At 41.2% G+C, this 60,948-nt stretch overlaps 1 protein-coding gene across 1 annotated transcript; it reads right to left on the reverse strand.

Annotated features, from left to right (window-relative positions):
* Positions 1–6,032: 6,032 nt before the first annotated feature.
* Positions 6,033–52,745, reverse strand: MTX2 (metaxin 2). Its single transcript, XM_063116358.1, has 10 exons — positions 52,593–52,745; positions 32,492–32,539; positions 31,409–31,455; positions 17,419–17,491; positions 13,436–13,512; positions 11,077–11,169; positions 10,632–10,670; positions 10,111–10,236; positions 7,190–7,266; positions 6,033–6,565 (listed from the first exon to the last, which is right to left on the reverse strand). Exons 1-10 carry the CDS (start codon positions 52,630–52,632, stop codon positions 6,355–6,357), a joined length of 831 nt encoding a protein of 276 aa, XP_062972428.1. The 5' UTR covers positions 52,633–52,745; the 3' UTR covers positions 6,033–6,354.
* Positions 52,746–60,948: the final 8,203 nt, after the last annotated feature.

Raw genomic sequence — 60,948 nt, forward strand, 5'->3', positions numbered from 1 at the left:
TCAGCTCGGTGGGGAAGTGTTGTCTCTTAAGTAATGCACTGCCCACAGGTAAATTTGCTCACGAATACACCTAGAATACACCTAGGCCCCATCTTCTACATTTTGCATACATGCTGTAATATAGTGAACCCGTGCCAGAGCAACGATGGACCAAGCAAAAGCCAACAGCAATAGAAGATGGCTCTGGTATTGATATAGCCCAGGGCTTAGGCCCCCAAGCCTGCTTATCTTACAAGAACTACAGGAAGTTGTCCCTTTGGAACAAGCCGTATGCAAATGCTTAATTATTATGAACATACTTAGAGGCCCATTCATTGCTTTTAGACATCATCCATTTATTCAAGACAGTTGCTCAGATGCCCCTTAATTAACTATTAATCATTATGTGGTTTGCTACCAAGGGAATTTCTGCCCATACAAGTGTTTCGTTCAGGTGATGTCTGTGGGGCAAAGTAGACATGATGGAGCCACGTCCCACGTGTCAGAAGGAGGGCCACGCCAGCATTCGATAATGCAGAAAGGATGCGCAGGAGGGGGGAGAACGCTTCCCACGGCTTGTGCCCCCTCCCCACACAATGCTTTTCTTCAGCTGTTTCATCCTCAGTGGTGGTTGCTTAAGATGACCAAGAACTATGAGAAGAAACACAGTTGGAGGGGATGCAGTTGGAAGGTGAAGAACACAGGCAAGGAAGGGCTCAGCAAGTATTACCATTCTCCCTGCCCGGGCTACGCTTTAGGAACATAGGAAGCGGTTTTATCTCGGTTTGTGGTAGGCTGGCTGTTTATCAATGGATAAAAAAGAGGAAATGCATCACCAAAAAAAAGAAGACAGCTCTTTGCATAAAATTTCCATATTCTAATTTACATGCAAATCTAGAAATAATTATAAATTAGATAGCAATACAGTACATCTCATCATGAAAGATTGTGATCAGGTGATCTGGGTGCCTTGCTCAGTCTGCTATCCAGGTGCTAACTGTTGACGGGCAACAGCTCTGATGGTTCTTAAGCTTTAAACTGGGATTGGTCTGGACAACCTTTCAAACAGAGGATACTGTCATAGAATCATAGAATAGCAGAGTTGGAAGGGGCCTACAAGGCCATCGAGTCCAACCCCCTGCTCAATGCAGGAATTTCCACCCTAAAGCATCCCTGACAGATGGTTGTCCAGCTGCCTCTTGAAGGCCTCTAGTGTGGGAGAGCCCACAACCTCCCTAGGTAACTGATTCCACCGTCGCACTGCTCTAACAGTTAGGAAGTTTTTCCTGATGTCCAGCCGGAATCTGGCTTCCTTTAACTTGAGCCCATTATTCCGTGTCCTGCACTCAAACAGAGGTCAGTCTCCTGGCAGCCCTTCAACAACTAGGGGACACAGAGCTACCATGCAAGGGCATTCAGAGAAGGGTGTCCACGGATGGGCAGCTACTTACGGGAAGAGGCAATTCTTCAGATGCCATGACCCCAAGATGTGAAGGTCAAAAGTAGCATTTTGAATTGAGCCCATAATAGGGCGCCAGTGAAGTTGATGATTACAACGCCCAGTCTAATTCTGTACTCTTGCAGGCATGTTATATATCAACTACAGTTCCCACATTATACTTAATCTAAACAAGAGTTTACCAGGGCTGATCAGGTTATCTCCATCCAAGTCAGGTTGCAGTTGGAGCACTAGTCTAGGCTGGGAAAAGGCATTTGGAGTCATCAAGGTAATTTGTGATCAAGAAGCACCCACAATCTATGAACCTGATCCTTTAGGAGAGGAGTGCAACCCCTCCAGAAGAGGAAAATAGGAAGCTGCCTTATACTGAGTCAGACCAAGGGTCCATCTAACTCAGTACTGCCAACACTGACAGGCAGTGGCTCTCCAGGGTTTGAGGCCCTACCTGGAGATGTCAAGGATTGAATCTGGGGCCTTCTAAATGCAATAGCTACTATCTTCCTCTCTGAACTTGAAGTTGCACCATCACCACATTCCTGCTCTTTAGGAATTTGAGTTTACCTGCATTCTAACACTCAGCTCTGTCACTAATCACATTGAGCTTGCCCCTCTGGGTTATTCTTGCAAGCTACACCAACCTCTAAAAAATGTGATAATCCCAGGATTTTCTCTGACCCCCATGATGGTGGTTGAACTAAGAAGGCATCATAGACCAGAAAGCCCCACTTCATTTGCAGCCTTTGATGCTTGCAGAGGGCAGGAAGGGATCAAATGAAAGAAGACAAGAGGGGAGGGCGCCTGCAGAACCCTGCACAAGTGCAGACACCTCCCTCGGAGGATGTGGAATGAGGTCACCATTAGCATCTCCAGAGTGATTGATTGCCAAATGCTAGTTCAGGAAAAGTCTGTGCCAGCTAAATGAGAGGAATAGAGTCAAATGGAGTCTTAGAATGCAATCCTATAGTCACTTATCTGGGAGTAAGCTCTGCTGAACTCAATGGGACTCACTTTTGTGTAGAAATATGTAGGATTGTGATGTAAGAAATCCAGCTTTTCCACCATGCCGCAAAACACAATTCTGAAGCACATTGTTCAGTTGGACATTTGTCTTGCAGTAAGACCCTGCTTAATCCAGTGAGTTGTTGCCCCCACTTTATATATTCTTTTTTTGAAGATGGTGTACTGTGAATGTACGAATTAGTCACTTTTTCCAACATCCTGTCTAATACAGCTGCATCCTTGGACAGGAAGCCCTGTCATCATGTCACAGCTATGGACATTGCATCAGCTTACAGGTTCTAGTAACAACCATATGTGCCGCTGTAACCATGAAATTTAATAAGTTACATGTTCTGTGTGGGCTCACTTTTGAAGATTTTTACAAGAGACTTGAAAATGGTGTGAAACATGGAAGCTCAGCAATTAAGTAGCATGGATTGCAGACTATTACACTGATTCGAAATCCATGGTGTACAAGCAATACTAGGCAAAATACCTATTTTGGAAAGATGTATGTCAGATGGTTTTAGAAGTCTCTTTCCTCCTAGTTTTGAGTTGTAAAAAAATATGACTTCATGCCTGTATTTCCACTTGCATTTTACTGATTTACAGTAAGAACTGTGACCAAAAATGCATAACATTCACACTTCACAAATGATAGGTCTGCCTTATATTGAACTAGTTGTGAGAGAAGCATCTAGCAAGTGTTTTGAATATCTCAAAGCATCACCATTAAAAGGATCATGCAGATGGTGGCAGGATTTGGAAAAAATGTCTGCTATGCTTCCAAACAAATTTCTGGGCAACATTTCCCCTCTCAAGTGAATCATCTTCCTTACTAGTTTCGCCTTGCTAGAAGCATGGGGTGGCCAGAAGAAAACAGAAGATCTCCATTGAACTATGTACAGGTGCGCTTCTGAAGGTATTAGATGCATTAATCAGGAATAATATAAGGAAAAATGTGTGAACCTTGCCAAGATGGTGGAAATCACATAAACAGAAATAATGTTTTGGATACAGGAATGAGATTTGCAGAATTTGTTTCACGTAAGGGTTCAGGTTGGCTATTAGAAGTAGGAATCCTGGAAGGGGGGCAAAAATGTGAGAATCCAAGAAAAAGGGCAAGAAAATGTGCATGTGAGCCCCAAAAAGATATAACAAGTGCCCCCCATGGTTGCTTACCATTGCCATATGTTTTATGGACTTTCACACCTCCATCAGAATCCTCATCTTTTTCTAGAGCAGCCCTATTGTTTACAGTTGAACTATGCCATAGCAAACGTTTAGAAGACTATATCCTAAGATACGGTGTGGACCCTCATGTTTAACTTCAGCTTTTATTGTAAGATCAAATAACAAACAGCACTTTCTTAACAACAACCCATTAATCAAAGAAATGATCATTGCTGGTGTATAGATAATTTACTTAATTTGGTACTGTTCTAGCCTGCTGCTCTACTCGTGCCAAGTTTATAATTTCTCCTCTAGCAGATGATAAATAGCAACTAGCATGACTGATATTATGGATATTTCAGCCTGACAAAAAAAACCTGAAACCTGAAAAACAAATGGGTTGATGACTATGGCAAGATCTCCAAGTCTACTTGTTAAAAAAGAGAGAGAGAAAAGAACACCGGCTACCCCAATGCTATTTAGATAGGAGGGTCATGCCAAATACCTATAAAAGAAGAAAAGATGGGCAACAAATTTTCTAGCACAGGCTTATTAGAAGAAGCTTCATCATTAAGTTTGACTCAAGATATGCCCAGATACGTATTATCAAGACTCTCTCTCATCACGAGTCATAAATCCTAAGACACTACCTGATAGTTAACTTTTGTCTCTCACTGTTATTCAATTTCAGTTTAGTGGCCCCAATGACTTTGAACACTGCCTGTTATTATACTGTTAAAGAACAAATAATTGAACGGTATATAATCATTTCTCCTTCTAACTTAACCACCATTAACTGATTAACTGCCCTGATTAATTGATTAAACGGTTACAATTCTAACTATCAGTGGTAAGTGTACACAGTCTCCATTGCTGCTATAAAATGGTGACATCACACTTCAATGGAAATTCCAGACTTTGTTATATTACGGTTTGGTTAATTTTCAAAATTAGTATATCAGTCTTAGAAACCCTCAGCCTTTTAAGTGAGACACATACTCAAGTCTATATAATTGCATTAGTTCTTGAAATACCACTTCCTCTAAATTAAAACTTTGAAAGGGTGCAGTAAGTACTTAGTCCTATCAATTGAACAGGTATTTCTGATTCTTAACCTAATTTAAATGGAGTGTCCTTATAACACAATTAGAGCAATGGGAAGGGGCTAATGGGGGGTGGGGGAGAAGAGGACAGCTACGTTTACAAAAAAATATTTATCTGAAATAGTCTGAGAGTCTTGCAGCTCATCTTACTTTACTTATCGAGTTTGCAAGTAATTCGCTCATCTCCATATCCTTAAGTGCAGTCTGAGTGGCTCAAATAGATTTATGCACGCTTTATTTGCTTATAATAGATCAGTATCTCTTACTAAGTCATTTCTAGATAGCTGGGATTTATAATCCGAAAGACACTTTCAAGCTGAGTTAATGCATAGTGTCAGGCTTTAAGAAGTTAAAAGGCTGATCGGATGCTGCTGAACAAGACTTGCAGTCATTTTCTGTTGTAATTCGTATCCAGGAGATTACGGATGATGCAAACAAGGAACAAATTTGACCACCACCATTATGAGAGGGGGAAACAACCCACCTGCCACTTTACTACATATAGGATGACATCACTTGGCAACAGGAAGAAGAGAGAAGCACATACAGTACCTGCCCCATACATGATTTCTCATGGAGACACTGAGCCGCAACACCTTCCAGAAAACACTGAAAACACCTTATGCTTGTCCTTTGCTTTCAAGTGAGAAATATGTGGTGGTGTTGGGGTGTTGATCAAACTGAGATGGGGGGAAAGTGAGGTGGGAAAGGGGCAGGAAACAGGATGTTAAGAATAGGATTTGATGGCTCTAACTTGGTAATATTTGATGGTGCTAACTTGGTTATATTCTTCCGAGTCTATTTTTGAGCAGGGCATAGTCTAAACTACCAGCTAAAAGCAGCATGCAATGAAAAAGTCTTTAAAAGAAAGGGTAGCAAATTTTTCTCTCCCTAGAGTATAGGGAGTTACAAAAATTAAGGCAGTACACATGACTCAAACAAGTGTTTGAAGCCATGCACTAGAAGGAAAGAAAGTGAGACAGACCAAAAAGAAACCGAAACCAACAGGGTAGTTATTTAATCTGACCTGCAGGAAAATTCCTTCTTGATCTCCAGTATGATGACTAGTTAGATGGAGAAATCTGCATAATTTCTTTAGGCCTAGCTTTAATCAACTCTTCAACTTATTAGCTCAGCTTCCCCAACTTAACACCTTCCAGATGTGAGGGACTACAATTCCCAATGGATATGCTGGCTTGGCTGGGGATGATGGGAGTTGCAGTTTCAACACATTTGGAAGGCACTAGGTTGGGGAAGGCTGCTCTACAGAATGCAGAGAATAGAGTGCAAAAGGCTTTTAGAAAGACGAAAGAAACATGTTTGTAAAGTTATCATCATAAATTGTATTTTTCTTAAATCTTGACACTGTTCTTTTCAAGGACACTTTAGAGTGATATTTACATGGCATGTGGGCTGTTACAATGAAAACTCCAAACATTTCATCTTAAATACAGTATCTCTGATGACTTTGTCACACGCAGAATTTGTCACAAGCATATTCTCTTGGGCTACAACGGTGTAGCAGTCTCAAACATAACGCGTGCATGCATTGAGCCCAATTTTCAAAGCCGCTGTTAATATCTTTTAAACAACAGAAACATCAAAAGGATCCGTTTCGTAGTTTCTATCACCCCAAAACATTCAGCTCATCAACATTCGCCTTAATGCTGTGGATGGAACACTTCCCGGGCTGTCTTTATCATGGCCCTCGAAGTAGTGCTGCTCAATTCTTCTGCAAAATGAAATGAGGTTACTATAGCCTTTCACTTTCTCGGAGAGTTCGTCACTGATCAGCTGGGTAGTAAGGATCGTGAACAGATGTCCAAATACTAAAGCATCCAGTTCAGTTGGCCTAGGAGGAAAGGAAAATTAATAGACACGTCAACTCTTCAATATCCCACTAAGCATCAGTAGCAGCTCTATAAATAAACTGCAGAGTGTGCTGGAGCTGCCATTTTAAGGAAAACATTCTGTCAGCCACCATTTGCAGGGTGATGGTGGCAGTGGCATTGTCCTTAAGATGGGGCCTAAAGGGTTTGTTTTTACTTAAGGCTCAGAGACTCCAGCACGAAAAGGCTTCACAGAGTTCACCCCATGACTGCTCCAACGGTAGAAGTACTTGGAAAGCTACTTCACATCATAGATCTAAAAAGGCAATGTGGTGTTTTGCCTCTTGGTCACACTAAACTTGCAGAGATTGGCTCCTTAGAGTTAGCACAGCCACTTTTGGGGTGAGATGGGGGGAAGGAGAGGAGAACTTTCTCCCCAGCTCCCCGCTTACATTCTGTCAACTAATCCACAGTACCAGTCTCTGCAATGCAAACAGGTACTAAGGCCTTGGGTAAAAGGGAGCAGGGGAAGGAAAGTGGATGGAAAAGAGATGGCAGGAGTCCTCTCCCCATCATTTGGGAAAGGGGGAGAGGTTTTCCTCTTCTTGAACTGGAGATTCCTTAATTTTAATATAAAAGTAACTTACTTTTTATTGAAGAAATAGAGTTGCGTTCCAAGCCTTTGTGAAAGGGCTTGACAACATTGATCTACATCTTCTAGTACCTGAAAGACCAAACATACAGAGAGGGCAGAATGTAGGTTTTATTGGATGACTACAGAAACAAATAAAATTGTACTCAGGGCATTAAAACAAACTGTAAACACCGGAATAATTTGGATGGTGATAGAAATGTGAAGGCTCGGGGGGGGGGGGGGGAACGTTTCCCAACCCCCCTGAGGACTGTTTCTGTTTTGCTTTTTATGAAAATATGGAAAAGTAGAACAGCTTTGGATTATGAAATATTTTCTTTTAGAATTTAAGACAAAGTATTATATATTGTTACTCAGCCTTTACTCCCCACAAAATGATTTCTAAAAACTATGTAATAAGAATGCTTTTATAGAAAGACTAGAGATATAAAATGTCTGGAAATAATGAAGCCATGGGGGGAAATGGGTTTTTTTTTTTAATCCTCTCTGTACGATTCCCAGCATAGTTTTTTTATTCCTTATTAAAATTGTTGCTCCAAAGTATATTTTACTGATAGACATTTATGCTTCGTTTCCCAACATACTCGACAGTTTGGGTTTTGTTCTATGGAGTCCTGTGTTTCTGATGCTGTAGCAGCCATTGAATGTTGTTCTAATCGAGTCAGACAAAAATTATTAATTTACTAACTGAGTTAACTTTTAAAAGTTTTAAAATGTAACGATAATTTTATGAGCAAACTAAGTTATACATAAAATAACTTTAGGAACAGGACGTCTGTTTTATGTTCCTAAAGCTCCTGAACCTGGCCCCTCCAGATGTTTTGGACTACAGTGCTCAGCATTCCTGACTATCGGCCATGCTATCTGAGGCTGATGGGGACTGAAATCCAAAATATCTCAAGGGCGCCAAGTTGGGGAAGGCAGAATTAAGGGGCAATCCTATGAGTTGTGCCCTGGGTAGTCTTAAGCCCCCAAACTCGGGGATGTATGAGCATCTTACGCAGAGAAGGAGGCTTTGCATTTTAGCTAGATGGGTGATTTTGCCTGTCTAGTGGAGGCTTCTGGGAGGGGGGAAAGGAGGCTGGGGCAGCAACAGGGAACGGTGTAAACCAGCTGCTCCAGCCGCCTCCTCTCCTCATCCCCAGGAACGCCCCTTTTTCTCACCTCCACATTCCATTTGTGAGCAGGGAGAGGTAGCCAGGGTGATTCTGTCCACACTGGCTATGAGGGGGAATTCCTGGCTACGAGGTCGGAGTCATTTCTCCAAACTTGTATCCAGAAAACAGAATAATCCTGGGTTCCCCAGATGCTGTCTAGGGGACATAAGATTGCTTCCCCCAAGCAACCAAGTGGCTTTAGAAGCGCAAAGGGTACTAGAAAAAAACCTATTGCTTATTTTTCATTTTTTCCATAAATTTCCAATTTTTCCAACAGCCCACCCCACAAAAAAACCTGTCCCCCCACCCCCCGTGGCCTCAAAATTTCAAGAAATTTTACAACTCTAGACAGTAAGTACCAAAGTGACACTCCAAACAGTTTCCAGTATGCAAGGATTTATTCTTCACCCACCCCGCCAAATGTGTGTTTCTGTTTTGTTGCTCTATATTTTGGTACAAACACTGTATTTGCGATGTGAAATGGTTCTCATGAGTATCTTAGTATCTCATTTTTAAAAACATTTTTTAAAAAAAACAAGCAAAAATAAACAGGAACAACAAATACAATTGCAACTAGCACGTATCTATCACTAGTATATATACTCTGAGGCTAGGACGCAAAGGGCTACATGGGGTATTCTCTATGCACACCAGGGCTTTTCAGCTTTCTCCTTTCTGCTGGTAGCCCTCCATGCCTCCCCACCCAAATCTCCTCCCTCCAAAGGTTATAGGTCTCCCTGGAACAGCACCTCAAACTGGATGCATCTACTGAAAGTGCTTCATATGCAGATCTCTCTCCGGATCACAACCAGAGATTTTATGCTGATTGTCTGTATGTCATTTCAATTATCTATTAAAACTGGAAAAATCTGCAATATTCTAAATTCAGCTGGAATTACACCATGCTAACCCTCTACCTTGTGGTCATAATCCAACATGAGGAATTCAAGGCTACCATGGGAATCCCAAGGGTCATGATGTTTTGATCCTATGTTAAACACACCTATCTCTCCCCTTCAGATTGCTCACAAACTAAACCTTATCAGTTGTAGAACTTAGATTATTCTGCAGCAGGGCTGCAATGTTAGGTTGAAGAGCATATTAATTTTTTTAAAAAATTAAATAGAAATCCTCGGGTGGCAGGCATCATCAGAAGACGCATTCCCGCTTCTCTCACAGAGGACAGAATGCCTCTTCTGATATGGTGGGCTACGATAAGGTGTGCACACATCATCAAAAGTCAAAGGAAGCATGCCTCTTTCTTAGTCCCTCCAGTTTTTTAGACTACAACTCCCCTCGTTCCTGGCTATTAGTCATGGTAGCTGGGTCTGATGGGAGTTGTAGCCCAACACCTCAGGAGAGACCCAGATTGGGGAAAGATGCTTTAGAATTATTGGTTTGGATTTGGAGGAGCTGCCTTCATTTTATTTATGGGCTGATTTAAATCAATTGACTAAACGCATCCAATTAAGATTTCTTTATTCATGGGGCAACTGTTCTCAGATTGTGGATTTAAGCCAGCCTTCTCCAACCTGGTGTCTTGAAAAAGTTTTGGATTTCAACTCCCATCAGCCTCAGCCACCATGGCCAATGACCAGAAATGCTGAGAGTTGTAATGCAAAACATCAGGAAAGCACCAGGTTGGGGAAGGCAGATTTAAGAATACAGGAAGTAACAAGTATTCCTTGAAATCTATCTATTTATCTATCTATGCATTACTATGTGAAAAATAATTCAGGTTTGGGCACTGATGACTGACCTGGTCAAACGACTTGCTGCCCCAGCCAATAGCTTTCATTTTACGTTGGACCTCCCATTGCTTCTGATAGGCCAAAATACGACTGAGAGGCCAAGGATAAGGAGATCCATATCTTGGGTGAGTAATCTTGAAGGGGGGTGGGGGAGAGAGAAAAGATGCTCCTGTTATTGTATATCTGAGAATAAAGCTGTATTTTACAAAATGACTAGGGCTGCATTGTATTTATTGCCATGGTACTGTTTTTCTATGCTATTCTGTGCAATTATTCATAACTTGAAGCTAAAAAAACCCTCAAGCCTTTAGAATTATATTAAAAAAACATTTCCACTTTGAAACCAGTATATCCAGTAATGACAGAGCGCTCCCCCCAAAATGTATATGCAAGCAAAATTAAAGCGAAAAAATGGTATCATTAGTGGTATAAACCTCTATGTTTCATTTATGAGTAGGGACTTGCAATTGTGAGCAAAAGTGTTTTCTCATTAAAATTTAATTAAGATAAATGCTGCAGAATCACTCACCTCCTGGACTGTAGCATCATCACACCACTGAAGATACAGCTAGAAACCAAAGAATACTAAAACTTCATAACATATAAGGTTACACAGACAGCTAATTCCTTGCAGCTTTGTCTTCCATCCCTACCGAACAAGGCATTAATAATAATATTTAGACTACAGAAAGGTGGTTGCCAGTTCTGTCATGGAGCAAGCGCGGGATCCCAACCACCACCACCCTGAACCGAGATTGCAATATGTAAATGTAAAGTGTGCTGGTTTTTGAGATTTATTCTTAATCATAAACCCTTCCTTGTATTTTATACAACGGCAACAACCAACAACAACAACAAAAGGTGTGGGTGTGTTGGTATCAGCTTGCAGTATCACGAAGAAAATAGCATTCTATTCCCCTTCCCCAATATCATTCATTTCCCAAGACTGACAAATTACTCATGTTTTGCCATACCTCTGCTGTCAAAAGCATATTATTGACTAATTCCATGTAGGCTTTCATCTCAGCTTTTTGGACTTCATCCAACCCATCACTAAGTGAATGGCCCTAAGGCAGTAGGGAAAATGGGAGGTGGGAGCAGGGAGAGATAAGAGAAAGGAGAGCAAAAACGATCAGGTTGGGTTCCTTCCAAAGCCCACTGAAGTCCAGGGCTTTGCCTCACCCCGAAAGCTCACTACATTATAACACCACACATTAAAAGCAGCTTTGTAGACCACAAAGACAATTGAAGTCTCACAGAGAAAAATAAAATAATACCGAAACGTAATCTTTCAGGCAGAAAAGCACAAGGGACACCAGCATTTCCAACTCTAGAACTGTTTTGCTGCTGCTTTTCCGCTGAGTAGCCTTTATAAATACGACATCGTGGTAAATACACAAAAGTAAATTATGATGAGGCAACTAAATACAATGCATGGACATCGATTTACAAGGCCAGAGAAAGAAGCCAGAGTCAGTGTGAATATTGATTATCTGGAATTTTAAGATTTAAACAAAATGAATCTCTGTTCCATAAGCACTAGACTGTGGAAGCCAGGAAGCAAATGGAACATCTAGGCTGGCCAAAATGGCAGAAGCCTGCATACAGCAATCTCTCAGACAGAACTTCTGAGATCCCATCTTCTGACAGTACCCACTTGTCAGAAAAATTGCTTTTGACAGTACCCAATTGCCTGTAAAAGCAGGGAGGGGAAAGTTTCAGAGTACCATCTGAACTATAGTTGGAAGAGGAATTATCAGTAACGAATTCAGTAGGTGGCTATCGTGGGAACCCTGGTGTATATAGGCACATGCACAATAATATTTTAATTCTGGACATAACTAATTCTCAAGATTTGGACAAAGACAGATCTCATTTAAGACTTTTCCCTGTGCAGCAGACATTCTGACATGTGCTTTTGTCAAAAGCAACTATAATCAACATATTTTAGAATTTTCTGCCTATCGTATCTCAATGGAAAGAATCTGAGAAGCAAGTGTCAGAATAAATTTGGAAAAAAATCGCATGACAGAATTAGCCAAATGTTCTGGAAAAAGGTTGGAGAAAAAGCTAAATAACTGTTGTTAAACAGTTGAATTGTGGACAACACCTTTAGATGCAGAAAACTACTGAGTCATCTTAGTGGCAATAGGGATTAGCAAGCAGTTGAATAAAGCGTTGCATCCCTAAAATCACAAACATGTATTCCAAATGTTTGGGAAGTTTATGCAATAGAAAAAAGTTTACATATCCAAACTAACATCCTGTGAGAAAGAAAGAAGGCAACCTTGGAAGTCAGGTAGAATTGCCTGGCATTTATGAACCCCAAAACGGTTGGATCCAGTCTTTGGAACAGAAAGGCTACGTTCCATCCATGGAAAGCTTTTGATCCAGTGGAGGGGTCCCACTGGTGGAAAGGGAGAGGCAATTTTGTGATTCCCCCTCCCCTTACAGTCCCCAGCACCACCTCCCATGCTGTTTTGGAGGGTCCCTCAACCCTCCAGAGCAGAGTTTCAGAGGGATCAAGGGGCTGCAAGGAAGGGGAAAATCAGCCAAAGTCCCCTTCCTTACTTCTGTCAGTAGGAGCAAAGTCTGGATCGAACCAATGGACCTAATATCAGTGACAGCAAAAAGGCATGCTCACACCTACATTTTCCAAAACTCCCTCTGAGTAGAAGTCCCTCGCAACATCTTTACTTCTTCTGGACCAATCTCCAAACTGTTTTTAGAACTTAGAAATGTTTGAAAAACATGTTTTGAGGTTGTGTAGGTGCTCTTTACTAGGGGAAAACTCACAGGAAAATACAGGCACATGTGTGGATGATTTATCTGTGTGTCTCTGGGCCCATGGAAAAGACAGAAACACAACATTTTATGTTTACACATACATGCACACACATATACAAGGAGGACCACACACAGCAAATTTCACACCAAGAAAAGATACTTGTTCTGGTGCTTAAAAGTACCAGGCTTACATGCCTAAAGGGATAGGAGGAAAGGGCATGAAAGAGAAATCATTTTTGCCCACAAGCATTCAGTCTAAATGAACAGCCATGCAAATATTCAACAGCCTCGAAACCTCTCTCTCTCTCTACATATACACACACAGCCCTTCCTAAACTGGATCCTGTCCTAAAGCTTATTAATAAATAATTTTCTTTATGAGCCATTAGAAGAAGCCTTACCATGCAAAATAAATGATGCCATCCTGTCTTCCACAGCTCTGATTCTACTTTATTAAGTCACCAAGTTAATTTCATAGACACAAATTTAATTAGTACAACTGAATGAGTATTTACTGAGCAAACTGGTTTAGTATATGCACCTTACCTTGGCTTTTACAAACTGGACAATGGGGCCAAGTTCAGAAACTACTTGATTTCCTACATGAATAAATGGCACTTTTCCTGTGAATAACAACAACAACAAAAAATAGAATACTTATAATATTCGCCACCTAATTTGAATATCATTTGGATCCATTGATTACACTGCATCCAAGAGGATATAAGGTATTCTATGCATTAAAATTTCCACAAATGCAAGGTTAAATATTTTCACCAGAGTATCTGCTTTCAAAGCTTTGTGTGAAAATAATAGTTTGCAGCATTTATTGCATCCTAAATATTAAGCCCTGTAAAATACAAATACTGAGAAGCAAAACAAGTTGTGGACCAGTGTTGGGTCGGGGCAATTCCTTGGTCCCTTCAGCATGGAGATTCTCTTGGGTGCCCTCATTCAGGAATATGAAGGCCTGCACAGCAACTATGCTCAGCCTGGCAAGCAGATGCAGGTTCTGGACAGCACACAAGTGCCTCTGTCCACACACAGGAAATAGCAGCACAACTGTGTCCCATCGCATGTTCATTTCCTTGCAAAAGGTTCCCAATCTTACTTGTGATTGTGTCCTAAATCAAATGCCAGAATAAGGAAAGACTTTCCCTACAATACATTTTAAAATATATAATGTTGAGAGCTGACAAGCCTCAATATATTTACCTTGTTTTTGTGCTATAAATCCACTTCATCAACTGACTCCTGTCTCTCTGACAAGTAGACATCGTTGGGCTCTTTGGACATAGTTCCAAAACTAACTGGACTGCTACGAAATATCTGCTCAAGATTCTACTCTTGGTTGGCTTTAACAATGTTATGTCAGCTTCATAAAACTTATGCAGGCTCACAAAGTAATCGTAAGCTAGAACTTATGCAAAAATGTAGGAGCTGCATGGTAAAAAAACAATCTGTTTTATCACTGACTTAATAATAGTGTGGCACAGAGTGGTAAGCGGCAGTTACTGCAGCCAAAACTCTCCCCGCAGCCTGAGTTCGATCCCAGTGGAAGCTGGTTCTCAGGCAGCCGGCTCAGGTCGACTCAGCCTTCCATCCTTCCGAAGTCGGTAAAAGGAGTACCCAGCTAGCTGGGGGAAAGGTAACTGCGACTGGGGAAGGCAATGGCAAACCACCCCGCTACAAAGTCTGCCAAGAAAACGTCAGCGAAAGCAGGCATCCCTCTAGGAGTCAGTAATGACTCAAGTGCTTGCACGAGAGGTTCCTTTCCTTTCCTAATAATATACAAACTGCATCTAGGGTGTGTGTGTGTGTGAGAGAGAGAGAGAGAGAGAGAGAGACAAGACATTGAAAAAACTGTTAATTTTTTCATGCACCTAGGACAAGCATTTAACTGTGGGAGGTGTAATGAAGACACAGAGGCTTCACTTCACTATTAGGAGGCAGTTCTTTGCACATATCCTGGTGCTCAGACAAGTGAAGAAAATTGAGCAGAGTGTGAGCTCCTTTGCTCAATGGTCCTTGGCAGAGATGCAGAGGCTGTAATCCTGAGACTAGCATCAATATCCTCTATCTCTTTAGTGAAGGATTCTGGACTAAGTGACTTGAGGTATCCCCACTTTAATTGTTATTTTTGTCAAAGAAAGGAAGAGAAGCAAAGTTCTAAAGGAATACTGAATACAGGCATCTTTGCTGTCCAGAGCTTTACCCCGGAGCACTGCCTGGTAGTTACACAGGCTCACAAAGTAATCGTAAGCAAGAAGCAACACTTCTGCACAATGACGTGAACTGCAAAAGGAATGCAGGGTCTTTTGAACTTCCAGACCTCTCAGTGGTTTTATTGATCCAGGCTTTGCTTCCACATAGCTGCTATATATAAAGAATGATCTTTTGGTGTTCCTGCAGTAGGAGTCAGCATTTCAGTGCTCTCAGAAGGCTCTTAACAGATGCAGAGAACATGAGCAGAGCCAACCACACAGCCCTCGGATACAAAATCCCACAGCGGAGGGGGGTTGAATGCTTTCACGGCTGTGGGTTTAACCTCATGTAACTAGAGCCGCAATCCTAGGCACACTAATCTTAGAGTAAATCTTACTGAATCCAGTCAGACTAACCTCTGAGAAAATATGCATCAGATCGTGCGTATGATACTTAATAAGGCTTTTGCACTAGGCAGTAAGAAATGCTATCAAATCACTAGCTAACGAAACTGAGAGAATATGCACCTTAAACTGGAATTTTGTCTGGTCTGGTTATTTCTCTTCTCCAAACCCAGTGAGAGAAAACTCACCACATTATAGTTGACTAGCACACCATTTCCCTAGAAAGCGATAGTCCCTCTCCCAGTGGTTTCAGGCCATAAGGGAGAATGACCAGATGATAAATTCAGGTGATCAAGCACACTGCTTTGAGTGAATCCAATCCCACAATATTCACAGGATGTCTGCTTTAGCCTGCATGGGCCCTCTGCTAGTAAGCCCAGCTTGTAAGGAACACGGGCTATACAGTTTGCTTGTTCCCTGCAATGAGCAAAGGGTGTACACGTGTGTATGTGTGCGCACTCACATGCATCTAGGCACTTCCAACAATGGCCCCGTTCAGAAGACACCTTAAACCACAGCTTTAACCATGGTGGTTAAGCCAGAAAGCCTTATTCACCGTGGTTAAAGCCATGGTTTAAGGTGTCTTCTGAACGGGGCCAACATAGACCAAATAAGAATCAATAGCAGCTGTTCCATGTGCTTACACAAATTCAAAGACTGGGGCCTCAGCTAGACCTACCTGTTATTGCGTGACGGAGGGGTGAAGATCTCGCAATGTTTTTATCGTGAGATCCCCCCTGTTTACACACGCGGCATGACAGCCTCGGAAGGAAAGGACGTCACACCCAACATTTTGTTTGTTTTTTAAGAAACAGAAGATGTCCGTGAGCACTCGAGTGAAAAAGGTAAGTTGTTGTTGTTGTTTTTAAAAAATTCCCCGCTCCCTCCAACCCACCCTCGATGGGCGCAGAGCTCCCTCTGTGCACGGGTCCTGGCTCCTCGTGAGGAATTGGGACAAACCGCGATGCCCGCACACACCTTCCACAGTCTCGGGGAGACCATGGAAAAAGCGGGCCTAAAGTGTAGGGCAAGATCCCGGGGCAAGGGAGTGATCAGCCCTCCCTGATCCCGGGATCCCCTGTGCATCATGTGAACACACAGAGATGATCCTGGGGATTGCCCCGGGATTTCGCCCCATCTAGTTAAGGCCTGGGGCTCCAATTTTAAAGTTGAAAGTGGTACATGGAAAAGGAGTGCGGAATGGTTGCTTACTGCAGCCACTTTCTCCTTAAGAGTCTTCATACGAAGGTGCCTTATAAGGAGTCTGGCCACTGGTCTATCTAGCTCAGGATTACTTGTACTGACTGGCAGCCACAGCTCTCCAGGGTTTTAGGCAGGGTTCCTTTCCTAGACTTCGATACTTGCTAAGAGAAAAGTGCTTAGGGAAAAAAGGCTGCAGGGAGTGGGGACATGAGAGGGTAAGGGGGGTTCAGATCCTTTCACCCATACTGGTATTGTATTTTACATTTTTGTACTGCTGCTAGCTTCTGTTTGGTTATCATTTTTATTAGTATATTGTAGTTTTAATCTTTCATACTGCATTTGATTGTCTTTATTTTATGGTTTAATTGTTGTGAACCACCCAGCAAGCTTCAGCTACTAGGTAGTATAAAAATGTAATTAAATGCACCCTTTTTGTTGTTAAACTGCGACTCCTTGTTCCCCTTCACTGTGATGGGGAAAGTTCTGTATTGAAACACACAGAACGTTGTGCCGAACTTGGCCGTGCTGTATTTGAATGTGCCATACTGCAAGGGATTAAGAATGCTGAACTGTATTATTTCTGTTCCTTACAGGAAAGAATCTGTAGTATTAACAAGAAGCAAACCCACATACAGCAACTCTGACTGATCTCCAAGATGAGATACTGTTGCCATAGTTTCCAAACACAGGTGTAATGTAAATGACTGCTACACTTACCAGATGGGGACATATATTCTGCATTTGCCCTACAAACCACCTGGACTGGCAGATTGCACATTTGCAAAAAGGCCTGAAAATAAAGAATAAATAAAAGGTTACACTTATTATCTACAGACAAAACAAATATTTTTAAAATGTAGGAGTTTAAGCCTCAGGACAAGTTTTTAAAAAGCTGCTTGCCAAAACATCTAAATACACCATGATGCTTGTAGACACAGGATTTCCACATTCTGCTTATCATAACCTCACCACTTCAGACGCTGCTGCAAATTACATATTACAGAAGGCAAATGGAATGATGACAATCCAAAATATACATATTTGTCTGTATCTTTCACTCAGTTACTTTTACTTAACCAAGATACCCTCTCGCTACCATAATGAAAAAGTATCTTATATTACATTTATTTTTGCTTGCTGCTCTCACTATTGTTTCGTGTTTCTTTTATTCTACTGTTTGGTTTGGAAGAGAGTTGTGATTCCTATAGTTCTAAAATGGATAAATGAGAACACAACCAGAAAATACAACCAGCTATCTTTCGAAGCTGAAAGCTATTATGTACAATTCAGATTTCTCATTCAGCTTCACCCACAAATCAAACAGCAGATCACTTTACATTTAAACTTACAAAGCAGAGAAAGGTGTGATTTTGTGTTCTTGTGGTGTACAACCCCTAACTCTAAAGAGTGCTCAGCCTACAATACAGGAAGCTGCCAGGCACATGTGCCGCCCCACCCCATTCTACCACTGAGCTGACTATAAAGTCTAAATCAGCCTTGTCCAACCTGGGAAGTTCCAGATCCTTTGGACTTCATCAGCCCCTGCCCATATTGCCAGGAGCTATAATGCAAAACATCTGGAGGGGACCAGGTTGATCTAAATTCTGGCTGGTCTAATTCCTGGCTCTGCTGATGGATTTGAAATCTCGGAACTCGAACTGTGAGTTGGGGGCCCCTGGAAGGGGAGACATCTATTTGGATTCTTCCACCCCCAGCAGGTTGCTCCCAAACAAGCAGACCCTGGGTTTCTCTCTTAGAGCCTTTAAACAGGAGCTCTAGATACAGAATGTGAAGCAAAGAGCTGCACGCTCCTTGTCCTGTGGATCAAAGCCTAGAGCAGTCAAGCAGGCTCTGCTGCTACAACAGAAAGTGAGGGTGATATGACCCTGCTAATTGCCCTTTTGCCCTGGTCCACAGATCCATGCATAGTAGCAGAATGCATGCAAGAATCTCTATAGCTATGCTCCCACCAAATGTGTGGATGGACAATGTGAGGAAGAAAGGTGTCCCTGAAGATGCAGGAGAAGATCCCAAATTGATTCATTTTGAGCAATACTGTGTTAAATAGAGTTACCGAGGGTTTGGTATTTCTTGCTTTTTGTTTTAGAGCTGCACATTATTAATCTTTCAAATAAATCGAAACCAGTTCAAGTAGTATCACAATGAGTAATATTTTAAACAAAGCACCTGAAAGTGCCATTGTGAAAACACATGGAAAGGAAAAAAGGATGTGCATTTTCCTTCATAAAAACACAACAAAGGGAAAGCATCGATGACAACTGAAGAATTATTCTCCAATTTAACTGAGAGTGGGTGGAGGAAGCATGTCTGGAAATTATAAAACATGAACAAATGTGCAAAATATTCCGGTTTTCCTATCAAGCAGCAGCAGACCCTGTAAATTGAAAAGTCTGTCTGAAATTATAAATGAAAACTGCTCAGTATCATTCTTGGGAGTGACAGATTATATTCCTAATCCAGTTATGGTAATACTCACATTTGTAGTTTAACATAAATTAAGTGTTTAATTGTATTTGTGACTACTTTAAACAAAGTAACAAATTCTTTTGTACCTGTAAACGTAATTTATTGCAAAGCCAGGTTCATTTTCCAAAACAATCTGTTTTACACTGCACGGGAATGCTGCTATAATGGTATAATGTAATTCCTGCAGCAGAATGTGGGAAGAGAGTAGACTCACTGGTAGCACAGAGGAGGTTTTGAAGATAAATGAAGATGCTATTCATTCAGGGGTAATTTCATCTTAGAACCATATGAAAGATGTTTCACTCAGACACAGTAGATGCCTGGCTTGGGATTTCAGTCTATTTTCAGCTACAATGTAATGTTGTTAAATCGATTATGTTGATACTGTATTTCTAATCATGAAGAATTCCAGCTATTATTCTGCTTAAAGAATGGATTGTCAAGCTCTCATTATATTGCTCAGTCTCTCTCTCCAGTTTAGAGCAACAAGCACAGTTTCAGTTCACAAAATTGAAATTATAAATTCCCATTAAAAGAGTCACAAATCAGTACAATCAAGACCAGATTGTAGAGTTGCCTTTAAAAAAGAAAGAAAGAAAGAAGTGGTTGTATAAGACATCCCTCCTTTTCACTGTTAACAAAATGTAAACTGGTGACCTGCCAATGCATCATGAGAATTTCTCTTCCACAGCAACGTTTCCCACCAATCGTGTCTGTTTCCATGGAGGGGGGGGGGAGTCCCTCAGCCTCCCACCTCTATCAAAATTGGTACACATTTCAGTTTGGAGAACTGCATGGAATATGGCTGTATTGATATCATGGGCTTGTATAGGCTAGCTCCTGTGCTACCCTGTTGCCATGACCATGTGATACTTAGTGCAGCACCAGACCAGGCTGGAGGCATTGGGGCAGGGAGGGGGGTGTCATTGTGATCCACTTACTCACTAGGAAACCCCTCCACCCTGGGATGGGCTATGAGGGCCTGGACCTTACGTTGGGCCAAAGAGACTGATTTGGGATGTTATTGATGCTGCCCAATGCTACTACCCATCTGAGCTAGTGGAGGCAGTCTCAGATGTGGTTCTGGAGAGCTTCGGCTATGGGGTGGCATATAAATGTAATAAATATATAAACCATACGATTTTTGACCTGGGGTACTAGAACATCCATTCTGAGACCACCACCTCAGGACTTCCTGGCCTCCATGAAAACCAAGGGGGGTGTCTCCGTTTGTCATTGAACCAACACATAGCGCAGGATACACCCTCCATCTGGCCTTTGTCTCAGGGCATAAGAGGGTGGTCTGGATAATGGGGGAGGCGAGGAAGTCAACCCATCATCTTGGTCAGACCATTTCCTGGTAAAGTTTGGTGTCACATGAGCCGTGTTCAAGGTTTTGCTGAACATACAAATCCCTAAATGACTCGGGACCAGGATACCTAGCTGATCTTCTTCCTGTGTATATAGCCAGTCTGCAAAGCCCTTACTGGTCGTTCCACAGCCAATGGATTGTCACCTGACTGGCCTTCTCAGTGCTGGCACCAATTCTTTGGAACAGTCCCCCATATGTGATCCGAGTCACAGAAAAGGTGGCAAGTTTTAAATGCCTCTTGAAAACACATTTACTCACACAGACTTTCCCTGACCAATGAGACTTTGTTACCACCATGTTTTATTGTCGTGATGATGTCATGTTTTAAGATATTCTTAACTGTTTAATTTGTTATTTTTTTCTTGCTTTATTTTTATGTTGTATTTTAATGTAAATTGCTTAGCAATTTTAGTATATTAAACAGTATTAAAAAATTGTAAATAAATAAACAACGTAGTCCAGCAAGACAATCAAAGCTGCCTCAGTCCCAAACCCAGGTGAAGCTGGTTTGAACTGTGTCTAGATAACCCGTTTAATTCAAGGACCCCTACACAATCAAGTACATTGCACAAAAATGGCACAGTTGGAGACTTGTTGGGACTTCTCCAACTAAGTGGGATCCAGAAAGGTGCTTTTTTTTCTTTCAACATAGGTTTCACAATAGCTACCTTAACACTAGATAACACGACTCCTTCTTCCAAAGAGGCATTGGCCCCGTTCAGAAGACACCTTAAACTAAGGCTTTAACCATGGTGGTTAAGCCAGAAAGCTGGGCTGTGTTCAGAAGACACCTTAAACCATGGCGTTAAGCCAGGAAGCCTTATTCACCATGGTTAAAGCCATGGTTTAAGGTGTCTTTTGAACACAGCCTGGCTTTCTGGCTTAACCACCATGGTTAAAGCCGTGGTTTAAGGTGTCTTCTGAACGGGGCCAGTGTCTACCCTCCTTAACCAGGCAAACACACCACCCCTGACTGCTTTAAACAGCCAGGAAGGGGAAGGAACAGGTGCACAGTATTTAATCTCACATATCCTCAAGCTGCATACATCATAACAGTACAAACAGGTCCCAAGAGTACATCCCTAGAACTTTCAAACAGCTTCAACTGTGGAAGAGCTTGTTGTTTCTGCTGAATGGATAAGGCAAAGCTGGAAGAGGCAGGAGCCTGCTGAAAGACATGCAACAGCTCTGGAAGATGCAGCTTCTAGCTTCGGTAGCCACAGGCAAGCTGGAAAGGCTATAAAGGGAGGGTCTGATTCTGTTGCTATTGTACTTCTTCAGCTGGCTCATGCGGGCTGGCTGCCTGACCAGTTCTGACCATGCTAGCTGGGGCTAATGGGAACTATAGTTCAAAACATATGGAGGGCACCAGCTTGGGAGGTGCACTGGGGCTAATTCTTACATTATATGTGAAGAATGACTGCTGCTCCCCCATGGTACCATCCCCTTCCACTCAAAGGAAGTGAGAACACTGAGATCATATCGCTGACAACACTGTTACTTCTCCCTTCCATTGAAGGCTGACTTAAAATGATGTATTTGTAGAGTTACTTTCTGAATCTCGATTCCACAGAAAGCTAAGAAAAGTAGCTGAGATAAAAACAAAGATGCACAATAAAGAACTTTTAATGGAATGTGTGTTGACACATATAGTATCATACAATATATTTGAAAGGGGAAGAAGTTCATATCTGCCAATGATGTGAATGGTAATAAAGAGTCTGACAAGAACCCCACATAAAAATAGTTCTTTCCCCTACAAATGCTACACCAAGGTACCGGTTCCCCTCTATTCAGGACTGGTTAGGCCTCAACTTGAGTATTGCATCCAATACTCAAGAAGCATGGAGACAAGCTGGAGCGTGTTCAGAGGAGGGCAACCAGGATGATCAGGAGTCTGGAAACAAAGCCCTATCTGGAGAGACTGAAGAACTGGGCATCTTTAGCCCGGATAAGAGAAAACTGAGGGGAGACATGATAGCACTCTTCAAATACTTGAAAGTTGTCACACAGAGGAGGGCCAGGATCTCTTCTCGATCATCCCAGACTGCAGGACACAGAATAATGGGCTCAGGTTGCAGAAGGCCAGATTCTGGCTGGACATCAGGAAAAACGTCCTGACTGTCAGAGCAGTATGACAATGGAACCAGTTACCAAGGGAGGTTGTGGGCTCTCCCACACTAGAGGACTTCAAGAGGCAGCTGGACAACCATCTGTCAGGGCTGCTTTAAGGTGGATTACTGCATTGAGCAGGGGGTTGGACTCGATGGCCTTGTAAGCCCCTTCCAACTCTACTATTCTATGATTCTATGACCTAATATCTCTCACAATGGCAATTGGGAGGGTTTCTGCCCTGAAAGGCAGCTGAGAAATACTTTAAATTAAATAAATAAAGTTACCAGATAGGTATTAGCCCACTGCAAAATAGGGAACACAAAAAGTCAAGTAACACGGTCCTGATTTTTCCAGTGTTTAGGACCCAATCTGGCTGCCCATCTTGGAGTGTTGGAAGTTATTCTTCAAGATGCTGTTATTTCATCCTTATTTTCAGGCAGGAAAGGCATACACAAAAACTGCAGAAGCGACACATACTAGTAGAGCAATCCAATGGAGCTGCTGTACTACCTCTGGCGCTAGTGTTGTAATTTCCCTCCCATTCATGTTGACGGAGGTTCTCCATCACATCCAAAGCCATGCCTGCTCTCTGCAGCCTGGGCCGGGGGTGGGAGGCAGCTTTTAACCTTCCTTCCCACCATTCCCATGGTCAACTCCGATGGGAGGAAATTTGCAACACTAGCTGGCATAGCTCCTGGTCTGTTCCAGGGGAATGAAAGCACTCAGATTCCTCTGGATTCCTGGGCTTCCCCAACAGGCCCCTGAAATGCTTCTGGCCCTACTGCCAGAAAAACACTGCTGCCTGTACAGCGACACAGCAGAGCTTTCTGCAGCCACACCGGGGAGGTCTCCAGCAGCTGACCATCCTCTCTGCAAGAGGACAGGGAGGCCTACAACTTGCTATGCTCCTCAGCTACCCTCCCAGGAAGCAGAGGATTGCTCTCTTAAAATGTTTGCTGGACAACTTCAGCCAATTTTCGAAAAGAAAAAAGTCAGTTTGCAAAACAGCTGGAAAGCAGCCGCTGACATATTCTTTCTTCCTTCACAGCTGGCTATTTGCATGATAAGGAAGAAGTGGATGATACTGAATTGGTACTAAATATATTAGCTCTTACATAAATAGAAATGGCTTATAGATGGAAAACTCCTCAAATCACATCAAGGAAAGGACAAGGATATGGAAAATAACAGAACTGAATGAAATGACACACTTAGATTTGAGAAGGAAGGTTGATGGAAAATCCATTGAAAAATGGAATTTATTCATTAGATATTGGAACGGATTTATGAAACAAAGTAGTATTGAGTTTTTTTCTCTGTTTTATTATTTATTTAAGGGATTACCATCCCACATTTCCAATTCCTAAAAGGAAATGTTCAGTGGCTTTGTCTGTTATATTATCTGTTATATTCACACATTTATGTTTTATTATAATTAAAAAGTTTAAAAGAAAAAAAGTCAGAACATTCATGCTATCTTCTTATAGTTATAAAACAAAGCTTATTAATCTGATATTGGTTCTTTAATTTTGTTTAAAGCAATGGCTCCAATTTAATGTTACAAGACTAAATTTTAAGATTGCTTATTGTACGTTACTTGGAGTGTTTTGTCATTATATCTTTCATATTATTCCTGTTTTAATAAGATTTTTATTTTTTTGTTCATGGGGAGAGGAAAATCATGCTATTAAATTACTTTTTAAAATGTTCATAAATTTAATGCAATTTTAATTAGCAATTTTCTTTCTTCCAATGGTCTATATTCAACAGCAATAAAATTGACTCGATTAGTACACCTGGGGTCTGTAACAGACCACTAAGTTAATTCCAATGAAGTTAGCTTTAAATATTTTACTAGGACACTTTTCCCTTCACCACCAAAAACATCTAGGAGGTATGAATCTAAAAAAAAGAAAGGGCACTGAATGGGTATTACCTCCTTCTCATAATTACAGAATCAGTTTTTAAAAAATACTATTTTGCTTTGTTAAATGACAGCTTTTGCAACACTGGGGCCATTTAGACTCCAGTATTTTGGACACACAGTATTTCCCACCATTCACTTAACTGAAATCTAAATGATCCAATCGATCTTTTAGGAGGGCTGAAACACAACAGAACAACCAACAACCAGAGCCACTTTCAAATGTCCAGGAGGGCAGGAACATTGCCCATGTACAACAGAACATGCATAAAGTGCCTGCTGTCCCCTCCTTACATATTTTCAGAACTGCCTTCATTCTATATGTTTGAAAAGAATTCTAGTAGGAGATTAACAGTGGAATCCTGTGCATGTCTCCTGCAAAGTAAGCCCCATCGAATATACAATTTAAATTCTTGTTACCTTCAGTGTATTGGGTCAAAGAGGTCTGTAGATAATGAACATTATCTATAATATTTCTATATTAATGAACAGAAGTAGCAAATAGTTATGTGAAATTTCATCAAAAAAAGACAATATTTTGCGACAAAATAAAACTGAACAATTAAATGATAATTATAATTTTACTATATTTTAATGAAAGGCAGCATGCAACATGGAAAGCACAGCACCACCATTCTAGATATTTCTAAAACACACTATTCAGTTATTGAAATTATTATTTTTATTATTTAAATTCATTCTTAAGGAAAGAAAATCAGTGTCAAGAATTTAAAGTACAAATGCAAAGGATTGTCAGATCCAACAACACTGTGCAACATGGTAGTTAATGACCAAGTATGCAGCGTCGCAGTAATTCAGTTACCCATTTCATGAGCCATTGTAGACAGATGACATTTTACCACATATACAGAATTTCTAAATACTACAAAAGAAAAGGGAATTTAGGACTGTAAGCAGCCTCCTCGCTTGCTCTGAAGCTCATGCCAAACTGATGTTCTAGCTCTTTGATAAGCTCCTCATCCCTAAATAATTAGAGAAATGGTTATGCACTGAACAATAAGATTTTTTATAAATATGCTTCCTATATGGTGGAAGAAGACTTTAATCAGGCTTCCCCAACCTTCGTTGGATCAATGGATATTTGGAATTTTAGAGAAGGTCATGAACACTCTCACAAAATGGCTGCTATGGGGGGTTTGCCCTTTCATCAAAAGGTTGCCATAGTGAGCATGGCCAGTCACAAAACACTCATTTTCCAGAAGGCAAACTGGTGAGACTAAAAGGAAAGTAACTTGCCCAAGGACCTAAGTAAAAGGGAGAGGTGTGGTCTGAGCTCCAAAATACAAAACCACTCTTTTGAACTCAAATAAAGGTGGTGCTGGAGGACAGCACTTCGCTTTGCAATGTACCAGTGCCCCAGTTAAAACATAATTTCTAATAAATCCTAATAAAATAAAAATCAGGAGAGCAGGGAGCCTGGTGGGCATTAAAGGAAGTGTTCATGGGCATACATACGTTGGAAACGACAGATTTGAATAGTTTTCATTGCACGGGTCAAAGAAAAAAGCCAGCAACTTCAGCCATATATATTAATGGATACTGAATACCACCATCTTATGTTGACTCTTCAGTACCTAAAGTTTAGCTTTATGATGATTATCAAAAAATATATTTCATATTCACACATACAAAATGAAGTCGACCCATGGTAGACTTACTACTTGAAAAAGGTCCTGGGTCAAGGTTTCTTGCCAGACAGTTCTTTCTCTCCTGCTGGAGACTGAACCGGAAAGGGCTTCAGTTGCTGGGACACTCTCAGTACTTGGAACTCCCAACCACAGCAGAGTAGGTCAGGGAGCAGCTGAGAGACCTTTTTCAAGTACTACTCTTTCAGAGGCCCTTGACACATTTATGAATCAAGAATTCACACTATCCACACTATAGACAGAAAGATCAATACAAATATATGCTCAAGTCATATATGGGTCATAAGCAATAATGTCTTAAGCAGCGAAACATGTCTAGATTCTACCACATACAATTGGCAGGACATCTTCAGCTCCATGTACAAGCGTACACACACGTAGTTAAAACAGACATGGGACTATGTACACTCTCAATTATAAGGTACCAAGCTGCCTTCAGTTTGGATGAGCTGTGGATAAGCTTCAAACACATTTCCTTTAGCACTCCCAGCCAGTGGCAGAAAAGGGGGCTGGAGGAAGCCTCTAAGCTGATTTCTACTCAACACTGCTAGCAATTTTGAGTTTAATGAGGGTGTTCCATCCCTCCCTCCCCTCTTGAAACACTGGTGTTGAGCACGCAAATCCAAAAAAAGAAGGGGAACAACTCTCCTCGGCTCGAGCCAGCCTAAAGCAAACCCTTCAGCCACAGAGCAGCCTGGATAGGCAATTGGGTGCTCAAGACAAGAAACCAGTTCTCCTCCTTCCACCCCACAGTACATTTGTGTTTGTAAAGAAGCAAAGTACATTTTTCAGCACTCTAAGAATGAAGAGAGGGGGGCTAATTTACTAAACTGGTGATGAGCCCACTACAGAAAGTAAATGTATGTGTGGGCTATTCAAGTAAGGAGCACTAATAGTCTGGACCATATGTCAAGTCCAGAACTTTCATACCTCATAGCAAGACTACATGGACAATGATAGTCAATGGGTTGTTGGATCCAAACTTACATCTCCATTCATGGATAAAGTCTTACATAAATGCAGTGATTGTCTTTCTGTGAATGGAAACTCCTTCTATGAACACAGCTGTTAGGTCTGATGTTGGGTTGGATCCAGGCTTAGTCCTACTTAGAGTAGATCCATTGAAACCAATGAGACTTTCACTTCACTGGGTCTACCCTAAGTAGGCTTGCATCTGGACCCAACCTATTATTTTCACAGTGTCATTAGTGTACATGGTACTTTATAATAGAAACGGGGAAAAGAAGAGAGGCCCCTGTCTCAAGGCGCTTCCAATCTAGAGTATGACCCTGAGGAAAGACTGTAGGAAGGAGACTGATGGGTAAGGCATTTAGACTTGCTTGCATTTGGGAATGAAGAGTGGATGCAGAGCTAAGCAGGAGTCATGCAACTGTTCAGGATGGATATATAGACCACTATGGGTTAATTGTACATTTCCAGAGAAATACTATATTGCTTCGTAGGAGAAGAAAAGATTTCTCAAAAGGTTGGTTACATCTGAAAACCAATTTATCACTACCACTTCTAGTGTCATCACATAGGACCAAAGGACCCAGTGGAACCAAAATAAAGCAAGAAACGCCCACAACATTCCCACTGATCCAAAGAGTATTCAGCAGAAATATTTGGAGGTGGGGGATGGGGAATAAACAGGTAATGTAAAAATATACTGAAGAATCGAAGCCCTGCACGACTGGTTTCTTTGTCCTAGCATATGTCCTCTAACATAAAGAAAGGGTCAAGATTAAGGCTTACTTTATTCTTTATTTAAGGTATTTGTATACCACTCTTAATAAAATCTTATCTCAGGGAAGTTTATAGTATAATTTAAAACATACTAGTAACTACAATAAATATATACAATAAAAAATCAAAATCAGTTATCAAGTAACTAGGTGAAATATTTCTATCAAAACAGTGTATAAATACAAAATATTTTTTTAAAAAACAGGGAGAATTAAAAATGTTTTAAACTGGAGCCTAAGAGATAGAAAAGTGGGTGCCAGGGGAACTCCTTTGGGGAAGGTATTCCACCCTTGGAATGCCACAAATGAAAAAGTCCTCTTTTTCTTTATTGGCACCCGCCAACTTACCTCTGATGGCGGGAGCACTCTAAAGGGGGGAGGTGTCTCAGTGGAAGATCTTAACATTTGGGCAGGTTGACACAGGTGCAGCTGGTCCTTAACATACATGGGCGTGTCCCAAGTCATGAACAGGTTTAAGTGCCAGCAGCTTGAATTGAGCTTGGAGACAAAAAAGTTACCTAGTTACTTGTGACTTAAAACTGGTGAGATATGTTCCCAGTGAGCCATTCCAGTTAGAATCCTGACCGCTGCATATTGAACCAGCTGCAGCTTCGAAAACATCTTCAAGGTCAACCCAAGAAGTCTAATGAAGATGTTAACAAAGCATGGATGACAATTATTTAAACGACGAAGTACGAAGATCTCTTCATCAAAAAGATAATGGAACTGCTATCATATTAGGTAATGCTTACAAATAACTAGTAAACCATCTTTACACATTGGGGTAATGTATTATTTGGAAAATAAGGTTTGTTTGTTTGTTTTTAAAGAAATAACTAGTGCATTCCTTATTACAGATTCTTATAAAGTGATACCATCACCTTACATCAAAGAAAATTGTTCCATAAAGTTTAAAATCAGATATCTGTTGAAGTCATATTTATAGTCATGGCTACTATCAGTTGTCAGACCAAAGAATATTGAAGAAAAAGAAGATTTTTTAATATATTACAGTTAATTTATCATCTAAGTGACATGTGTAGAACAACAGAATTGAAATAAACAAAATCCTCCTTTGAAAAAAGAGAATTGCTTTTAAATGTTTATGATGGGGATGATGATTAAAGACTCCTGCAATTTTGATATAGGCAGAGGAATGTAGGTTCAAATATAGTGCCATCAACTTCTTCTCTGTCAAGGAATTGCTTAAAATGATTATACTACAACATTCAGTGGGCTCCATCTAACATTACATGAGCAGACCTCTGCTCACACAAGGGGGCTTCCTTTGCTCCCCTTATGCACTCCCAATGCTCCAAAGTGATTTGTGTGGGTGGGCTTACCCATTAACATTATTGTTGTGTATGTTACTTGCAGTGCACTCCTGTGCATATTAACCTAGGAATAAGCACCACTGAACACCACAGAACTCATTTCTGAGAAAATATGCATAAGTTTGTGTTATTCTTATACATGATTTTTTTTAAAGAAACTATTTTGTCCTTTTTATGTTTCATTTAGGATTTTTTAAATTTAGATTTTAGTTAGATTGAATTTTCTATGTTAAAAAGGCCAACATTCCAAATTTATGGTCTTGCCAGTCTAACCATTAATACATAAGTTACATTATTTGCCATATTGAGATCTATAGATTCTACAGAATGGCTTGGCATCTACGCCTACGCTTATTTTCATTATCCCCTCCCGTACACACCCTGACCCAAAGTAGTCTTGCCGTAAGAGCGACCACATCAACTTCTTCTTCCAATTCAAAATGGCCTTGACAATGTAAGGCACCTGTTGAAAATGTATATTTACACCCAGGCATTTGCTGATTTATTACTTAGCTTGGTAAAATTTTCATTCTTGTTGCTTTTATCTTTATATTTTAATGCATTTGGTACATTGCCCTATATTTTGATAATGAAGGGCAATATATAAACAATTTAAATCAATCAATCAATACTAGCCTAAGACCACACACAAACTACAAAACTGTTTCCCTGCAGATTAAAATTTAAAAATTTAATCAGCCATCTATCCAGCATATGCATGTTTAACAATTTATGCATCGTGAAGTAGGAAGCAATGTAGCAAAACTGTTTTATTTCTGCAACCATCGTAAGTTCACTCATACTGGAAGCAGCCTGAATAGACTGGATCAACACTCTGACTAAATCAATCAAAATATAAAAAAGAACAATACAATGAAACATATCACATACATACTATGTAGGAGACCAAACCTTCAATATCAGAAATGAATATTGATCTATACAATACAAGAAGCAGAATTAGGACATTTAAAGCGTATATTCAAATATAATGAACCTAGTTAAATCATTCAGACAATGGTAAGAGAGACTTCTCCAACCTTTTAAATACATGTTTTGAACTTCAATTCCCATCAGGCCCTGGCAGCATAAACAATGTTCATGAATGCTGGGAGTTGTAGCCCAAAACATTTGGAGAACACCAGGTAGGGGAAGGCTGGTATGTATCAACCCAGGCATACACACTGTTGTGCTTGTATGTTTCTGAATTTAAGACAGGGCCTGCACTGTACCATAGTAGAGATAAATGAATCTGTCAGTTTCTCTGTTTTTCATTTTTTTCCGTCTAAAGTTTGTTTTGTCCCATTTCCGCATAAATATGAGGGGTTTTTTTAAAAAAAAAATCCGCACAAAGATGTATATTCATTTTGTGCACATTTCCCCTAATATATGTATTTTTGTACATGTTTGCCTAATATATATATATATATATATATATATTTGCCTGCACTTTGCCTAATATATTATTTTTTGCAAGAGTTTTCCTTAATATGGTGCTGTTTTATGCATGTTTTTACTAATACATGCATTTTTGTAAGCACCTTCCTCTTATTTGCATATTTTTGTAGGCCTATTTTGCTCAGAGAACTGTACTGCAAAATTCGAAGATATGAGAATACCAAAGGGTAACTGTATATAAGTTTGCATACTGTTTCAAGAAATGTGAATTTGGTACGCTTTTACTGAAATGCAAACCAAATAAAATCCCCCCTTTCTCTAATTAGAGGTAACACTGTCACTGGGCTACCTTGCATCCTGCTACTCCGCCCTAAACAATTACACTTTATTGTGTACAATTAACCCCTAAAAGGCACTGACCAAGTCTGAGGTGCAGAAAAGTCTTTGATTTCACATTTCTATTAAGTCACTGGAAAGACAGTTTCAAACAAGAATAGTGCTGGTGTGTGACCAACTGGAATGATTGGGATTCAGAGCAGCACGAAGGTACAGTACTCCAATTCAGTTCAACAGGGCACAGGAATAATGAAACTTTCAGTGGATGGGGCCCCAGATCTTTCAAGATGCCTTAGCAACAGCTAAGTAAGAAAATGACTATGTTTTACCTGAACAGCAAGACAGGCGGCATTATCGGAAAGCAAAATTTGTTCCTCTGTAAAATAAAAATAAATAACGTGCAGGATAATTGTTAGAAATAGTGGATCTTTTTCCTCTATTGATAACTGCAGGTCATTTGGGATGCAAAAATAAGTGGTGTATAAACAAACGGAGACAAACAGCTTTAATACGAATCACATGCCCCATTACATTCATGCAGTTTTTTAAAGCCTGCGGCCCGATGTCTCAGAAATACTTCTCAATATGCCCTACAATTTATCGTATTGTCCCAACAGTTAAAAGTTCCTAACAAAAACGTGTCTCGGGCTTTTTCTTTCTTTCCTATAAATAAAAAGGGTAATTATTCATTTCCTAGTAAAAACAAAACAAAAACCCAACAACTTCATAATTCCTCTTGCTAAAAAGTAAAAGCATTCAGAAATCTATATATATAAAAAAAACACCCAGCTTCCAGTTAATATTGTACACTGTGTCTAGGTCTGTCACACAAAAGAAAGATGACAAGTACACAGCAATAAAAATTCCATGCTTAGAAGACTAGGGCTGCTACCTATTAGTCTTCATTACTTTGCAGTCTTCTGACAACTGTAGCAGGCTGCTGAGCCCCAAATGGGGGCCATAATGTGATCTGATGATATATGAAGAGCTGCTAAAGGGAGCCTGAACCATCCTAGCCTATACATTTTAACAGTTCCTTTTTACCGAGAGCCCACTTTACCACAAGACTTCAAAAATCTGCTGCCTCAGCTATTGGCGCAGTAAATCTGCCAACTGGGCCTGCAAACCACATCATTTTACACTGCCTACAGCAGCCAATATAATGAGTCAATAATAAACCAAGGACCTTATAGGCCATGAATAGCTGGTTTATATTGGCAGATACATGTTTAGCACACGCACACACACACACACACACACAAAATCCAGAAAAAAACTCCTCTGACCAGACAACCACCACAAAGGATTCTCTTTTTAACAAGGTCTCCCGCACCCACCAAGCTCCAGTTAATTACGTTGCTGCATATTTAATGAAGAAAGCACAGCTAACTGCAGAAAATAAAAGTACTCACCTTTCAATGGCTGATACAATGCAGCGTTTTGAGGCCAAGGTTCTGCAGCTGCAGAAGGAAAACAAAGAATTGATTAATTCAGAATTAAAAGAAGCCAAAATGGGCATTAGGCATTGCTTTATGCCAGGATTCTCTCTTGTTTGGTATAAAGGTGGGGGGTGGAATGCTATAAAGCATTCCACCCCCCCACCTGCAATTTTATAAACTAACTCACAAATCAAGCCTTGCTCTCCTGATGCCACAAAACACCTAGATAGATGAAGAAACAAGGCACACCACCTTCATAACCATGCTTCAATATTAGTACCACACCATGCCTATTATATATTAACACATGTCAAATCTCACACCCTACCGTTATAGAAGATTTATCAACTGTAGTTTACTTTCTGTGGTTCTGCCACAGCGTATTATTCTCTAATCTGTCCCTTCTCACAAGGCTATATCCTTAAAGTGCATGGAATGAAGGATCCTGCTCACATGAGCATGTTTAGTTGGATGGTAGGGAGCAGAAAGGGCCATAAATATTAATTTTGCAGTTGCTGTTTGTTTAAATAAAACAAATACATTTCAGATATTCGCCTAGGACAACTTTCAACATTATGTGAGGGGAGTTCTGTATGCACAAAGGGACTTGCCCTTCCTCTCCTCCCCCTGCGTCCCTGTGATGAGCCATAATGAGGGGATTCCTGCAAGCCCTGTCTAAGTCCCTTCTTGCTTCATCTACACGCCTGTTGGGACACAAGTGGAATAGGAAGAAGGCAACTGACTCAGCTGGCACTTGCAGGAGTCCTGCAAGCCCTGGCTGAGAGCTCTGTGCCTTTCTGCACAGAGAGAAAATCGTGGGCAGGGTAGGCGCGAGGATGTTATGGGAGGTAGGCTCTGGGCTGGGCCCCCATCCCACTGATGCCATCCAGCCCACCATCTTGGTCCAAGGGTCTGAATCTGGCCCCTAGATCAAAGTAGGTAGCCAGCTCAGGCATACCCAAATGAATCTGTTCGTTTGTTTAAACAGGGTTTCCCTTGTGTAAAAACTCAACCTGACCTACAGCTGAATCGTTGTGCCAAGCTTTTGGACATTTGGAGTGCAACTTGCTTCAAAATTTTATCATTATTATATATTTCTTAAGCACCTGAAATTTGTTAACAATGACAAAATTACAATTAAAATAAACACATGAGGGGAAAGGGGGTATGGAAAGATAGTAAGAATGGGAGTGGTAAATCTCTTTTAGCCCGAGGGCCAAGTTGTATTTCAGAGAAACTTTCAGGGCTGCATTCCAGTGGTCAGTGGGGCCAAAAACGTGAGGACAAAAACACACAACCCCCCTACCAGCATATTTTGCCAGAAACTAAGCCTTAGGAGAGACATAGGGGAGGGGGGGACTGTGTAAAAGCTGGGAAAATCCCAAACAATCAGTGGGGAATTGGTAGAAAAGGGGTAGGGTCAAGTGAAGGGAGAACAGCCATCTTGAGAACCTCAGAGAGCAGGATTGGGATGCCAGAAGAGCTGCATTAGGGCCCCGTGGCTGTGAAGTTCCTCACCTCTGCAATACAGGAAGAGAATTACTGAAGGCCAAATTCAGTAGTCCCAATGGGGGATTTCCTCTCTAACTAACACCAGCTTCAGAGAGGGATGTTTTTCAGAACACCAGCAAGGGAGGAATGCTACCTCCACTGGTATCACAGAATGCATGTCTATATACACCAGTTGTAGGAAACACAAGTGGAAGGGTGCTATTGCACACATGTCCTACTTGTGGGCTTCCTACAGACAGCAGGTTGGACACTGTATGAACAGAATGCTGAACTAGATTTATGCCTTTGATCCGATTCCACATAGCTCTTATGTTCTTAAATTTCCCCTCCATTCCTACAGCGATCCTGATAATTATCACACACATATACCAGCTGATGCAATTTGAATTTTTAAAAACCTGCCGATTAGATGCAAGAAACACATTTATCCTCATATCTCGTTTGCCCTAAATTAAAATCTCAATGAATTAGAAAATAGATAGGTCTTGATGCTTCTTAAAGAGGTGGATGGAGCTCAAAAGATAAAGTGCTGCCAAAGAAAATGGATGGAAGTATGAGACAACAGATGCTATCTTTGGTCCAACCTAGAGATTGTTATCAGAAGAATGCAGGGCTCTAAAAATGAGTATAAAGATAAATTAAAGAACAAAGTTAGAACAGGAGCAATAAAGTTTATGCATTCTGAAACAAGAACTAGAATTTAAATCTAAATATGTTAAGAGAAAAGAAGCAAGTGCAAAAGAAAAGAGAAGAACATAATCCAATTTAGAGGCAAAAACAGTGAGACGAGCTTCAGGAGTGAAAAGCATATATGTCCACGGTTTTAGGTGGGATAAGCACAGCCTTCCCCAATCGGATGCTCTCCAGATGTGTTGGATTACATGGGCCTGTTGACTGGGGATGATGGGAGCTATAGTGGGAAAAGCTGGGATAAAAAACAAACAAAGAGAGCGCTGCAATAATTAAGCCTAGATAAACCAAAGAATGAATGTGTTACTGACAGGGGTTCAGAAAGAAGATAAGGTATTTTAGAAGTGTTAGTGAGTTGATAATGATATTGTTTGGAAAGGGATTGAATCTGCAATTTAAAAGAAGGATGGAAAAGTGTTAAAATCACACTCTAATTCCTAATATGTGAAGTAGAGGAAAAGAAACACCATCAAGTGTTAAAGAAACAGAAGGGATTGAAGATGATGGTGGTGGCGACGGCGGCGATGATGATAATGTTGGAGAATATATCTGGCTGCACAAAAGTACACTTTTGCTCAAAGGTGCCAAAATATTCTTACAAGCCCCCACAGTTTTGGGGCTGAAGCAAAGGTGTGTGTGTGTGGGGGGGGTTTTTTAAACCAAACAAGGAGCCAGGTAGAAAGGAAACCCTTCTTTCTGACCTCTATAAGAAGTCAAGGGCAGGTCACTAAGCCCAGTTTTTAAAAACAGCAGTAGTTCCTAGGCGTCTGGATCTCTGCACTCCCAAGCTGAAGCATGTATTGTGGGGACCATATTGCCAAGATATAGCTGTTTTCATGGTTGTGACCATTGTAATGTGCACTCTTGTCTCTTTATGAATAGTTATGACAGAGAGGAAGGGTGGGGTTAAATTATGGAACTCACTACCACAAGATGTAGTGATGGCCACCAATCTGGATGGCTTTAAAAGGAGGTTGGATAAATTCTTGGAGGCAAAGGCTATCAATGGCTACTAGCCCTGATGGTTGTGTGCTATCTCCAGTATTCGAGGCAATAAGCCTGTGTGCACCAGTTGCTGGGGAACACGGGTGGGAGGGTGCTGTTGCACCATGTCCTGCTTGTTCATCTCTGGCCAATGGCTGGTTGGCCACTGTGTGAACAGAGTGCTGGACTAGATGGACTCTTGGTCTGATCCAGCATGACACTTCCTATGTTCTTATGTGGGGGACTAATGCTTTAACAACTTTTAAGGAAACTTGCAGGTGGAAGGGAAGGGTTTTGGAGTAGTTGTTTTTAAAGCGTTTTACTCTATACCAGAAAGCTGCTCTAACCACAAGTTGTTCTACAATCTAAACACACACCACAGCCATTCACAAACTTGGGAGGGATGTGTAATTTAGCACAAGGTGGCTTAACCAATGGAGCATAAGAGCAGCCATGCTGGATCAGGCCAGTGAGCTATCCAGTCCAGCATTCTGTTGGCACAGTGGCCAGCAAGCTCACAGCAAGCCCCCTCCTGCTCATGTTTCCCAGAAACTGATATGGAGAAGCATCGTGCCTCCCATATTGGAGGTCGTGTATAGGCCATCACGACTAGCAGTTATGGATAGCCTTATCCTCCATGAATTTGCCTAATCCTGCTACAGAGCAGTCCAAGTTGGTGCTATCGCTAAGTCAGTGTAGTGATTTCCAGAGTTTGACTATGCACTGGCTTTATGAAGAAGTAACTTCCTTTTATCTGTCTTGAATCTCCCAACCTGCAATTTCATTTGGGTTCTAGCATAGTAAGAAAGAAAGAAAGCTTCTCTCTACCTTCTTTCTCCACAACATGCATGGCGCCAGGGCAGAGGGAAAGAAGGAGAAAATGCTTTGTGTTGGGGTGGGTGGGGGAATGAAGTTCTCTTTAGAACCCACTGTGAGAAACTGTAAGATACAGCATTTCTTTGCTATGCTATATACAGACATTAAAAGAGGATACAAGCAACTCAGGACTTTCTTATGAGAATCTGTGTCTAACTGATTCATCATGCACTGTATGAATACATAGCAATCAACAATTCTGATATTCTGATATGCCAACACTACCAGCCATAGTACACACTTTGTAGCTAAAAGGCATAACAGCCTTAAAAGCTGGGAATGCACATGGAACTAATCTGTGCACAAATTAGTTGGCTATGAATGTTTAGCTTATACTTTGTGTAGAAAGGCAGCATATAAATTACTGTAATAAAATAAGCTTTAAATGATTTGCTGAACATAATCACACCTAATGCTTTTACTACAGTTACAATAGTGAATATTAAGAAACATCACCTTACACATGATCCTGAAACCGTAGTAGTAACAAAAATGCTTCATGGCTTTGTAACTGTATGTGCCTTCACCTCTTCCCAGTTTACTAAGCTTGGTTTTTCAAAAAAGTTGGATGGGACTGTGAAGTGTGCAATATTGTATAAACAACTTTTAATATTAAATACATTCTTTTACACACATACACATATTTGTATCTCTGTGTCCAAGGACAAACTAATCATATCCAAGTGTCATAACCAAACATTTTTGTTTCCTTACAATGTCTATTATTTCAGTGCAAAAGCTTGCATGCTGGAGAAATAAATTCTGGAGCTGGGAATTTATTCTTACTTCTTTGAAGTGGAAGAAAAAGATCACAAATACAGCTGCTACCTCAACAGAACTGTACAAAGATTCTTCACTACCTTTTCTAAGGGATAGTGAACTTGGAAAAAATGGTTTAGACGTTTTCTACGAATTTTGGGAAGGCTGAAATGAGGGGCCTTTGTGGAATATCATTTCATTATTGAATACGGAATTGGAGGGGGGTGGAGAATCTCTTTTTGCAATTATGCATCTGTAGGAGACAAAGTTTATCAGCGTTCAATCATTAATGTCTTAAGTCCGTAAAAAAAATGTTACGTTCTCCCCAACATGCGCACACAGACAGCAACAAATAGTGTGCAGAAATTAGCTGTACATATGTCACTTTTAACCACTGGATAGTGAACATGACCACAGCAGTGACTCATATTTTGGAGATGGAGGAACAGCCGGGGGGCGGGGGGAGTGAGGTTTATCTTGCTGAACTAAACTAGTAGTGTAAGGCTGCAATCCTGTACCTATTTGCCTGGGAGTAAGTCCCATGCTATTCACTTTTGAGTAGGTATGTACAGTATTACACTGTAAGAGATATCATCCTTTATTTAATACCAAAACAAAATACTTCCTTGAGAACATGCTGTCTTACTTGACGCCAAGCAGCTTTGTCCCACAAATATTAATATAGTTTTGGAATCACAGCATGTATATCACAACTTTTAAAAAACTGCCCTCTTAGATAATATACAAACATTCTATATCCAGTTTCCTGACAGTAAGCCTCACTGAACTCAATTACTTACTTCTGAGTAGACATGCATAGAATTACGCTCTTTCAATTAATGCAGAGCAAACCTACAAATGTCTACTCAAAAGTAAGCCCTCAGTTCAGTGAGGCTTCCTACCAGATATTTGTGTATGGATTGCAGTTTGTGTCTTGATTTTGTAACCACTGCCCTTAAGCTTATATTTATGGGTACAAAAGCTGCTTTAGAGTCAACTGGCAAGGCATAAATACAACTACAGCTTACAAAACACCACATTGTTAATATAGTTAAATACAAAATAGTACTTTAAAAAAACAGAAACGGATTTGTTTGTTAGTTAAGACTGTTAATTCGCATTTCCAGGGACCCAGAAATAATGTCATCTCAGTAGCCAAAATTTATTTCTAGTAGCCAGCAAATGCCTGTGGACACATGCTGAGCACCCAGTGAGTAGCTGCCTGCCCCTCCCAGAAAACTAAAGAGAAAGACTAACAGCAAAGTTGGCATTGCTCGCCTGAGTCCTGTGCATTTTGAAAATTAAACAACTCCCTTGGCAGTATAGCAAGCATCTTTTTTCAAAACCAGGGTTCAAAAGGCTAAGATACTGTTTTTCCCTCTGTCCCAAAAGAATCCACTCCAGATTTTTCTTCCTTCCCTACAGCAGCTCCCTTTCACAACCCAGTCCTTTTCACAACCCTGTTTATTTTTTCAGCAGCCTTTGGAGAACAGCCTTTTCTGTAAGCCTAATTTAACTCCATTAAATTAGGATGGAGGCAATCTCCCTCCTTAAATAGTCTTTCTCTCTAGAATCAAAGACCTGGCCTGATGGTGATTGGGTTCGTGCCTTTCCAAATGATGCTCAAGGTGGCCAACAGTACTAAAATACTAAATAAAATATAAACTATCAAAACACTTCAAATAAAACACATATTTAAATATATATGTTTTATTGAATACAGTTTAGTTACCACACTTCAGACCTGACAAATAAGAGCAACATTATCAATCGTTTCAGAAGGTTTTTTTCCCCAGCCTTGAATGTCAGGATTAAGCTGGAAAAGGATGGAGAAGTGTCAGTGTATTCCAAGAGAACTTTATTCTGTTCCACTGAGAGGAGGCTACTTTGCTGTCCACCCTAAGCTTTTGGCATGAGGGTGGGCTAAAGGTCTAAAGAAATGAAATGAATGCATTCATTTCATAAGCATAGTACTAGAGAAGAAAAAATCACTAGTATTACTCATGCCTTTCTGATCCAAAGGCAATAACCCAGATCAAGAAGAAAAACGATAAAGGAATGGGAGGTGTCTTAAGAAGAGAGGGGAGAAATGAGCACACAACAATTTTTAATGTACAGCCTGACTCTTGCCTTGTGAACAATAGGTGAAGGCATAATTTGTAGAATAATAGGCACTAATATTACACGCTGCTTCAGTTCTGTCATATTTCCAATCCATCAAGTTGATTAATGCTATAATAACTCCACACAAACTTATCCTTTGTCTAATAATGAAGTCAAACCAAGTTTATCCTTCAGCATGGTCTTTAGCTGTTATTTTCCCAGCCCAACAAAGCCACTCTAATACGGGGTGGGTGGGAGGCGGGATAGTGAAAACCAAGCATGTGGCTGAATGACTTCAGTGAAAACTGGTTATAATATAAAAACCATTAGTGACCTCTTACAATGAAATAGTTACACCTTTCCCACTTCCCCAAGCGATGAAATGTTTCAGGGGTAGCATTGACCTGGGCTTGGATTCCTGTGGAAGAAGATATTACTAAACAGATTTATGGCCCGTTCTAACATCTGGAATCACTTAACAAATACAGAAGTTGAACATAGGTGACTGGAGGGAAAAAGCAGCACACACCTGCAAGCAGCACACACCTGCACAAGCAGCAAATCTACTGCCCCACAACAAATCACCAGAAACACCCCACAGCATCCCCATATCCCACCTAGACACTACTATAGTTCTCCAACAATTACGAAGAAAGGTATCAGTCACCCTGTCCAAAATGGGTCTCAGAATCAACAGATATCTCCTATTATTTCCTTGCCATTCACCTGCAGCCACTGATCATTATGGAATATCAGCCGGTCATTCTGGCCCTTTAACTCCCTTCCGTCCAAATCCAGATTCATTCACAGCAATGAAACAGCAAATGCACAAAAATATTTCAACCACGTCTTCTTTAGCAGGATCTTCAATGATCCGGCATTTGACATCTGCCTCACATTCTCCTCCAGCTGGATGTATTTAATTAAAAGCATGCAATATGTGCAACACAGACCCTGTGCTGCATAATAAAAAGTGCCAGCTTGTACTGTCAAAACAACTTGGAACATGAAAGACTGGAATCATATGAACCAGTCCCAAACTGCCTACGTTACCCTATAGTTTTACCCTACCCAGTGCCTGTTTACCCTACCCTGTGCCTGTTTGCATTCTCTTCCCCTCCTTATTGTTTTATTATGATTATATTAGAATGTAAGCCTATGCGGCAGGGTCTTGCTATTTACTGTTTTACTCTGTACAGCACCATGTACATTGATGGTGCTATATAAATTAATAATAATAATAATAATAATAATAATAATAATAATAATAAAAATAAAAATCTGATCTTTTGTTGTTTCAACAGTTGTACTGTAGGAGAGATTGCTTTAACAAAGACTATGCTATTACAAATGCAAAGGAATCTTTCTTCTGTTCTATCAACTACCACTTCTGAAAACTCCTATTCATTGTGACTGTTCCAGGTAGTGAATGGCTTCATGTAATAATCTCAAAATTCCCCATTTCTGCCTAAAGACTCCTGCCTCAAAAGTAAGTCAGCATGTGTGTTGCATTTTGCATTAATCCACTGAATAGATCTCTCATTTAGTTAACTCCATCTCACAGAAAAATCAGAGGAGACAGCACCAATTTATACCTCTGGTCCACTTCACAGAGTCATTAGTAGAAGCCTAAGTCTGGTTCCTGAGGAACCTACTCATGTAGCCTATTCTCCACCAGATTGGCTGGATCCTCCCTTCCTCCCACAGCTCCCGAAATAAAAAGCAAAAGGAAGACATGTTGGCCATAAGAAGCATTCCAAAAATCCATATTAGTGTAATACCCTTGGAAAACTACTAAAAGGTTTAAAAAAAAACATGCAAGTTTTTGGGAACTCCAGATTTCTTCATCAGGCAATATGTTACAAAAATGAGGCAGAGGGAGAAAAAAAATCTGACTAAACATCTATGAGAGTTTTTTTCTCACTCACCCTGCCTCTTGTAACATCTCGCCTGATGAAGAGATCTGGAGACTACAAAAGCTTACACATTTTTTGTGACCTGTAGATGACCAGAGATTAAAAAGAATGAGTTTTCAATGCTTATTGTCTCTCTGCCTTGAACAGACTTCTAAAAATTTCCAGGGAAATAACCCATGCTCTTTTCTGTATGCCAGCTGAAGTGGGATGCATCACTTCAATATGTAAGTTCCTGAAACTACTTGTAGAATATATCAGGACTAGTTAGAAACTCTGTTGTACTGTTTCTTGGATGCAATTTCGTATATCTCTTTCTCTCTTTTACTTGGAGTTAAAGCTGTACTACAACTTCCTTTGCATAGGCACTAGACCTAGTCTGACTCAAACTGCCTTAGCCATTTCCACCCCCACATTAAAGCCGTTAAGGAGTATTTAAAGGAAGCCTGTATAAATGGTCCATTTTTCTCTACAGGTGAATGCCGTAAGTCTGAATTGTCCATGCATTCAGACTAAAGTATTAAAATGTGGGGGGTGGTACTGCTCCCCAGGAATAAATATTCAGTGTCTAGCAGCCTGTCCTATCTTGAAGAATGCACACTCATTGTAACACCTTGTGAACCCAAGGAGTCACCCTCCGAAAGTTCAATGAATTGCAAACTACTCTGCAGATGGAAAAAATATGCTTGTGATTTGACTTGGGAGTACAACTTTGTATTCAGAGTCAGCGTCTCAAGCATCAGAGGATCAGCTGTGAATTCACACACACTCAGTGACTGCAATATCGAATGATGGCTTATGTGTGTGAAAAGGTCATCGCAGATCAAACTCTACGAGGTTTGTCTCAAACACAATATTTTTCCACAGAACCTGCTCACACATTCCTCTGGGAGGCATCATATGGTAAGAAATTGAGTAATGTGCATGCAATAGATATATGTTCACCCTTAGACCTGCCCCCTTTTAATTGGATCAGTTTCATTCTGACTCTTCTTCCAATACAGAGGAGCATGCCACTTTGCAGCATGAAGGTACCCACCTGAGAGGCTGACCTATGACCATCATAGCTAGTGAAAGCTAAACTTGACAAGAAGTTCTCTGCTAGTTGGAGGTAGTAACGTCTCAGTGTGCTTGATGGGCTGATCTCTGTGATCTTTGATCACCACTAGACAAATTAAAATTTCCAGGTCCGCTACCACCCTCATCTGGAAAAACTGTTGAGTAGCATCACACTCCACTAGGTCCTTGTTAGCCTGGTTATGGCACTGAACTTCAGTGATGTCCTAAGAAGATATCAATTCTTTGAGACCAATAGGGGAAATGGCATCAAATTACCAATTCAGACCTTTTGTAGATTTATGTTGCAATCTGAAATACATTTATTAACAAGTTAAGTCCCACTTGGTCCTGAGTAAACATGTGTGGGAACATGTGGTTAGATACCATGAAGTTTTGATGGTTGAACAATGGGTCTAACAAAATTCAAGGAACTAGTTCCATTCATTCTGTGCAGGATTGTCTAAGGGATTGTCTAATTTGGCTAATTTCTGGTGGTGCAATGCAGTTAATTCTTGTTTTAAATGTATGTTTTGGCAATGTCCTATAGCTGCTTCTTTTAAATAAATACATACCTCTTCAGCAGTCCTTCTCCAGGAGTCCCTGTCAAAGGAAGTGAGGTGGGTGGCTACCAGGAAGAGGGCCTTCTCTGCTGTGGCACCCCAGCTGTGGAATGAGCTCCCTAGAGAGGTTCACCTGCTGCCTAAGTTGTGAAGGCCCTTTTATTTTCCCAGGAATTTTAGTATTCTAGTCTTTTGGCTCTGCTATTTAAAATTTGTTATTATATTTTAAATCTCTGCATTACTGCTAGGTTTTATTCTGGTTGTACTTTGATACCGTAGTTTTAAGCTTGTATATTTTTATATTGGTTTTATGTTGTACTTGTGGTTATAATTTTTGTGAACCGCCTTCTGCTATTGGGCAGTATAAAATGTAATAAATAAATACAAATAAATTCTGTACTGGAACTGTCTTTAATATTCACTGATGTACACAGTCTTTTAAATTATTTACCTGCTTCCTGGAAATTAATGAATGGTTAATTTCGTTAACCCTTTTGACAGCCAAAAGATTTCAACACTGGAAGAATAAACACTCACTTCCTATAATGCAATGGATTGAGGACCTTGCAATGGCATATAGACGCCACCTTCAAATGGATACTATTTGGAAATCTGGTCTGCTTTTGTTGAAGCTTATGTAGCTGATATAAAATTGTATTTTCATATGTATGCATTTTGCATTTATGTACAAAATTGAATGATGTGCAAAAGGTCCTAGATGACCATGGACAATTGCTTATCACCTTCAAGATATTGACTGTGGAATGTCTTAGTTTACCTTCACCAAGGGGAAATTATTTTACAGTTATCTTATCCCATGGCATAGGTGGGCAACATACAGCCCTGGCCACTGGGCTGAATTTGGATGAGCTGGAAAATAAATAAATTCATCTGAGCTTGAATGGCACCCACAACTGCTGCAAAGTGCCAAAAGGATCAAATTCAGCTTGTTTTCTAAATTTGGCCCCTAAATTTGATCCCTAAATTCAACCCCCAAAAGGAACAAAAATGGACCAGGGACAAAAATGGTCCCTGAACCTCTCAAAGCCCCCTACACACATTATGACACAGAAATCCTGCTTTTAATATCATCCCCTCTGGTAACATACTTCAGTAACAAGCCCTTGGTAAATTTCAGCCTTGAGTTTACCTGCATAATCAGTATTAAATCTGAAATTCAAACAAGCAAAGAGAACAACCTCTTCACGCACAGGCTCATTTAAGGATAATCAAGTTGTTTAAAAGCTTTCTCTTTTAGTTATTTGAATACGTAAAACTCAGCAGAGTGAGAATTTACAACATAAGACAGCAAGCCTAAGAACCTGTGGGTTTGTACTTGCCAATGAACCCACATCTGTGAACAGATGTGACCAGGTACTCAGTAATTACTCTTTTTCTCATGCACAAACAGTGTGCAAACATACACACTCTAAGGATTATTACCAGGATCCTCCCATCAATTTTTAAAAAATTAAAAAATCCCTGTTCATTCAGAGTTGCATCCATGTTAAGTTCAAGCCTTCTCTATTAAGTTCAAGCCTTCTCTTGAATCAGAGGAAACTCTAAAGCACCCCCCCAAAAAAAAAACACTACATGGGGGGGGAACCTGACATATTTCCTAGACAGATATACAGGAAGCATACCATTAGCTTGCTGACCTTTAAAAATAGAAAAATTAATTTTAAAATCATAATTCTAATAGCTCACAGACACATGAAAATGCTGATAGTTTTGACTACTTCAAATGTTAAAATAACTACACGTAAGCCTTTATTACTTTAGTGAGCCTGCAGTCAGTTTGGAACAGTAGTTAAAAGATCTCTTTTCCATTAGTAGTGATCAATAAAGAATGCACAAATACATCCCTTTATGAATAAGTTGTCTCTTTGCCATCTAATGTAAATACCTATATGAAGGCACGATCAATTGCAGAATGTACTCAGGCCTCTCTCATAAAGTTGACCTTATACTACTCATGAGAAAGGGTCAAGAAAACAAGTTCATTGAGCTGGAGATTCAATGGCTCTTCAAAAAAAAAACATAACAAAAACTCTCATGCTTATATGTGTAATTCCCCGGGTCAGAAGCATGTGAACAAATCCATCATCTTTCCTTACGTTGATTAAGGCTGCAGTCCTTACCAGGGAATACGTCATATTGAACACAGAGACCCTTACTTTCAAGTAAACCTGATTAGGGATGCAAAGTTACAAACATAATGACAAGTTCCAGTTAAATGCATAGTTTGGATCCAAAGGTGCAGTTCCACACATGGAAGGAGTCTCACACTCGTAGAATTGCTGTGGTATACTGTGCACAATAGTTTCATACTTCTCAGGCAACAAAAGACTCCCAAAAAGTTTAAGAACATAAGAAGTGCCCTGATGCTGGATCAGACCAAGGGTCCATCTAGTCCAGCACTCTGTTCACACAGTGGCCAACCAGCCATCGGCCAGGGACCAACAAGGCAGGACATGGGTGCAACAGCACCCTCCCACCCATGTTCCCCAGCAACTGGTGCACACAGGCTTATTGCCTCGAATGCTGGAGATAGCACACAAGAGCGTGAGAACAGATAGCCTACCAATTATAGCACTGCTCTATCCCATTCAGTAGACTAGAAGTAAACTAACACCATATGTACTGCAGTATACATTACAGAGGCACTCTCAAACTTCGGACCTGGCTTGCCAAGAATGTTTGCAACCCCAGTGGTTCAAAATGGGCTGCCTCAACTGTATCCAAAAAATAAATTTATTACCGAAAACCCATTCTTTCAACATATCTGTGCATACTGTTTTTTATATCCAAACTCTTCCCACAGTGCTTTGATCACAGACACTTTGCACCATGCCTATATAACATAACATATATACCTTTATTATCCTATCTGCCTTGTTAATTGGAGCACACTTGGATTTAGGTTAGTCCCCAAAAGAACTTTGCATGGCATTCTACAAAGTTATTATGAGTACAATCATGGCTTACCCCAATACATCAAAATGCATGAAAGAGATTTATTTTTACAAGCCTCTGCAGTGCTCTAAAGACAAACGTCTGGTGAACATAAGGGAACAACCAGCAAGTAGTGAATGTCCATTTTTCAAAACAGTAATTTCTCCTAGCACCAAAATGTAAGATTAGAAGGAGCATCTCTCATCTTGGGTAAATAAATATGTTCCTCCCCCCAGTAACTACAGAAAAAAAGAATGTTTCTTTTTCATTTATGAAAAGTGAAGGAATGTTTTGGGAAATTCTCTCTCCTTTGGATCCACTAATCTATCACTTTTGCAACACTTTTTCTGACCTAACATTATCAGCTGATATTTAACTTGCTGCTGTAAGAAAGATTAAAGCCTGATATCATCTGAAGACCAAGATGCTTACTTTCAAGTGGTATAGGAAATTCATTTTCTTATCCCAAGAGTTCATTTGTAATACATATGCGATTAATCTCTATAAATCCACATACGTATCTATGGGAGAGCAGGTTGCATCAGATGCTTTTGAGCAGCTCCTTGTGTGACAACCATTTCGAAAGAAAAACATATGATTACCATTTGTAACAGTACTGAGAAAGTTTTTGGTGTGAGAAGCAGTGTTGCACAGATCCACCACTGCTAAAAAAAAAAGAGTAAGATTTTGCAGAGAGAAGTACAAGCAAATGATTTCTTCATTATCCAGTCAACAATATCACAAAAAGCCTCTGAACGCTTCATAAGTGATTTGGTCATCATTTTATATTTAATCATTAGTGCATTAGACCAACAGACTATGCTCAGCATGTTCAAACAAATGCAACTTACCAAGTGGAGGGGGGCAATGTTTTAGAAGATCAACATCCACTGTACAGCTAAAGTACTGCAGATGAACAGGCATGGAAAGTAAAGCTATTATGTCTAGCAGAGACGGTATTGCCTTCCCTGTCCTAGTGTTCTGTTTGGACTACAAATCTATCATCCACAGCCAGTATTGCCGATACTGGCTGGGGATGATAGGGTCTGTAGTCCAAACGCATCTGAAGGCAACAGGATAGGGAAGGCTGTTGTGGACTTTCTACAGAGGGGAGGGGGGCATTTTTTAAAAGTCAACATCCACAGAAAAGTCATGACATATTCTTGGTCCAAGAAAAATCTTAATACATTTCAAAAGATATATAATCACTCTAAAGCAGTTTAAGTACACATGCATTGAAGATCGATGTTTTATTGCTGCTGTATCACCACAGCAGTTACAGTTAATTGGAACTGCATGACAAAGTGGTTGTTTTCATGAACAGGACCTTCTATTACTAGCCAATCAAATTTCATTTTTATTACAGATATAAGAAGTTTCTCAATTAGGACTGCATTACCATGCATACATAATAAGGAAGCTGGTATTAAAGAAAATAGAGGAATAGAAAGTAAATCCATTATTGCTTTAAGAGGTACTTACACAGGCACACTTGAGTGACGTTTGTGTGAACAAAAATAACAACTCAGTGGGTTAGAGCACGGATGCAGAGCTTCCAGAGCGCAGGCCTAATCCCGCCCATGTGGCCTCCTTGAGTTCCTCCAGGGAGCAGGACTTGGCCTCTCAGCCATGCCCCTGGAGGGATCCTCACTGGATCTCCAATCTGAGGGAACAGTGGGGACTACTCAGCATGACACTTGACCTGTGCTGGGAGGGGCAGCCACTCTTCTCAGTGCTGGCCGAGTCCCTTCATGCAGCGCCCCCATGGGGACAGCACATGCTGTGCACAGCCAGGGAGTTGGCTTGCCACAGCTCCCCACAGCATTGGCCAAGTCCCTTTCTATATGCTGAGACAAGCAAAGAAAAAGGAAAAACGGGCAGGGCAATGGTTTCAGTGGGTATGGCCATGCCCACTGACATCATCTGCCCCATGGATGGTTTGATGGGGGGGGGGGGGGAGAGAACTGGGCCCTGCACCCAAAAATGATTGTGCACACCTGGCCTGGAGTGATGAATACATGAACTTCTCTTCTATATCTTCAGTACAGTATATGTGAAGGAATTTTAGCACATTTGTTTCTTGCCCTCTCTCCAAGGAGTACAGGGCATGTACATGAGAGACTCCCATGGTATCCTTACAACAAACCTGTGAGTTAGGTTAGAACTAAGAGAAAGTGACTTGACCAAGGCTGTTTCTACACCTGCCTTTTTCCCCAGGATCATCCCTGTGCATCCAAATGACACACAGGGGGTCCCAGGAGCAGGCAGGGATGATCCCTCCATTTGCCTGGGATAATCCTTAGATGTAGAAAGGGCCCAAGTCTACCCAGTGAGATACATCTCTGAGTGAGGATTTGAACCATGGTGACCTTGGCCCAAGTACAATAATACAAATTAACTCCTTTATTTTTAATACCACCCACATCTGAAACAGGGGTCCCCAACCTTCTTGGACCCATGAGTGCATTTGGGAATTTGAGAAACTGCTGTGGGCACCATCACAAAATGCCTCATCAGGGGCGGAATTATTAAGAATATTAAGAATAATAAAATAAATAAATTGGGTACTTAAATCCATTGGGGATCCAGTTCAATGCTGGTTTCAGGTTACAAGGGGAGATGAAGCTTGGAAAAGATGCTCCTTCAGTTGGCTCTATTCCCAGGTCAGGCAGGTTGGCCTCAGTGAGCCCCCATCACGGCCACAGCAGCCTATTGGCTTTCCCTCCCCCTCTGGGGCCTAGACCGCTGCTTCATTTCCACATTCCTTACCGCTTGCATGCTCAGAGAGGAGAGTTGGTCAGCTGCGATGGCAAGGAAGATGCACAGCAGGGTGAGGAGCCTCTGGGAGTCAGCAATGTGCCCCTTGCAAGAGTATAGATCTTCTAGGTTACCCTCCCCTCTCTCAGTATGCTATGTCCTCTCCACTATTGCCTCTGCCCACTTGCCTGCCTCTCCCCTCTGGGCCTAAGCTACAAGTACTTCCAGAGGTATGCAGAACTTACTGCTCCTCCTTACTCATTTCACAGCTTGCTTACTTAGAGAGGGCGGAGGAACAAACAGCAAAAGCAAGGAGGAGCAACAGGAGTAGGGGCATTGGCAGTGGACACTACTGGGACATGGGCCTTGGCAGATGCCCCAATGTGTCTATGCCAGACACTTTGCTGAAAAGCAGGGTAAAAATATAAATGAAATAAATAAGTAAAATAAATACACTTTAATCCTGAAGCTCAGAAAACCAGGTGCGGGCTTCTCAGGCAGTAATCCATCCAAGCATTGACTAAGAACGTAAGAACATAAGGGCCATGTTGGATCAGACCAAGGGTCCAATCTAGTCCAGCACTCTGTTCACACAGAGGACAACCAGCTGTCAACCAGGGACCCACAAGCAGAACACAGTACAACAGCACCCTCCCACCCACGTTCCCCAGCAACTGGTGTATATAGGCTTACTGCTTCTAATACTGGGGGTTGCACTTAACCATCAGGACTAGTAGCCACTCATAGTCTTCTCCTCCAGGAATTTATCCAAACCCCTTTTAAAGCCATCACTACTTCCTGACTAGACTCCCACCTGTTTAGCTCTACTAAGCAATCACGTGCTCTTGAGGCTGCCATGGGTTTTTTGTATAGCAAACAAAATAAAGTATGTCATGGTAATTTGACATGCTGCATAGAAAATATCACAAAACTATTTTCAAAACACCAAAAGTATTTGAATTGAAATATTTAATGTTTGTGTGGTGGGGGAAGGGGGAATTGAATAAACTGCATTAATGCTGCAATCCTATCCAGACTTACCTTGGAGTAAGCCCCACTGAATTAAATGGGACTTGTTTCTGGGTAGATATGCATGGGATTGCACTCCTAATGTGGTTTAAGTCTTATATTCAAACAACTGGAAAACTCTACATGAACATTATTTTTATTGGAATACTTGTGAATATTTTAAGGCCTAACAACTCAACAGCATACACTTCCTTGATGTCGTCTAAATCTGAAATAAAATTAAAGCACTGAAAACTGTCCATGCACTACTTTTACTGTACCTGAAAAGCTCTGAGCATAAAAATACATGCTTTCTACAGATAGTCAGCTGAATTTCAACTTTGAGTGCAGATTTGACTTGTATCATCTGTATTCCAGTTACCTAATATGAAACTTTTTCCACCGAAAAAGTATAATTGCGGAAAAGTTTCCAATTCATACAAATCCATGTATTATGTTAAAAAAAATAATACATTGATTTGTATGTTTTTTTAGGACTCTTGCACCCTAAGGGCTTGTTTTGAGCTTATATTTTTTAAGGCCACAAAACACCTTTTACCATTAGACTCCAAAGTAAAGCAACCTTCTTACGTTATTCAAAGTAATCCCATTAATAAACATCTTTTAATTTTGTTCAGTTTGAAAGGTTGTCTCTAGTGGTGGTGTCCATCCCACACCTATGCCTTAGGAACCGTGCTACTGAGCTTCTTTTAGATAGGTTTATTCTAGTGGCAGCAGTTGAATGTTTTTTAGATGAGGCAACATTGCCTAGTGGTGAGATCTAACTGGAAACTTCATTAAAAACTGTGGGAATGAATTCTATAGACCCAAGCCTCAAAGTTAATTTTAAATATAGAAACATTGCTGGGATGGCCCACATGCTGTTCTGTCGCATCTGGTGGCAGTGGTAGGATAGCTTATGTTGTTTCTTTTACATGTGAACTTTACATTAGAACTACATTCAACTGTCCGCTACAGCATCTAACCAGAACAAGTCGAGACACAGGGTTTTATAGAACAAATCCCAAACTGTCAAGAACGCACATTTTCTCCCATATTATGTTGACTCTACTAATATGTTGGGAAACTGAGCATGACTTGAAGCATCTCTAAGGGTGCAATCCTTTCGGATGTGCCTTGGCTACTCGTAAGCCTCTGAATTCGGGTTTATGAATATCTTATGCAGACGGAGAGGCACTTTTTCATTTTTGCCTGTCTAGCGAAGGCTTCGGGGAGTGGGGAGGAGGCTGTAGGATTCATCGTATGGCTGCTTCCTGGAGCTCCTCCCCTGGGAATGCCCCCTTTTCCCCATTTCCACTGTTTGCATTATGAACACGAAAAGGTAGCTGGCATGGTTTTCTTCATGCCAGCTATAAGGGGAAAGGGCAGGGAGTGTGGTTTCCTGGCTCTGACTTTGGAGCTGGGCAGGGGGGAGAGGGAGCAAAAATGGCCCTAGAAGAAAATGGGGGGAGGGGAGGTTTTTTCTGAATTTTTCCAGCAGGGTTTCAGGCCCTCACTTCTCCATTCCAGTTCCACTTTAGTAGACTGGATAGATTATGTCATGGCTGCCATTCTGTGCTGACAACAACCCATATGACAGAGAACACAAAAATGGAGCATGCACAAAGTACGCCACAGTTCTAATGCACTCCTGCATGCTGCATTTTAAGCAATTATGCAGTTCCTCCTTGGACACATCCTTGTTACCCATTCCTCCATCTTCAACATATGATATCTTAAGAGACCACCTGCAAGTCAAAAGACACTGTGCAGGTATTCCAACTTTTCCTCCTTAATGGATTTTGTGTGTGGAAAGAGAGACAAAAAAGGCAGTTGGAAAGCACAGGAGTGTTACAAGTGCAAAGTGATGTCTGGTAACACACACACATCCATAAGATTCAGCAAATGAGGCAGGGTGATAGCACCTGGTCTGGAAGCACTCCAGATCACCCCAGATTGTGGCTCACAGAGCACACAAAGTTATCGCTCCACCCCCTAAGCTGTAATTTGGCATCAGGCTACACACACAGACAACACTTCACACCTGGCTCCAGTCAGTGCATCTTGGGGTTCTAGTAAAGAACAAGAGTCAATCCTGCCAACCTGAAATCTGCCTGTACCTGTAATAAACTATCTGAAAGTACTTCCGCTTTCCACCAACCAAGGAACCAGTCTGGTTCGCCACGAATAGACAGTTTGCATTAACACCTGGATTTATATTTTTTCAAAAATGGAAGATCATAGAATCATAGAATAGCAGAGTTGGAAGGGGCCTACAAGGCCATCGAGTCCAATCAACAAATATCTGCAACTTTATATAGAAGACACCTGTTTGTGTGGCATGTGAGGCTCCCAACAATGCTACTATAGCCATTAAATCCTAAGAATTTTACCTCAAAATAGTTCCAAGGCCTATGGCGCCAGCAGGGAGTGTAGTCACAGCAAAACTACTTCAGGAGGTAGATGTCCAGATGTTTGGGACTCCAACTCCCATCAGTCCCAGCCTGCACGGCCAGTGGTCAGGAACGCTGGGAGTTGAAGTCCAAAGCATTGGACAGATTGGGAGGCAGGAGCGTCCGAAGCATGGGCCTTTCGACACGAAGAAGGCCCATACTTCGGCCCATGCTGCCTCCTGGAAGACACATGTGCTTGGTCATGTGGGAAGGGAGCCGAGGCCCCAGGGAAGAAGGAGGCGCGACTTTGCCTTCCTTGGCGAGTCCTCGCCCCCGGCATCGGCACTGATTCTCTCCCGAAGGCACGCCCCCTCCCAACGCGCAAAACAAGAGCAAGTGGCAGCCATGGCCAACCCCGGTTGCGCACCCCCTTCGCTCCTCCCCCAGCTGCTGTTTCTTCCCCTTCTACACCCGCGTACCCGCACACCATTTCCTTCCTCCTCACCCGCTACTTGAGTCACAAAGGCTTCGGCCACCAGCGACATGTTTCCACGCGGGTTCAGTTCCTCTCAGGCGGCCTTTTCCCTCCTTGCGCGCACACCGGCGCTCGCTCTTTGCGCCGCGCCGCAAACCTCACAAGGTTAAGGGCACCAACAGCAACACAGCGGCTGCGCCGGCAGCCCTGCTGGAGAAATACATCCGGGGCCTGCTCCGCTCCGCCCCTTTGCCCGAAGAGTGACAGCGGCGCTGCGGTGGAGACAGAGCGAGAGCCGCCGCCCAGAAAGCCGGCTTGGTTTCTCTTCAGCAGCGGGTGGGCTAGCCCCCGCGATGCCGCAAAGACCGGACTCGCTTCCGTCCCAGACCCTGTCCGGGCTTTGGAATGCCAGAGCTGAGCCCTGCCACTTATTTAATATAAATATGTGTTATTGTTAAACCCCATTGTTTACCATTGCCCCCCTCTACAGCCGTGTGACCATGTGTTATAATAAATAATAATAAATGTATTTCTTACCCGCCGCTCCATTTTGATCGAGGCGGAGAACGACAATAAACGATAAAATACATAAAACTGAATTAAAACATAATATACATTGTTTAAAACATCCTAAAAAAACGGATCCTATACCTGTTAGCTGAGCATAGCACTTCGTGCATCGAATGAAGTGGGCTCTAGTCCACGAAAACTAGGGGTAAGCCGCCTGCTCCGTCGCGTCCCCTCGATGTTTTGGGCTACAACTCCCAGTAGTCCCAGCCAGTATGGCCAATAATCAGGACTGGGATTTGTAGTCCAAAATATCTGGAGGACACTAGGAGTAAAATCCAACATAGAGTATACCTATTGAAATGAATGGGGTTTAAATTATTCTTGACTAATTTAACTTCCATTCATTTGAATGAATCTACTCCTAAGTAGGATTTCTGTTGGATTCCCACCCCCACCCCCAAGGTGCCACAAGACTGCTTTGTTTTGCTGCAATGGACTAACATCCCCCGCTCCTCTGGAAATGAAGGCGATGGTTCGTAGCAAGGCTTCTAGAATGAGAGGAGCACACCTTCCACCAGGAAAGTTTTAAGGTCTGATTTCACTTCCTTTTGGTGAAGGGAGGGGGGCAGTGAGGGGCGGTTAAGCACTGAGAGGCTTCCAGGTAGAAGAACCAAAGCTTGGCACACTTTCGACTCTCACATCCCCCTATCTGAAGTAGAAATGATGCCAAAGGAATTCCCATTCTGAACTGACCCTCCTAACCTTGGTCCTCCAGGCAAGAAAATTTGCACATTAGACAAATCACCTCTGTGATTATTGTGCGTACTGAGCACACCGAATTAGCTTTACTTTTAAACATGTACTTTATCTGAATTCCTGCTAAGTTTTTCTCTGACCTCCCCAACTCCTCTGGGTTTCTCACACATTCTGCTCTTCTTCAAAGGGCAGGAAGCGACACTATCCCAGCAACTCCAGAGAGCATTCCTTGTATTTTATTGATCTGACTTTTAAAACTTACTTAAAGCAGCTTACAAAACACTCCATTAAAAATATGATTTGATAAAATTCCAAACTGATAAAATAACGTGAATATCAAAGAAGCAAACTACATTAAGAAAAGCAAAAATAAATGGGATATTAAAGCCAAATTAAAATCACAAGTTTGAACACGTATTGCTTTCCACAGGTATGCAAACTGATGCTAGGTAAAGAGCATCCCTATCAGGGCCGGTGCCAGAGTATTTTGCACCCTAGGCAAGGAGAGCCACTTGCACCCTCCCCCCAAAAATGCCAACTTCAATTCAGCTGTTCAAGAAGAGTTTCTGAACTTTTAATATGTTTTTTCTTAAAACTGCCAATTTGTATAAAACTGTGACCCTTAAAGGGCAGTTTTGTGCCCTTCTGAGGTCTGCGCCCTAGGCGGCTGCCTAGTTGGCCTAATGGTAGCACCGGTTCTGATCACTATGTAGGGTTACCACTGCCGTGTTCCACACACACATGCCAATATATTAGCTTTATTAGAAGAAAAATGTGTATGTTCTCACAGCTGAAGTGGCTCAGGATGTCATGTCTCACAAAGGAACAAAGTGGCTTGTACTTTCAGTTCTCAACATATTTTTGTAATGTCTGAAGAATGGCACTCCTTGTCTCTTCATCCCATCCCTGTCTCCTCGTCTCTTCATGCCATATATACTGTCTATCTACCCACCAATCAGATGGTCAGTATTGTCAGCTCTGGGTTGGAGGTGTATGTGTTAAGGACTACACAAGTATTCAGATGTTTGCTATGGTATGAGGGAATACACAGTATTTTAATTTGATTTTCAAAAAAAGATTTATGGTGAAGGTTGAAAAAGGTTTAAGGTGAGGGGAAGTGTGTTGTGGCACTTATCATTAGTAGAATCATAGAGTAGTAGCCAAAGATAGCCCTATTTAGAGTGGGCCCATTAGTCATGGCAATCACACTCAAACACCTACTATCACAATATTTTTTAAAGAATATTTTTACTGTACTTATAAAATACACAAACATATCTGGCATCTGATCAGATGGATAGTATGTTCAGTCTAGCATACAATTAGTAAATTAGTCTCTGCATGTTACTATATTTCTTTCAGCCGAACATATTCCATAAATTATTATCTGTTATCAGTGGTTTCAGTCTATCCTTATTTTCATTTCGCATATTGTCTGAAACATCTCCAAATAGCATAGAAGTCTTCATCACTGGTGTGTTGACCTTCTACCCATCTTTGTTTTGTCATCAGAACTATTGGCTGTAACCATTACCACCACAGAGCTATTGATATATTTCTAGGTTTTCCTTCCAGAATTTTGCTATTTCCAATTGTGCAGACACATAACAAAAAGGTTAGTAGTTCTTTATGCATAAAGCTTCTATTTTCTCCTTCAAATATTTACAGGACACATCAATTTCCTGTTTGATTATTTCTATGCAGTCTAGGAAAACATTTGTTCAGCAAACTTGTGTATCTCCACATTCCCACCATATATGCATGTAAGTTCCCTATACTACCGCACTTCCCTCTAGCATCTAGGGTCAAGTGAGTGGTACATGCGACTACATATGTGGGGGGTTAAATACCAATGTAGGATTACTTTTAAAGTATGTTCCCTTATTTTAGTTGATACAATTGATTCTGGTGGAGATAAATCAGTTTCCTAGTAACAAAATACTGCTGGGAATAGGCGATAACCACTACTGCTATCTTGCTTACGAAAAGATGTTTGGATCCTCTGCAACAAATAAAGTTTGGTTTTGGTTTTGTGCTATATAAAGTGATTATCTAGACAGGGCCTTTTTTAAATTATGTGCATATAGTATAGCTAGATTTCACGTTTGCTGTTCAGTATCTTTATTAAAATCTGTCCCTGAGGATTGGTTTATGTTTTTTCCCTTGTTATTAAACAACCACAATACTGGGAACCTACAATTCCACATGGTTTGGGTATCAAGTCGCTTTGATTCCTGAGGTCCTCTCATACATCTGACTTTGACCAGCATTGAATAATGGCAAGGCAGACACTGTATTCCCCAATAATTTCAATGTCTGCAGGCTTTCGGTCTCTCTTACTTCATATTTCATTTTAATAGCAGAAGCAGAATTAAACTGTCAGCAATATTTGAGAAGCTAACACTGTTTATGTTACTAACGGGTTTTACATCCGTCATGACTTATGTAGTAAATGTCATCACCTTCAAACATATGCTTTGCCTCCATTTGCTGGATAGTTATGTGGCTAATCCTCAAACCAACAATCCATCATAATGAACAGAATTATGATAAATATCCCCATCAGTTACAATATTGGCCGGTGCTTTTCATTACTACATTGTCTAGATCTAATTTCAACGTGGCTCTTTCTCACTATATTTCCACAGTGAGCTAGTCATTATCTCTGGCCTAATCTTGCAGCTCTCAATGAAGGAAGGGTGGGAGGGAGGAATTTAATGAGAGATTTTTATGGGAATTTCACCTCAGGTTGTATCAACTATGAAGAGTGGTGTGTGACCTTATGGATGGTAGCTGTTCATATATTAAAGAATGGTTCATTCTCCATTCAGTATTTATATCTGTATGTGTGTGTTTTTAAAATTTATGGACTATATAAATTACTACGTTGAGCCTTTCTCCAGTGGCTCTGTTGTGCACATGTACTTTATGTTTGGTAGTCCATTCACATCAATGTCAGGGGATGCTCAGTACACACAGCTGGACAGCACATGCCCAGCATTTCTCAACATTTGACAGAATCAGCCACACCCTGCTCACATAGAACTCCATGTGTGCACTGGAATCCTACTGAGCTGTGGATTGCATTCTAACTTGTCCCATCCTTTTCCTCCCCACCACCCCCCAATTGTGGATTTTTAAGCTGTACACCATGGATAAATAGACATATTATGCCCCAGGATTTGTCCCTGGTCTCACCAAAAGCTCCTAGGTTTCACCCCTATGTCCATCCTCAAACTTTCTCTGGTCCTGATCCCAATATATCAGAATTAGCCTGTGTGATTTCTTCTTGCCTGTTTGCTGCTTGCCCAAGGGGATGTGGCTGTTCTTGGGGCCCAAGTGCCTGACACCAAACTTTATTCACAAATGGACACCCCTCCAGATTCCAGGCACATAATCAGACACAAAAAGGAAAGGACATTTTTCCGGCTGATGATACCCTGTGACTGCTTTTCTACAGTGACTGTCAAAAGACGTAATAAACGGCCTAGCATTTTCCATGAGACAGGAATCTCGTGTCAAGATCTTCAACACCAGCATCTTCCTTTTCAGCCAAGAGCTCCTGTCTTCTCATTTAAATCTTGGATAGGAATCAGTTGGGGGAGGAGGGATTTACTTTAACATCTTTTCATAGATTGTAGATATAGTTGATCTGGCACATGTGAAATTAATCTGACATGTTACCTCATTTAGGTTCCTCTTTAGGCATTTTTTTGGCAACACTGAATAATGTCCCTTTATGTAAAGCTATGCATATTCAGCAATCAGAATCTGATTAGACTCTGATGTACCTTAAAACCTATAGGATACAGTGCTGGGCAAATAATTAACATGATAAAGGAGCTGGATGGAGTATATGGCTTTAATTAACCAGTTAATTGGTTATATCACTTGTAGTCCACAGCTGGTTCCTCCTAATAATTTCTGCAATACCATGTAACTGTATAGGATGGACCACACCAAAGGCACATTTTTGTAATGTTTTACTCATATACTAAAGAGATTGATAGAGGTGGGTCCTTATATTAAAGTGCTGATAATTTCTCATTTATACTAGTAATGTCTTATTCATGTTATTCATACTAGTACCACTATTACATAACGAGTATAATACCATCTTAAGTAGTAATACAAATATGAATGAATAATATTACTAGTATTACCAATATAATACCAGTATAATAAAAGTAATACTCATATTGTACTAGTAATATTAGTTGTACTAATAATATGTTATTCACTTTATTCACAAGGCCCTTCAAGTATCTTAAAGCAATGTGTAGGATTCTCCATACAGTGTTTTACCCTCACAACACCCCTGTGTGGAAGGTAAGGATGCCATATGGTGGCAGGATCTACACTACTGCTTATAGCGATTTATAATGGTTATGACAACTGTTCAGGCCCAGAACACATTACATATACAGTTTTCATACCGTTTTAAAAGTGTTATAGCCTGCTTGGTGTAGATCGGCCCGGTGACTGGCTGAAGGTCACCACATGTGCTTCATGGCTGAGTAGGCCTTTGAACCCCATTTTTTTCCAGATTGACATTCCAACCTCATCTACACCGTACTGGCCATAACAGCCTGAGTTTGAGGAGATGTACCTGTTCTGGGGACCATGTTGCACTTTCAGAACATGAATTTTAATTATGCTTGAAAGAATTCTGTGGAGAGGCTTGCTTAATACATCGTTAGTCTTTAGGTTCAGGTGTGCTTATGATCCTAGATGAGAAGTATACAACCCATGGTCTGCAAGCCTAGCTTGGCAATAGTCTGTGTGGATCATGGAGTTGGAGGTGATCACAAGCTGAATATGACTCCGCAGTGTGATGTAGCTTCAAAAAAGGCAAATGTAAATTAGGCTGTTTTAATAGAACATAGTTTCTAAATCATTGGAAGTGATAGTTCCACTTGACTCTGCACCGGTTAGATCTCACCCAGAATACTGTGTCCAGTTCTAGACACCACAGAAAGATTCAGATAAATTGGAACGAGTCCAGAGAAGGGCAACAAAGGTGATCAAGGGACTGGAAAATAAGTCCTATGAGGAAAAATTGAAGGAACTGGGTATGTTAGCTTTGAGAAGAGAAGACTGAAGGGAATATGATGGCACTTCACAAGTGCCTAATGGGTTGTCACTCAGAAAAGGGCTGCAACCTGTTCTCTATCATCCAAGACCATAGGACATGAATTAACGGGCTTAAGTTACAGGAAGGCAGATTTCAGTTAAACGTTAGGAAAAAACTTCCTAATAGCTAGAGCAATCAGACAATTGAACCAACTGTCTAGGGAGATGGTGGGCTCTCCGTGGCTGGAGGTATTCAAGCAATAACTGGACAGCCATCTGTCAGGGAAGCTTTAAACTGGATTCCTGCACTGAGCAGGGGGTTAGACTCAGGGCCTTGCTAGATGGAGGTTTAGCCCGGTGCTCGCCTTGGGCTCACCCCTGTGCATCCAGATGCACAGGGGAACCCGGGGTCAGGCAGGGATGAAACCTCCCTGGGCCTGGGGTAATTGAAACCCCTTTTAGCCCATTTTTTCCCGCGGTCCCGGCCTTAGGTCGGGCTGAGGCCAGAACCGCGGGCGTGTGGACCGTTCCTCTGCTTTTCCTGGCTACCGTACTTACGTGCGAGTAGCCGAGAAAAGCAGCGGACAGGCCACAGCGCTCCTGTCTCCTGATTCCCCCCACCTCCCCTGGCCTCTGATCCCCCCTCCCCCCCATGACCCCACCTGCTGTTTGCCGCCACCGATGTCCCAAGCCGCTCTGTGCCGCCGCCAATGTCCCAAGTCGCTCTGTGCTGCTGGCGGTGACGACAATGTCCCCAGCCGGCGTTTCCTGCTTTCATCATGTCCCCCGGCCTGCAGGCATCACAGGCCAGGGGACAGACAGCAGAAAACGCCATCTGGAGACATCGGCGGCATCGGCGGCAGCACAGAGCGACTTGGGACATCAGCGGCGGCGGCATACAGCAGGTGGGGACATGGGGGGAGGGGGGATCGGAGGCCAGGGGAGGTGGGGGGGCTTTTTTTTTTTTAAAAAAAATACTTACCTGGCCTTTGGTGCACTCCTGTGCACGCGGCTGCTTTAAGGGGGGGGAGGGAAATGGCGGACACAACAGGGCTTCCCTTGGCCCCGTCACGCATCAGGTGTAGACGGGGCCGACAGGCCACGCTACTTCTAGCGCGGCCTGGCCCCTCCTCACTGCTGGATTCGGCGGTAGGTCTAGCAAGGCCCTCAATGGCCTAAATGAGGCCAGCTCTATAATCCAGCTCTTATTCATTTGAGCAAGCTTTCACTGGTTGGCTCTAAACCAGAAGGTTTTTTTCTTTTCTTTTTAATGTGTTTGTTAGAAATTTTACTTTATGTCATTCTCATGATGGATATTTTATAGGTACTTTTGTTTTTAAAAAATTGGTTATCTGCCCGGCTTCTAATGGACTAGAATCTTAAACACACACATACACACACACTTGCTGGAAGAGTGCCGAGTGCAAATCAAATGACTGATCATTGACAATAATACCCAAAGTTATGCGTAATGTATATTGTTAGAAAACATTTTGAGTTTTAAAAAAGTCTGTTGTCACTGTTGTTATTTAATTGTGGTGTGTGAATGTTTGGTCAGCCTTATACGTTTTGTTTGTTTCTTTTGCTGTCACGGTGGACCTTTCCATTCATGGTGTACCCCACGGGGCTGTCAAACATGCCTTTTAAGTCTGACTGCCACATCGGAATGACCAAAAGGAACAACAAAGGATGTAACAGTTTGGTGATAGCTGCTGGTTGTTTGTTTGTTCTATGCATTTTCAGAGGATAGTTGAAAGTGTCCAGAAAAATATAGATTACTCTAGTCCAGCTGAATGTGCATGCCAACAAATGTGTCTTTATCCCACTTCCTTTTTTATCTGGCACATTTCCAGTCCTTTCAGTCTCAAGAGCAGAGAGCCAGCTCACACTTTACAGAAGTCCTAAAACCACCATGGTGAAATCACTGGGTGTTTTTTACAATAAACACGTGAAGCAGCAGCATTTTATGTCACTGTATATTAACTGCACAAAGTTGCTATAGGGAACTGAGACACTTTTACTGTATGTTTTTGTGGTACATCTGTGG

The sequence above is a fragment of the Elgaria multicarinata genome, chromosome 2 (genome assembly GCF_023053635.1).
Source record: "Elgaria multicarinata webbii isolate HBS135686 ecotype San Diego chromosome 2, rElgMul1.1.pri, whole genome shotgun sequence".
Taxonomy (NCBI): domain Eukaryota; kingdom Metazoa; phylum Chordata; class Lepidosauria; order Squamata; family Anguidae; genus Elgaria; species Elgaria multicarinata.

Excerpts from the sequence above, each read along its gene's own strand:
- MTX2 (XM_063116358.1), bottom strand. The coding sequence starts at position 52,632 with ATGTCGCTGGTGGCCGAAGCCTTTGTGACTCAAGTAGCGG. Across the intron at positions 11,170-13,435 it reads TCCAGTTTGTAAAAGCCAAG|GGCCATTCACTTAGTGATGG; the intron begins GTAAGGTGCATA and ends CTACTGCCTTAG. Across the intron at positions 10,671-11,076 it reads ATATGCTTTTGACAGCAGAG|CTGTATCTTCAGTGGTGTGA; the intron begins GTATGGCAAAAC and ends TTTGGTTTCTAG.